At 36.8% G+C, this 55,369-nt stretch overlaps 1 protein-coding gene and 1 long non-coding RNA gene across 3 annotated transcripts; one reads left to right on the forward strand and one right to left on the reverse strand.

The window, feature by feature from the left end:
* Positions 1–8,134: 8,134 nt before the first annotated feature.
* On the reverse strand, positions 8,135–54,879 carry HGTX (HGTX homeodomain transcription factor). Of its 2 annotated transcripts, XM_069128718.1 has the most exons (4): positions 53,813–54,879; positions 40,672–40,782; positions 31,705–31,913; positions 8,135–8,659 (listed from the first exon to the last, which is right to left on the reverse strand). In XM_069128718.1, the coding sequence occupies exons 1-4, from the start codon at positions 54,549–54,551 to the stop codon at positions 8,462–8,464; spliced, it is 1,257 nt and encodes a 418-aa protein (XP_068984819.1). In that variant the 5' UTR covers positions 54,552–54,879; the 3' UTR covers positions 8,135–8,461. The 2 variants fall into 2 exon arrangements, 1 of the variants encoding a protein (XP_068984819.1); XR_011175243.1 differs by lacking the exons at positions 8,135–8,659; positions 31,705–31,913; positions 53,813–54,879 and adding an exon at positions 38,457–39,801 and having other exon boundaries at positions 40,672–41,569.
* On the forward strand, positions 24,462–25,664 carry LOC138187639 (uncharacterized). The gene is made up of 2 exons (XR_011175229.1): positions 24,462–25,184; positions 25,466–25,664. It is a non-coding gene; the product is annotated as an uncharacterized LOC138187639 (long non-coding RNA).
* Positions 54,880–55,369: the final 490 nt, after the last annotated feature.

A 55,369-nucleotide genomic window follows, 5' to 3' on the forward strand; every position in this document is an offset into this window, starting at 1 on the left:
ATAGGAGAGTGGAGTGGAAATAAAGCCAGAATTCTTCAATTTGCGAAACTAATGCAGTAAGTTAAGGGCGGTTAGGGTGTCCGAGTATCAGAGGGGAAATCCCCCAGTTATGTTCGGTAACAAAGTCAGCCGGTGCTTCAATATTGTCGTAATCGCCGTTATTATTGCACTGTCAATCATGTGTTGTTCTACGAGCAATGAAATATTGCGCTTTCAAATTATTGCGGTAAGAATACCAAGAATCATATAATACATGCAATACAAGCATAATTAGAGTGTTTCTCTCACGTCGATCATAATTATATTACAACATAACCTATATTTTAGGCATTATTTTTCGGATATGTATAGTACACGAATTTTAGACTGTACAGTAATGATTGTTTTCATTATACTACTCGTAGCTATATGTAGTTTTGTGCAAATAATCTTTGTAGAGTAACTCATATCTAGAATTTCCTAACTCTATAAAAAGAAGCTAAATGCTATCTCTAAATAATTAATTCACTATTGATTTCTCTTCTATAATTATATTCAAATACTATTACTACAAATCAATCTAACTATACAAATTACTTATAAATAATCATATATTTTACAGATGAACGTTGAAACACAATAAATTCGGCTGGACTGAAGTTAATACAAGGTTTCATAAGAAAGAATAACGGAACCAAGGAAGAAGCCCAAAAGCCATGTTCTTTACGCAACACACTACACTGGTAAGGTATCATATTCTTGTGTTGAACGTTTCTCCGCCGCCGCGACGGCGTTTACAGCGAATAAAATTAAACGGGAACGGTCCTCGGGCCCGTTCGTGTCTCCCATTCACGCGAACGTTAGCGTTAGTCAAAATTGTACCTACGTGGATTTCCTCGTCTTCGCCGGCGTTCCACGGATGTCGTTCGCCGATCCCTCCACCACTCCCACTTTTCACCCCACCGTGTTTCGTTCCCGAGCGCCGATTTAATCCGGGATTCAGCACTCGATTTGATACGTTACACAGCGGTTTGTATGCCCTAACTCGCCTTACTCAACACGGTACACCCTGTTCGTATTACTGCTCCTACGACCCGCCCATACTAGATCGCTTCATTTTGTTTCACCCTCGGTTCTCTCATTATCTCGTGCAACCGCTCTCTACCACCCCCTACCCTTTCCTTTTCTGATGTCTTCCTCCCTTTTCTCACCCTCTTAGTGTACAGGCTATTTCAGAATTGTGGACTAATCGAGAAGAAAGTAGTAGGGGATGATAAGAGGACAATTTTTTGTTTAACCTTTTTATGTTGTGTAACCTGAGAGAGACTCGGGTATTAAATATTAAGCAATATTATATATAATATAAATTTCATATTTTTATATATAGATCCTTTTTATCTTATAAGTTGCACATGTGTGATTCATTAATTGTATATATTTTATATAATATTTTGCACTAAATGAATGAAAATGATGTTCTTGTATTTTAGTCTCTCTTGTTCTTCAAAAGTATGTAAGAGATTTGTGATCAAATATATTTTATTTTACTGATAATTTGAGTACTATGTATGTAATCCAGATACAACTATGTACCACATTGTGTATAAGATTAGAAGGTACTCTAATATAATATCTCTAAATATTCTAACTCTTACGATCAGAGCTGTACATACTTTAAAACTCAATTTCCCTTATATAGCCTTATTATCTACACAAAAAATACATCTATTCTTTATCGTCCCCACTTTGTCGTCTCTAATAACTTTTGCTTAATCGACCCCTGACTCTGAAGTAACCTGTACACACACATTCCACGTGTCTTCCTTTTCTCGTTCACTCTCGCCTCGGATTCGAACACTCCACCCTTACATTCTCTCGAATCCCCATTTTTCTCTTTGTCTCGTTCCTTGCCCAGGCGCCTCACTATCGCGCTTAATGTTCCCACTCTTCGTCTCTGTATCTGTCTCTGTCTATCTCTCTTTGTGTGTAGTATCACATGGTTACACCACAAGGGTTCATCCCCTGCAGTCCTCGGAACGAAAAGTGGTAGCTAGACAGCCACCCTCTTCACCCTTCGTTCCCGCCTCTGGTTTCCTCTTGTCGGTGTTCCTCACTCACCGCCTCCTATGCCCTCCCGTGGCCTCCCACTTCACCCTACGTTCGCATTTAAATTAGATTAGATAAGTTAATCAATGCGGTATTCGAAGTAAAACCTGGGATTTCGTGTCAGCCGGTCGGCTAGAAGAGAAATTATTGGCGGTTCGGATCGCGATCGGTCGATCGCTATTGGAAATCGTCGAGTCACGGGCAGGGATGGGTTTTAACTTCACGCGTGCCGCGTTCTTCGAAATCCTACGTGTCGTCCTACCGAATCGTCATCCCCTAATACCCGAGATTTCCGACTCTTTATCTAAATTTTGCAACTTTTGAATTCTTTAACATCAAAATTTGGTAATTTTCTAACTCTTGACTCTGTTCATCATTGGGGATCATAATACTTTAGGATTAGATCACTTAATTTTGGAATTTTTCATTTAATTCAATCTCATCGTACCGGCCTCTATCGTGGAGAACGTATAATACAAAATAAAGTTAGATCTTCTAAACTTTAGTCATTTAAAAGACGTTATTGCAGTTAGTATAGTACAGCATCACAGCTGTAAGTTAACGATACTATTATCTTTAAGTTTATTTAATTCATTTTTTTTTTTATTTTTCATCCTCCCGGCCATAAAGAGGATTTGCACATTCGCTTGTTCATGTATTTACAATGTATGTTCTTGTTTTGTGTTACAGTTACTTAGCCTAGATTTTCACCTAAAATCAATTCACCAGTGCGTTCGAGCCACACTTTGAGAATCTACGCCCTGTGCGACCATTCGAAAATCTCAAACTCCGCCACATACAATAAACCATATATGTAACGCAATTAGCAACACAGTATGTACAGCGCACTATCTGCAATTTCCGCCCATTCTTGGCGCGGCGATATTACGTGACGTTAATGTACGTTGGCAAACGAACGGGCGATTCGCGAAATTAGTAAACTTGCTTTGTGGCCGGGGGAGCAGTCGTAGAATCTATAGGTCAATACAGGTTTGCGAACGAGCCCTTCTCCTTCTCACAGTCGGATAAGGAAAAACTTTTCGCCATTTTTCTTTGCACGCCTCTCGTTAAGACAATTTATATTCTATTCTGTAACACGAGGGGTGCTGCGGCATGCTGCGAGTCAAGTGAGTGGGTGGGGTGAGGGACACCGACTTTTCTCCTTTTTTCACCTCGCCCCCCTGCCCCCCTCTTTATTTCCAATTGGCATCGGCACCCTCTGTCACAGCGTGCCAACTTTTTTCATATTCCAATTAGAATATTTTTCATTGATTTAATGCCGGCGAGCGCAAATATTAACGGCTTAACACCACGATAAATTTACACTGCCAATGTCTGCTACCGCCTTTCTCTACTCTTGTCGGTTCTCGTTTTCTCGAGGTGGGTGGGAAAGAGGTTGTAAGGACCACCTCTTTCTTCTTCCTCTTTCGCCTAGCTGTGAAACGCTAACTTTATGACTCACGAGAACTCCCGTAACATTAATCACCCGGCTATTCGTATTCGAAATCGATACCGGTTACGAAAACGCTTCCAACCCGCGCTTTTTCCTAGTTTCGTGGAACTTCCGGTCGGACCAAACGGCGTATGTACGTCCAAAGCTGTTGTTTGTTGGCTCGCTGGCTGTTAAGGGACAAGGGAAACTATATACAACGAAAAAGAGTTTTGCTAGTTTTTGGCAGATGTACGTAGCTGGTTGGATAGTGTCTTGGGAATTATTATTATTATCTATATCGTGGATTATTATCATCTTTCTTTTTGAAGTATTTGTATAGAGATAGTTGTTTAGATAGTGTTCTAAGAATTATTGTTATATTTGGGAATTATTACTATTTTTTACATATTTGTATAGACAGTGTTTTGAGAATTATTTCGTTGTTATTTTTATCTTTCAGATACCTTTTAGATATCTTTAAGCGATTGTTTCAAGTATTTTGGAAATATTTGTTATTATATCAATAATAATTAGATTCTATATCCAAAAGGAAAAATACTTCAATTTTTCTACTGAAGTGAAATATTTAAAACCGTTAATGCGTCCCTTAAAGAAATCTTGTAATATTTTAATGTCCTAATGGAATTTGAATGAATAAATTTCTACTAGAATTTTTATAAATGCGAACATCTTAAAGGAATAATTTCCTTTTCAATTAGTGTTGGTAGTAGAAGTCAGTTGGACTTAATCGGCGGTCAATGTGTTAAAAATTACGTCATTCAGGTGTCTTGCTTTATGATTGATGCGTTTCCTGCAACACACTCGTACATCGTTCATTACGACCCCTTGCATGTCGCTATCAATGCTCCTGATGGTCTTGGTGATTTTCGTCTTCAATTTACCTACCCATACGCTCTCTATTGATTTTCGAGAAAGATTAATTAAAAACGCGTATACTATCTGTTAAAGCATCAGAACATTAATTAAGTCATTTCACGATGAAATTTTCATTTGTTTTAGTTTAAGGATTCACATTCTCGATCGATATGGGTGCGGAATGTTTCTCTAAATTGAACTTGTTTTATTAAATACAACTTAAAATTTCAAATGATCAAATCTTTAAGTTCTCATCTTCTCGAATTCTCAAAGCCGAGAATTATCGAGTCTAAAATATGTTCAAACTTCCAGATCTTTCAATTCTCAAATCTTTAATTTAAATATCCGTATATCCGTTTCTTGCATCTCTTTTTTCTTAATAAATATTTTTACATTGCATAATTCTTTCTTAGTTATCGTATTTCATCGTACAATTAAGTATTTCTCTTTCCACTTAGAATTCAATGAGATACGAATCATTAAAAATCAAACATTTCATACATTACAATCTTGCTGGCACTTACCTATTTCTTCTCGAAGAGTTCCCAGAAGATTTCTTCCATAAATAATGAAGTATAAAAAATAAATAAAAGTTAACATGATCGAGGAAAGAACTGTGCGCAATGCAGGTAATTTAATTTGAAATAAATACAAATATTTCGAATGTTGCAAAACGTGAGGGATAAAAGACTTACACAGGGTGGTTTTTATAATTACCGTAATACGTGTTCCATTTATTAAATTGGAGATATAATACACAAGCGATAGATAACACGTATGTATAATTTATACAATACTTTATACAGATTGTCTCTACCTCGTTCGCGCTTAGCAATTTATCTAAATACTGTACAATAACACGTTGAACGCTCGAGTAACTGGTACGCTAGTACACTCGACCCTTTTTTCCATCGTTACATTTCTTATTATTCCATTTCGAAACTCGTTGACCAGCCACGACTTTACAATTAAAAATCGATTCTCATCGCACGAATATCGGATACACCGAAAGTATTCAGAATACGCGTTAATTCGGGTATCAGGAAGGTCTTAGCGTGACTTCCGGTTCTTCGTTGGTAACCAATACTTTGCCTTTAGTCGCACGCTTCCTGCGATTACACATTATGTATACGTGTACGTCTACGATCCTATTTTTTTTTTTTTTTCGCTTTTTGCCTCCTTCGAGTTTAATTGGGGAACACCTATTTACTCGTTGGACGAGTTTCGGGCGATCGCATGAATTTTTTTCAGTAGTTTGATCATTTCGAGTACGGATATAACGGGCGATCAGGATGCCTACAGTTTTTGTAATACCAAATTATGGAATTCTTAAGAGAATTCTTAATCCGATGGATTCAAACTGCTGGATTTTCAAATTCTGAAATTTGTAAATTCGAAAATATTCAGATCAGGAAATCTGTGGATTTTCGAATCTACAAATTTCGAAACTTTGGAAATCTGAAATCTACACATTTGTAGTTGTAACATCGAACGTCCTGATTCTCGAGTTTTTCTTTTTATTTTAACGAATTTTACTAATTTTTGTCTGTTCTTTAGAAGCAGAGGAGTTTCTACGTGATCTGGCAATCGTATGGTTTCTATTTTTTCGACTTGTAACAAACGGGAAAAAGAAAATAGAAGATAGTTGTTATATGATTTCTACTATTAATGGAATTTTGCTAATTTATAAAATGACTCAAATACGTTTAAAAATATCAGCTATGCGCCCGAAAGTCGTCCCATATGTATACCTATACGTCAGATTCTTATTAAATACGTTAAATATCACATTCACGTTTATCGTATCTACAGAATATACAAAATTCATTTGAATTCGCTTATTCGTTCATTGGCATAGTTCACTGGGACGTAAATAGAGAATTCTTAAGGGGAATCGTTCGATTCATTTACCTCTTACGCATATTTCTTTTCCTTTGAATCTTTATTCTCGTTCGTTTCACATTCGCGTTTAATTTATTTGAATATTTATATATTTATACTCATAGTGGTGGTGTTAATGGCTTGTCTGATACTCAGCATACATTTACTATACACGTGCTGTTTAACTGAATACGAGCTTACCGGCGTTTCTTTTATTATTATAGTTAATTACTTGCAGGATTGATCGACGTAGTGGAACCATAATTTCTCTTTAGCTGGAAACGCTCTAATTTTAAGGCAAGATTCAGAAAAAGTGGCTTAAATTGCTTTTAGCGTGATACAAGATTTATAATTTTGTAGAGTACGTATTTATAAATATACAGATTTTTATAGCCAGATATCTGAAATCTTTTGACTTGAAATTTCTAAAATTTGTTCAAATTCCCAAATTTGTAATCCCTAAAATGTCCAACTTTTATATCCTTAAACGTGTATCTTAAATTCGTAGAATTTCTTCAATTCTTAAATCTTTCAACTGTTCAGTTTCTAAATTTACAAACACTGAACTTCTTGAAATTCGAAACTTTTGGAAATTCTCGAGTTCCAATATGTATATGCAGATTTTTCAAATTCTCCAATTTTCAAACTGTCCATTATTGTTTTCGAAAATCGCGATTTCGTTATTACCCTGACTAAAATTTCCTACAATCGTTGTAACTTAATCGTTATCGTAGAAATGACAATTTTAACATAGACATGACTAGATTCAGCCGCCGAGATCTATTACTAATTCTCGACTAATTAAACTATATAACAACAACCGTGTTTATTTTCGATCTACACGATAAACATACAAAGTTTGATTTGTCGATAACATGATTGTGCCTCACCACAAAGAGACTTCTTCTTTTTCTTGCCTTAAAAATTCCTTGTCGATTGCCATAAAAGAAATTTACCCCTCGATATCCATAAAATATTTATTCTAATCTGAAGATCCTGCAAATAATCGCATACGTATAAATTACTGTCATTCAGTTATAATATAATAATTTTGCGTGTATTTCTTGCAACGTACGTCCAGACGGCACGATCCTTTCGTTACAGTATAATTTTATCTTGATACAAATATATACAAACGACGATAGAGCTCTATAAACGTTAAAAACTCGTCGGTGAGATTTGTCGGAAAGAAAGAGGAATACGTTTTTATACTTCTCAGCGGTTCGTTAACTTAAAACATTTAGATAAATGGATTTGTGAAAATAGCAATCTCGCAAATTGTGCCACTAAAACTCATTATCTTGCGAAAATTCGACGTATCGATCCTTCTTACTCGAATACAACCACCAGGCATTTAGTTGAATTTATTTTTCAACTATTTACGTCAATTCTTCCCTTTTGTATAAAAATTAATTAGTCGAATTATTCTTTCTAACTAATACGCGTCGATCTTTGGTTCTTTAATAATAATTACATTAATTGATAACATCAATTATATAATAAATTCATATCTATATAGAAAGTCGTATACATCCTCCTCGAACGCTTCTGTACAAGTTAACACGTTTTAACGGCACAATATTATAAGTTAGATGAAGTCAGCCTTCGAATATCTTCTTTTTCACATAAATTGACAAGTTCTTCGATCATCGTATGGATAGTCATTTTTCTTCAACTCGTCAGTCTTGGTGGCGTCACGTTTATATCGACATTTTAACAAATTTTCTTCTTTTCTATTTAACACATTGAAACGAACGCTTCGAGGCATTTTCTTTTTTCCTTTTCCATAGAACAACCACGTGGACGTTTCTTATTATAGCAATTTTCTAGCAATTTTAAACCATAATTTTAAAGAAAGAAACCATAATTTTTTGGAGCAACTTACTCTTTGAATTATTTTAGGTCAATTGGTAGAACATTTTAACGCTAGAATTATTATCGGACCCGTTGAAAATCTTCGTTCGATGTTTCGTGAAGTCAACTTCCCTTAAAGCTTCTTTTGACAATGTGAAGAACGTTGAAAAAATGAGAAATAAAGAAAAGGGGAATGTTTAACGATCGGTGTGTCTTGATGTTCCTTTTCTAAAGTTCTCTTTGCCACGTACTCTTTCACATCCTCTTACGAATCTACCTAGTAAATCTAGTCCTTCGATTCCTTCTTTTATTTCGTTTCTTTATTCGCGTGTTTTAATGCCTGTATTGTTGCTCGAGTTCCCTTCTCAGCCTCTTCGCTGCAGTCTCGCTGTTTCCCTCAGCCTCCGCGTCGCTGCAACCATCCTCACCCTCGGCGACGACGCCCTCGACCTCTTCTTGCCTCCTCTTCGCAGTCGCCATCTCAGCCGCGTGCTTTTTCCGCCATTTTGTCCTCCTGTTCTGGAACCATACCTGGAATCACAAACGAACCCTTTCGTTGGAAACTTGACTCTGTTGCATTGAAACGATTTTTTCTGTCTTTCTTCTTCTTCTCCCTTAAGTTAATTAACAACGTGCTATAATTATTAAATTTGCAACTTTGATTTCTTTTAATACATCTAATCCTTCCGCGATATAGGTAGATAGCATATGTTCACATTTTCGTAATTAAACCTTTGCTTCTGTGAAGCCAACTCTTAGTCTAAAGGAACGCACACGTTCGACCTGAATATCTTCTTTTCCACAAATATTCTCTGGTATCTTTCACTTCCAAACATAATCTTGCAAACATACTAGTACCAAGTGAGAATTTCTATCAGTGTGATCTGTTTGAAAAGCGTGTACCTAAGATGTGTGGCAAAAAGTAAGCGACAACGAGTATACTCGTCAAATACAGAGTATGCGTGGCTGTTACAACACAGAATTAAGTTGTAACGAAACGACTGTTTTATTTCTTAATTTTATTACTGCAATTTATTGCAATTACTAAATTCCAATTTAAACAGCAAATTGTAACTACTGTTTAACCGTGACGAGTATACCATCTACGAATATTATTCACCGCTACTATTCGTCAAGACTCACAGAAAACCAAAAAAGAAACCTATCAACCAGGAATCCAACTTTCCATCGATATTCTTCACCTCTTATACCTTCGGAAGATATACTTTTGAACCTTATCAACCTCCTAAAAAACCATGATCTATCGATACAATCCAAAAACATCGAAAAAGAACTAAAAGATTTCCAATTAAAAAATTTGTCGATCCATCAACATTCTCTAACACTCACCATCATCAAACGTAGGTTTCGAAAGACTGAAGATTTCAAACTCTATCCATCTTCTGAAAACAGCCATCTACCAACTGAGAGGTTTCATCTTAAGGTTCTCACGGCCTGGATTGTCACACTGTTCGAGGATTTTGCGCGTAAGCCGTGTCCAGAAGGAAATTCTTCATGACGTTTCGCCAGCATTGCAGCTGCCTCCTTCAGGGCTCTGAGGTTCCTCAGAATTGCGTCCTTTGCGACAGTGTTAAGCGCAATCATCTGCGAATCTACTATTGTTCAAAACCCTGAGAAACCCAGAAGACTCCCCTTTTCTAAAAATCCTCCTTTCTATCAACATGCAACAACACCTTCCATTCCCTGCAAATCAACCCAGCCATCCCACAGTGCGGCATTTGAACGATTATTCGGTACAAAGATAAAAAAATGCTTGTAATGTGCAGTTTCCCTAAAGCTCGATATCAGGAAACCCGACGTAGGTAAAAGTCTGCTTATCAAATCTTTGATAGTATCTCCTCTGATTCCTGGGTCAGTCGAAATATCAGTCTTAAATATTTCTTTTCTCGTCTAACCGCACATGGTGACGTTTAAATAAATAGCGTCTTAATAACAGCACTTATCCAACGTTTCATCGGACATTGTGCTAGCGTTTAACGAATGACAGAGTTTTCCTGTAACTTTTAAAACCTTTTTTGAGATAAATATGGTTAGAAATCCACTTCTCAAACAAATGATGATTACGAATGGATCTCGTTAAAAAATGAAGAACATCTAGCATAGCAGTTTTTAGCAGGACAAAATCCTATAGCGATGCGATGCAGTACCTTTCTGACACGGAATAAAAACTTGCAGAATCGTTCGAACCGTTTCTTTTTTTTTTAAATCGCTGTTGAAAGGAAGAAAGAAATTTTCAAATTGGAAATTAGAATCATACGTATCTTTGCTCAAATTCTTCACATTTACGGTGTAACAATTATTATTTAACAGGAATTAACAGACAAGAACGTATAGTAATGAGCTTGGTAATTTTTAAGCGATTAGACTTTTTCGATGTAGAAACGATTTCTACTAATGTTCTGTCGATTTTCCCGCAAGTTATCGTTTACATTTGTATTACTTCCATACCGATGATATCATCGAGTAATGAGATCAAAATCGAACAACGTTATTTTTAACAAGGTTATTCCTATCTTTGTCTATCCTGCACGTCACACCGTGCAGCCTCGCGAAGGGTTCGAAGAAAAAGAAAGAGGTGCGCTTACGGGTGGGATGTTCCTATTTAAAGAGAGGGATTGACGTTTTACGCTCGTGCCAGGTTCCAGCTCTCGGGCTGCAGTCAATCTCGCCCAGATTGTCTGGCTTCCTTTCTCTCCGTTATCTTAATTCCTCGAGTGTTTTAATTTTCATCCGAACAGCTATTAACTTTTACGGCTGGCCGTTTACTTTTTAATTCGTTTACCGCCTACACGGCAAGTGCTGCGCGTTGCACACCACCATCACCGCCACTACCACTACCACCACCACCACCACCACCACCAAGCCAAGCGACGCCACGCTTATATCTTTAATTTAAGCTCTCGACTTGGCGGCCATTGAACAAGCCTGCGGATTGGTGAGGAAAGAGGGGCCGCCACGGGGGTGGAGTTTAGTTGGGGTCACGCGGCGCTCGCCGCTATGGATAGAGGGTGGTTTGTGGGTGCAATCGCTACGCTCGAGTCCCGCCGCTCCCCTGGCGCCCGTTACGTTAATTAAATACATTGTTGCGGGGACACGGGACTCCTGCCGCGTATTTCCAGCTTTATAGATGTACGAAGGGACCACCTTGAGTCGCCTTCAACCTCTGAACAGGCTTTTTTCAGTACAGGTGGATCGTTCTTAATTCGCGTGCTACTGTTCACACAGATAATACTCGGGTCCGATGCGGACACTGTCGTCCGCGCGATATCGCTACGATTATACATCTTTGTGTGTTTTTACAGCTAAGAACAAAGAGTACAGACGTGTGTGATCGTAGCGATATCGCGTGGACAATAGTCGCTCGTCCACAGTGCGCCTTGGTCATAGCTTTGCTCTATCGAGCTAAGCTAATGGCAGAGCTTCGGTTCACGCGTATACGGAGATTTGCAAAGAGTGGCTGCATCTCGCGCCCAGCAATTTCTGCACGAGTTCTAAGGCCGTAACAAGCCTCCTACAAATTTTTGTTTCATTTTGAGATTCAAGGTTGACTGAGGGGTTTATTGTATGTCGTTGGATTCGTATTTTTTACGGCTACGACGGAAACGATATGTGACGCTGTTTAAAAAGCTCAAGGTCACGCTGATAGCTCGGAAAATGCTACGCATCAATTAGTCAGAATATATTCATCCGTTGAGTTGTCTCGAATATAGAAAATTTTATTTCATACATTTTTTGATGCAGTCAATGGATAGCGAATTATTTTCGGTGGTAATCTCCATCGACTCACCCTGTATGATAACCAAATAAGAAACGATGAAACAGTTCGCTCGGCGATAAGAAACGTTTCTAGACGTCCTTACTTAATAATTCGTCCGTGCGATTTCCGATCGCGATATGTTGATCGGCTCATCGATCGAACGTTTTATCACCGCCGATAAAAGCGAAGGGAGCGGAATAAAAAAGATAAGCGGGAACCGGGATGGCAAAGGATAAATTTTTATTACGAGCCCGCGAAGAAACCGACTTTTGGCCGTTGCCAACTGCTCCGATTGAAAATCCTATCTCCCATCCGGAAACTCGATTTTCATTTCACGTTTGCTCGATCATTGTACCGTTTCGAAGATTCCAGTTTATCGTTCGGCAACAGATTTTTTGAATTTTATCATCGTCGCCCTGTATACATATCTTTATTAACGGATATTTCTGTGAAAGTATTCGCGAAGGATAGATATGTTTGGTTTGTGAACAGAGAACGATACTTTTGTTGGGAAGGCGAATCTTAGAAATTTTATGTCGGTTTGTGCGGTGAATTTTATTGAATTCTAATTTAGTTTAGTTTCATTCAGTTTTCTAAAATTCACGTTTCTATACAGCATAATTGTACTTCTTATGTAATTGTATCTGTTTATGTCGTATATCTGAAATTGATATTTTTTTTGTATTTTCTATTCCTTTCGCAAGATAGAGTTATAGAATAAAAGAGTAGAATAGCACAATAGAATGACAATAATAGTACTAATGCAATAGAATTAAGAATCTTAGATTAGAATTAAGAAATAAGGAGAAAAAATATTAGGGAGATTTATTAAAAATTTTAGTACAATCCTTTTTATTTCCTTAAAACGAGAAAAATAAAATAAAAAATAGATTTACCGTAAGTGACTATTATTAATAATGACAATACAATAATATTAATAATAAACACTAATAACAATAATAATAGTAATAGGGTAAAATATTCTTAAATATTCTGTTTTTACTCCAATCAGCTCCCGCGTTAGTATACGTGTACGTGTAGTTTGTAAATTTCTAAAAAATGTTATGTGACTTGGTATGTAAAGATTCGATGACTATGAAATAATTTGGGTTACCGATGCATTGTTCTTAAACAGAGCGAAAATTGTCCCAACAGGGTGTAAGAATTGATTTTCGGCTAACATTATGGCGGCGTACTGTTTAACCAGGAATTACCTCTAATTTAATAGACCGTAATGGGGCCAAAACGTGACGCAAGTAACCGATAATAAGCCATTAAAATCTCTCTGCAGTTTACATTGCCCTCAAATTGAACGTTAATGTTAGAACAGCCAATGGAACACGGCCACGTTCGTCAAAATATCACATCACGCGTTGAAGGTCCAGTTACGTTATTACAGCAATTATCGTTTTATCTCCATTTACAAGAAGGAAATAAGAAAATTATAAAAAAAATATACGATATTTAAAAGAAATATCTTCTTGCAAGGAATGGATCTTTAAAGGGATTAAAAAATGGTACGCCTTATCTAAAGATTTCTTTTACTTAAATCTAAAACCTTAACGTAAAAAAGATCAACCGATAACAGAATACTGTAAAACGTATTATCAAGGATGTGAAAATAACATAAATAAGCAAGGATATTTGAATCAACAAATTCTTGAAATAGCCTATTTTCACTAGCAATAAATCGAAACGTTTTACTCTCATAATTCTCGTGAAATATGTAGGTTTTACTATCTTTCTCTAAATTAATATCATTACGCTGTATGGCATGAAATATTCCCTCAACGTGTATATTAAATAAGAAATATTTTTGGTTAAATTGTCAGAATATTCTCAGCTAATCCAAACTTATTTACCCCATCAACAGAAAACCATCGTATTCTCCCTACTTACCCTAAGATTCAGCCCCAAAAAAGAACAAAAAAAGAAAAAAGAAGAAAAAGAAGTGAAATCAGCGACTAGCCATTTCGACAAATCCCACGCAATTTTGGATTCGCATTTTCCGGGCAATTTTTTTTGTCCTCCCGCTTCGGAGATACAGTGGCGAAATGTAAATGCGAGCAGGCGGCGGCACTTCGACGTGGCGCGTCATTCATCTTGTTTTTGAACGCGTTAGTCACGCGTTGTAAACGCTCCCTCCGCAACTGTTCGATTTATTAAATCAGGATTATCTAAGCCCATTACTTTGTCCTGTAAAGCTAGATACAAAACCGCATTTATAACTGCGCAAAGCCCTTACACCGTCGGGGTTCCACTGTCCATCTCTTTCTCTCTTCTTCTCTCCCTTTCTCTCTTTCCCCGTTATTCCCTTTCCTCCTGATTTTCTCTTTCCACAATGTCGTCCATGCGACTCTGTCGCACCCTCTGCTCGGCGTCTCTCTATCCCTCTCGGATCCTCCCCTCATCCTCCAATCGTAACAGATAATACCGGCCAGTATCTGATCTCGTTGATATTGGCGGATAATTTACTATGCGAAAGATTACAGGCGTGACTCACATCTTGATAGCCGCGATTTCGAAGCCGGAGAATTTGCATAGACACGCGGCTACTAACCGATTACCAGAGTGTAGAACAAGCTGGATCATGGTGGAGGGTCAATTTCATTGGGAGTGGGCTTTCTCGAGATTTTTCGCCGACTATGTTTGGCGTGCATGCAAGATGCTTTTGGCATCGTTTGGGCTTGCTTTTTACATCGTAGTTGTCATAGTTAAAGCATAAGTGCATTTTTAAAAGGAGATGTTAAGTGGAATTGATACATATCAATTATACATACATATAAGTGGAAATTAAATTGCGTACACTTAATTGTACATATAAATTATATATATATATATATATATATATAATATATATAATATATATGTATATATAATATACATATAAATTATACATACATATAAATGGAAATGGTAAACGAATTAAATTGTGTACATATAATTGTACATATGAATTATATGTATATGCGTATATATACATATGTATGTATAATTTATACGTATAATTATACGTACAACTCGAATTTATTAAATTCCGATAACAAGATTGGGAATGTTATAAAAGTGGACATCTTTTGTCCTATTTTATTTTCATCACAGAATCATTGTCTTTCGTTCCTCTTTTTTTATGTTCCTCTATCGTCACGCAAGGATTCTGTCGTTTCAACGTGCTATTGGATCATTTCTTAATTCGAAATTTAATACTTTTGAAATAATTGATTCGATTCGCATGGAAACATTTTAAAACGATGATTTGCTTTTAATACAATGTTTTAATGCATTGCGATTTAGCGATGTAGAGTAATAGCTGTGTAACACACGGTCAGCCCACGAATTACAATTAGTAGGACGTAGTTGCTGAAAACGTGTGTCTGTATGATTTTCCCATTCGTGTTATATTCTATATTCATTCCATTCCCATGACAAAAAATCATGATCGTTTCACGACTTCCTTTTCGGCTCGAATTTTCCACCCTGTCAGAGGTTCCAACATGTCACCCTCGTCGACTTTTCCTTGTTCCCTTCTTTCCTGTTATTCCACTTTGCTGCGTCCACTCTTACCATTCCATTTGTCGATAATCCTAAACGTTCTTCGAATAATAGCTTTTCTCCAATAATAATATTTATTGATATAATATCTATTTATTAGTAATATCTTTCAATAATGATATTTATTAAAAGATTTATAATTTCAACACAATTTGAATAACATCTTGACGCTGTTCATGTTAATCATATAACTTTTACTTTACGATATTTCATTATAGTCGAAACCTTTTATTTTTATCTGCCATATAATTAGCATAATTTTAATCCTAAACTTGTATTCTTGAAATGTTCATCCCTCAATTTCACTCTCGTTCCAACATAATGAAAATATCTTTTTGATATCCTAAGAAAATGTTTAATATAAAATTGAAACATCATCAATTCTATTACATTTTACTCGAACTTGAGAAGTTTGTCAACGATAAATGTAATTCGTTCGAAAATCACTCAGAGAACTCAGCAGGGCTGAAAAATACATGTACTTATCTACTTATAGCGTTAAAAAATATACGCAATCAAATGATACTACATGGACTGTTCTTAGACCTTACTACTTTTAAACTGCGGATATTTATATTTTTACGTAAATTCAATTATCACTGCAAATTCATATTTTTGTAGATGCAATTGAAACAGTGGAACTTAGGTACACAATCGTATTACGTACTAGATATAACTGATAATGTAAAGAGTATCACATTAAATTTCGGATTTGTTTATGTACTTTTGCATATTATATACACTTTGTGCATTCTCGCGCCCTTAAATTTCTCACGGAGGAATAAAAATTTTCAACTGATTTTCCGCTTGATGAACAATTATCGCGGAACAATGGAGACACGGCTCTTCATTCGATTCACTTTTCTATAAATTGATCCGGTCGCAATCGAATCCAGCGTAATAAACCAACTACAGTGCGGCTTTTTATCGGCGTGCGCCACACCGAGAGATTGGTTCGCATATCATTCTAAACTGCCGGATAAATTTATCGTCACGGTGGATCAATGAGGCCTTAATGAGATATATTACCAAATGAGAGTGTTTATATATCGAATGCGGTCGACCACGGCTGGCTAAACGCCGATCATACGTTGCCGATCTATAACGTCCGCAAAATCACCCTCGTTATCCTCCCAAATATCCAATTTCATTTTTTATTTGTTGCTAAATACCGTATCAACAGGATCTCGTATTTAGTTTGTTAATAACGATGTTCGATAACAGCAATGACAGTACTTCAGTCGTTGATCTTTTTTAATATATCTATTTGCCTTATTAATTGCGTCGGCCGATGGTATCTTTTTTTTTATTTGAAAGTAAAATGAGATTCTCGTTCATAGAAGATGATAAATAACAAAAATCGGTATTAATACTTCCGTGTCTAGAATAATGATTTATGTGAGAAATATTTTTATCTATTATGTGTTTAATTTGAGACCTTTTACTTGTAATGAGTGACAAATTAAAAATAGTAAACTGCTACGTTCCCTGCGTGTCATTTCCAATTCAGACGTTGTTCTCTATCGTTAAAGAATATCGCAAATTAAAAGATGATACGAGAAAATCGTTGCGAATACTTGACATTTATTTCAGTTTTATATTCGAGCTTTTCTCTTTCAAACATTGCAAATTTCTTTGGAACTCTGTCGAAATTCGTCGAAACTTTTGAAGAGCAAGGTTAAAACAAAATTTCAAAAGACCGTAGTAGGGTTAAAACACCCTGTACGCTCGGAACAAAATGGTCTCGAAAGGGCGCCGAGTGAAATTCGCGGCTTTCACCGATGGAAGCTAGCGTTAAGGATGGAAAAACGAAATTCAGTCAGGGTAGATGCTTAATGATGCGTGGAAAGTCGTGTGTGACATTCACTCTGGACAATTTCCACCTCATTGAGCCCGCTTATCATTCAAATGGTACCGTCTCATTGACACGTCGATAAATTTTTAAGGCCGTTCGTGCATTCGCGGCAAAACCAAGTCATGAACCTGCTGAGAGATGAATCGTGGATCGATTATCGCCAGACTGCGAATTTTTATGCGCAATTTGATATTTTTTACGAACGAAACGAAACTTAAATCGCAAATTTGTATCGTCTATTAACCATCGACCTTAGGTCTGTAACGTTATTTTTACTCACGTCGCCTGCATACTGGGTCGTTTAAGTCCACGCAGTTTCTGTTAGGTTTCTGCGTTTTAGAAGAATCCTAAAAATTATTGAATATTCTTCCAAGTTTTTAAAATACGTTTTTGCCGCTGCATATTTAACTTGACTTTTTTAAGTAGAGTAGAATTTGAACAAAGAAATGGGATGAATGAAAAAAATTACTTATAATTATCGGTGAAAAACGTTCCATTATGTAGATAGAAGGTTGAATACTATAGTGAGTAACATTTGCTTTGGATGTTGTACATACACTTAATTATATGTATTATGTGTAAAAATGTTGCTTGAAATTTCCTAAAAAATGCATAACCATTTGCAGCTTGATCATCACTTTCGGTTGAAGATCGACTACCAGTAACGAAGACAACTGTCGGTGAGTCCTTTCTTTCATCTGCTTCTTGTTATGACGTAGTTAATTGCTTTCACCTTTTCAACGTGGTATATTCTCATCATCATTCGCTCATCATTGTTTCATATGGTATACGATTATATAATAGTGCAGAAATCAAAAATATCTTCCGATATTCTGTATGAAGACACTAAAACAAAATCTCAGAAGAAAGTAGGAATAAAGTACAAAAAAAATCACCCCGATATTTCTGGTAATAAATTCTTTCCAATAAATAAAAATAAAAAAATGAGCAATAAAATAACAAATTGAGCCTTCAAATCGATGTAGGATTACAAAGAATTAAGAATTGTTCGGACATAAAATTTGTGGTTCTTCGGATTTCCAGTTCACTCCTTCAGGAGAGATCTGAAACTGTTTCAGATTCTTTCAGGCAGCAAAATCCAAGGTACTTTGGAAACACGATAGAACCACAAATACACTAGTTGGTTATAAGTATTAGAACACTAACTAATATTTAGTGCAAATTGCACGCTTTTCGCTGCTTTCATTTTCTAAATAACAAATCCGTTATTTCCTTCGTATTATACGAGACGCATCCAGAAAAGAAGTTGTCATTAGCTGTCGAAGAGAAGTAGAATTTATTCCTAAAATCTTTGATATTTATCGTAGCGTATATATCTTAAACTAGTCTTTTACGTCCTTTTTATCGTTATTGTGATAGTTGTCATAACGAAATACTAGTTTTTGTATCCCCGTTTCATAGAACGACGTCACCCAGAATTGCAGCTAGCGTGACCATAACTTTCGAAATTCCAAACGGTATAACTTCCGGAATTCCAGACAGTATAACTTCCGAAATTCTAGACGGTGTGACACAATTTCGTGGAGACACGACCGTGAAATTCGTGGAAAATGAATGGAAAGTTGACGAAATTGTGAATCGCCTGTTCTTTTTCTTCGACCGCGTGCAGTAAATCGTCGTTGGCCACAGAGGGTCCGCCGCTTCGTTCGATCGTCATGCACATTTTCACGACCGTCATTAGAGCTTCTAACCCATCTTCTTACCATTGAATCACTCATGGTATGTTCTTCGTACACCTAGCAAAGTCGACGATGAATATCCGTCGGCTTTTGAATGCATTGAAAACGAACAAGCAGTCGTAAACACGATCCGATTGTCTCAAATTTGTAAATTCCAGTTACAGGTAGTTTTAGCGTTTGCGTAACGCCAAAGTGGAAAAGAAATGACAGAATTTTTCACGGCACATGATATATCCTACTGTTGAAGATCAGCGCTGTATAACATTCTAATGATCATCGTGAAAGCTTCAAATCGTACGAATCAATTTCACTTCGTTTAAAAGAGCGGATCAAAATTACTTTGAGGATCGCGAAGGTTCGCGAGGATCGGAATCTGTCGAGATCAATCGGTCCAAAGTAATTTCTCGTAATATTACAAAGTGCTTGGAGCAGAATGTTTCTTCAAATAATAAGTAATGCGATCCGCGAGAATGGCAGAGGGTAGTTGGCTTTTGGCGATAATGCGCTCCTCTGTATTCCGTTCTCGTACCGCTTCCCCATATCGATATGTTTCCTCGCCCGTCCCCGTAACCCACCCCGGCCGACCATTTCGCCTCACTCGAAGATCAAATGGCTTCACCGATTCGCGTTATCCCCAATATTCTATTTTTATTTCGGAATCAAATTTCGCGACCGACGGCAACTGGGAAACGGCCGAGCTTTACGGCCCCCTCCCTCCCTCTTTGTCGTTCTCTTTTGTTCCTTTTTCGATGTTCGCCAAAAAATGACCGAGCTGAAATCGAGTTTAAGCTCGCACCGTGTCTTGATTTCGTCGATGAATATCGATAATGCCGGTGAATGATGTTTCTCACTGGGTTTCTCCCCTTTTTGCTGCCCTGGATCTTCTCCTTGCTCTAGGCATTTCTTTCTTCATTAAAATTAAAATGTCACATGATGTTGAAATGTTAAGTTTTAGTTTTGATATTCGAGACAGTCATGATGCGATGTTTGTATACGTACAATTCTTTTTTTAAATAGATAGTACATTTATAGTATCGTTGGTAAGATACTGTTGTGGATACTTTGATATAGCGAGAGGTATTTTAATCGTATAAGAAGTACGAATGAAATTCGAATGGCTTTTTGCTATTGTTCTCTCCAGTATGGTAGACGTACACGTACGTCCATATCGTATATGGACGTTAGATTCTTAATTACTTTCTTGAAGATGTTCGTAAAGAGGAAAGATTGCAGAAACATCTGTAGTCTATAACAGTCGATATTCTTTAAATATTCAAGAATGGGTAGCTAAGAAGAGCGCATATTTAATCCCTAAATTACGTAAAACGAAATGAAAGAACAGTTTAGCTATACATTATGGAACTTCCTTATAGAAAACAGAAGATACGAATTATCATATTTCTCTCCTGTAATCTTCACATGTAAATGTGTACATATTTGTAATGGAAGAATGTTAATACTTAAATGTAAATTCTCGACATACCGTAGCAGAAAGTTCAACTTTTCTTAATCTTCATTCACCACAATAATCTCAATTTAACAAGACCTGTACATGGTATTCTACTTGCTTCTATTCGCTCGGACGCCTACCGTGCTCAAAGGAAGGGAAGAAGGTCCGAAAGTCAATTAAATAATCCCCGGTTCGTTCAGAAGTAGTCGGATCAGTGAAAATCTTATTGATCACATCTGCGATCCCGTGTCCTCCTTTGTTTCCTAAGCGGAGCACTGATCTCTGCAGCTCGAATGAATTATGGGGGGTAGGGGAATATTAATACGTGTGTACAGTGATACAGATACATTCATCAAATTTGATCAAGGAAACACTCGAGGGCGTTACAGGATTAGTCTCGTCTCCCCTTCATAGAAGCCCGATTTTGATCAGCATGGATTTTTAGCCTCGCCCTTTATCCTAACCAAACTCTTTCTCTCTCTCTCTTTTTCCTCTTCTTTTTATTTTTTTCTTTTCTTTCGACTGACGCGGCGTTAGCGGAAAATTGAACACAGCCGTTTATGACTGTGAAAAGATTGTCTCAAAAAAGAATCCGTGTTTCGTATTCGATATTCGTCAACGAGATGTGTAGCCAAAGAATCGTTGATGTTGGAGATTCAATTTTCAGACATGATACGATTCTTCTTTTTTACAGCTTTTCGATGTTTTCCTTCTTCTTTGGTGGGAGGGAGAGGTTAGAAGATACCGGTTAGTTTTGTAGCTATAATATATAAGAAGAATGATCAAGATTTTTAAATATTGTAATTATTGTAACTAAGAATAGAAACATATATATTTTTGTGTAACACCCTAAGGAAGGCATTTTGCATTGAAATTTGTGAGCAGCTTTATCGACGAGAAACACGTTTATCCTTCAGCTAATTAAGAATTCGTTAAAGTACAGTGTTGCGTTTTCAACTTCTCCAACTTTTTCCAAATAAACCGAGCTCACTCACCGGACGATCACCTGACTGTACCGTGACGAAACGTTATTCGACGTTATTCGAAAGTAGCACGAAAAGAAATATCCTCTACCCGAGCAATTACACGTGATGTGAAGCGTAACCGGAAGACCAGTTTCCCCATCACAACGTCGCCAAGCTACAAAAGAACCCCTAGGAAACTACCTTTCCAGAAACTAATGCAGCGAGCCGACCGTTCTATTCTCGAAATAAAGTCTCAGCCTCTTATCGACGAAGGCGACGAACATGGTAGAACAAGAGACCATATACACGCATATATAGAAACAAGAAAGAGAGAGGGAGAGAGCGAGAAGGCACAAGCTCGTGGAATCGAGCATTATGGAGTCAAGTACATGTGGGCCAATTTCGAGGGTACGAGCTGTGGGAGGTGAATGAAGGGAACGCCGCCTGCTGCCGTGATTTATCACGCCGTGCCATGCCGCGCCGTACATACATACACCACCATGATGATACATGGTGGAGGAAAAGCGGGTAGGAGGCTTTCGCTCGTACTAATTGACGTCATCGATATTGGTATCCGTCGACGAGCAGATTACTCCGCCGTAAACAACTCCACCCCTCCCCCGGTGGTGCTGCTGCAGCCTACCAACCCAGCAGCCCGTCCTCTCTTGTCGTTTCTATCGGGACACAGGGGTGCCCGCCGCCACTTTACTACCACCACCACTGCGTAAACACCATCTAAGCCCTCGTTCCTTCCGCGCGGTCCTACCCTCGAGCGCGCGCTATTTATCCCCATCCCCCCTCCACTCCGGTTACAGCGCCTCGCTATCCCCTCCATTTCGATGCGCGCCGAGATCATTGCGCGTTTTATCCCCACCACATCCCCACCACCGCGAGTTTCGTGCGACTACTGTGCGCTCCATCGGACGTGGACTTCAACTTGTTACTATAATCGTGGTATAGTGTCTCGTTTTAGTATGTGTGTGTATGTGTGTGTGTATGTGTACCCCCCCCCTCTCTCTCTCTCTCTCTCTCTCTCTCTCTCTCTCTCTCTCTCATCTTTAGCTCTCTAGCTTGTTAAACGTGATACACGCGCTGATACGCCTACGAGCATTGGGGTGTCACGCTCTTTAACTCGCAAACGCTTGGCCGTTCACTTTGCCATATTAGATTCTAATAGGGGACGCGCGCCACTCGGGGATCATTCGTTTAGTGCTGGAGACTGAGCTTTGCGCAGTGGTTACGTCTTTCTCTTTTTATCGTTTAACTGGTCCTGTGTTTGGTTTGGTTTCGTACGTGCACAGGATGTTTCAGCGATTATGATACGACTAGCAAGTGTTATATCGTTCTATTGGATAGAGTAGAATGAGAAGACGCGCAGTGGTATTTCTTGATATGGCTACTTGAAAAAATGATAAATAGAAGAATCACGTAGTAGAATAGAACGAGGAACATTTTTTTCAAATTTGAAAAATAATTGAATTATTCTCGTCTTGGTATTCTTTTCATTTTGTGTACCAATTTTTCGCTAATTTTTTCATGATTTACAATAAGCGTTTTGTAATTCTTGCACCATAGATCTTCAAATTTGTCTATTATAGCCACGACAGTCGTGTCTTGTAACGGTTGTAATAAAATTTCAAAAGGTTTAATATAATGTATATAATATACACATTCGTAAAAATTTTCTCTAAGTGATGGAATATTTTCATCTGCCACTATACATCGTCGAGCATTTTCGGTGGTGGTCGTCGTTGCACTTTGCTCACTGTTCGCTTCACCGAGCCGGCTAACTAAATCATGCGTCGGACATCGTTGGCAATTTGAACGACGACCCGCGTAATAATCTTAATAGCTGGTTCTCGTTCGATTCACGTCGCAGACCAGTGCGTTGTGTTTCGGTATAGTGTCAAGCGATGATTGCTGGTGGCGTCAGAGCAATTCGCGATATTTCCACTGGGTAGACACGCGGAAGTAGTTTTTCTATATTGTATGACGAACCCGATATAAATGCGTGTATAGCGAGACTGAAGGACTGATGGATGAGTGTTTTCGGGTGATTTTGAGTGGCTTTTATGGAGAAACGTTGGATCTAGCCCTATATGAGTAATACACCTATTCTTTGAAGATAAAAATTCTAATCAAGGAAAACATTCTCCTTGCGCGAACAATCGAAATTCAAAAGTGTAAGTTTAAATCCACTCAAAACCGAACTAATTAAAATCTCAAATTAAATACCAAAATTTCTGGCTATCCTTTTCTCACAGAATTAGTCAAAATTCTGGTCTCAGAAGCTCAACCCAACCTAAAATAGCGAATAGTAATTATATTAAGTCTGGGTTGTGCTTCTGGGACCAGGATGTTGATTAAATTAAATTATTTGAAACAATTATTGTGATTCGCTGTTTTAACTTAAATCGAGCTTCTGGACCAGAATTTTGGTTGATTCCGAGAGAAAAGAATTGCAGTCAGAATTTTGGCACTTCATTCGAGATTTTAATTCGTTTGGTTTTGTTTAGATCTAAACCTATAATTTCAAGTCTCGACTTTTGCACTTGTTCGTGCGAGGAGAATATCTTTCTTAGTTGGAACTTTTATGATCAAAAATTACATACAAATCATTGTAGTTGATATGTTTAATTCAAGAAGAATTGATAATCTTTATGACACGGTCGTTTAGTCTACGATAAGTTTGAACCAATGTTGCTAAATTTTGCTGTCGTTTGGTTGCGACATTATAGTCTCCTGCTATTTTCATGATTAATTCGAGATTTGGTAAAATAAGGTGTCACAGCACATGAGTAAATCGGAAGAGACTCATATTGTTGTGCCTTGGAGTGCCAACGTTGTTTTGATTTGCTAAGTTCAAAGGTAAACGAACTCCGGACAAAATATTATCCCCGTTATTTGTAATCGTCAACCGGAGTTACATTCGAGCCTTTTATAAAACACCGGTCGATATAAATAGACGAACGTGCTCTCTAGGACAGTCATTATAACGAGTCATTATAGCGAGTCATACAGTCGACTAGCGAGCAACGATTACGACAGGTATACACTATTTCTGTATTTGTACTTAAAGTGATTTTAATATAATTGATTATTACAATTTTATCATTCGTCTTCTTAATAAACCAACCAGCACGTATAATAAACCAAAGTTTTAAATGATATTAAAAAAAAAAAAAAAAACGAAATGAAATAAGATGAAACGAAGTCTAAACAACAATTATAAACAGATAAACAAAATTGGAAAGATACAAGTAAAATACACGAATGTGTAATTTCCTAATTATACAGCGTTATAGAAGCTCAATTAATCCTCTTTTACGAAATAAATTCAATTTTCTGAAATCATTTTTGTTGGTCAATTTCAAGTACAATGAATAAAATAAGTAATTTCAATATTGTTTCGATCAATCCTCCGTACGCGAATGTAAACGTGGTTGCGTGGCAAATTTAACGTGTATTTGGTTAAAATAAAGGAAAAAAAGAACAAACAAGAAAACAGACACGAAAAAAAAAGAGATAAAAGAAGAAAGAGGAAAAAGAACGCGTATCGGTGGGATACACGTTTCGAAAACGAAAAAGTGATAAATCTGGAAATGTGGAATGACAGAACACATATATCTTCGTTGGACGGAACTAGCGAATCCCTATATGCCGTACTAATCCTTTTCCGATACTGAAAAAATGATAAATCTCGGATGTAAAACCACGAACGTAGGATATCGATTTTGTATACAGGACGATCCATAAGTGAGCCATAAGAACTTTAACGTTTAAGCTCGTTCGTCTATAGTATAAACGATGTATTTGTTTAACGAGCGATCTTTGATCCTCGAACGATATCAAATAAAATATTTTTGCCGAATCTGTTAACTGACGAGTAGTGTAGTCAGATTAATACGTAGTTAGAAAAACTTTAGAGCGTGAAATGAAATATTTATTGATACAAAAAGACGGATGAGCTTAGAAGAAACATCGTATTTATGATGTTTAATCTATTACGTTCTAACGGTATTTTAACTTACAATTAGACATCATTGTTTCATAAAATCATTCAAGATTTTCGTAAGTTCTAAGGAGAAAGGAGGAGAAAGACAAGAAGAAGGAGAAACGAAATACGAAGGCAAAACATCTTATAATAAAGTGTAATAAAAATCCAATTCTTAAATCTCTGTAGAGTCGTTCGATATTTTTGAAGATTAAAAACACTGCACGTATAATTTTTAAATTCCCATGAATCGTTCAGAAGTTTTATAAATTAAAAGGAAAAGAAGGAGAAAGCAAATGGAATAATACAAAAAAAAAAGACAATAAGTATAGAACTAGCCTTCGTTTAATAGCGAAATACAACGTGAGAAATTTAATTTTTACATTTCCATAGAATCATTTAAGATTATCAGAATATTAAAAAAAAAAAAAAAAAAGAGAGGAACGAAATAAAAGGAGAAGACAAAACAAGAAATGGAAGACAAGCCTCTGTTTAATCAGATCAAACGAACAAACGTATCCCGTAAATTTCATTGCTGAATATACTTCATAAATCCACGTTCATCCGAAACGCATGATATTAATTCGACTGAAAGCTTTCCGTAAATAATGTAATGATCGATATATCGTCGCGTCGAGGCAGATAAGTTTATTACGCGACGAACGGAGCGAAACGCTCGCGTCAACGTATGTCGAGCAAATAATTTCCAGCGTAATAACGCAAATGTTTATAAATGTAGTTCGCTTGATCCCTGCGTTTAGTCACGATCGTTTGTCAACGATGAACGTGGCCGCCACTCGGTGAGATCATTTTTAGGCTTCCAGAGACTTCAACGCTCGATCGTGCTCTATTCACGTTAGACGCGTTGAATTAGGCTACTATGTGCATGAAAAGCATATAAAAAATATCGTTTCTCCGAAGTTTGAATTTGACAATCTAATACCATACGTTAAATCTACGCCCTATCGTCAATTACCAATAAAGATAAAGAAGTAATATAAATGTTAAGAAGGTTTCTAATGAAAATGTTAAAATCATTTATTAATGGTCATTATGAATAATTAAGATATTCCGATGGCAATCTTTTGTAGTTTTTTTTTCATTCCTGTAACGTTAAAGAATTGTTTAAATATTAAAAAGGTCTGTAAGTATAGTTTGATGGTATCGCTTGGATATTATTATTGACAGCAATTTTTGATTTTATCCTTGATTTATTTAATATTGACGATGAGAAACTATCGATTGAATTTTATAAAATATTAATTTATCATCAAAGATCTATGAAATATAGTTATTTTATTTCTGAGAATGGAATACAGTCGTTGAATTCTTATTTCGTTCGTCTATCAGGCGAAAGTTCAGAACGTTTAACAATAACAGGGGACAATATATTCCTGTTATCTAACAGCTGACATCGAAGGAAGCACGAAGTAAGAATGTAATACGCGGCACATGATCGTAACACAGTGGCAAACGAGAAAAGTTCGCGACGAAACACTGTTTCACTAGTGTATCAACTGGAAGAACCATCTTCATTTTCTTAGCGATAAAAGTTCGATTCTCTTCCTTTTTCATTTGTAAAAGACGACTCTACTAAAATACATGTTACAGGAAATAGAATGTATATGATTCTAATATAAAATCTTGTCGTCTCTCTGATTCCTTAGATTTTAATAATTTACCTGCACTTTGTTCTTTGTCTTTTCTTTTCTCTTTTTTTTTTTTTTGAGATAATATTTCACACTTTAAAATCGTATCTTTCACTTTAAATTTCAATAATTCACCTGAAAATGTTGTTCAATAAAATTTCTGATCACTCGAAAAGATTTTATACATATACTTGGTATACCGAGTTACGTAGGAATAATAAATAACTGGGGGAATTAGGATCCTCTTTCTACAAGAATTTCTAACTTTCCCCTTTTCATTCCTTTTCGCTAATTATACCTTGATCATTAGTTTCAAGCCCCGATCCCCGTGTTTCCTTATTTTTAATTTCTTTTCCCCCGCTGCTTATTCCAGCCTCGGTCCCTTTCTTTTCCCTTTTATCTTTTTTTCGTCTATCAAGACGCCAGAGAAACGCTCAGAATATTAAAACTCGTCTTGCTCTGTACGAAAGAAACTTGCATTTAGTCGCCAGACGCGTAGTAATTTCTTTTTGGCCACTCTCCATCCTACTTCTTTCCTTTTAAGAAGAAATTCGAATTCTAATCTATATACATATATATATATATATATATATATATAAATATATATATATATATATATATATATACTTTTGGTTTCAAACAATTGCGATCAGTCGTATGAAAATCCTATCCAAAATCAACAACTGCAGCAAGAACGCGTAACTATCAAATTCGAAACACGTCCCCCGTGTTCAATCGTTCACAAACTCATTGTTACTCTGCGTGTAGGTACTGAGGTATCAGAGTGCTAGCTAGCGTCTTAGAGTACTGGAATCTTGCGCGCGACGATCACAATGGCTGTGCTAAAGACCAACATCTTGCTAGCAGCTTCAATGTAGATATTAAAGCTTGTAGGAAAATCGAGAATACACATGTGCGTTGTTTTAGCAAGAAAATAGTCGTTGATAACTTGCGACAGTTGATGCGACTTTAAATAATAAAACAACAACGCAACTACCATTAAATTTCACCCTTCAAATCCTTCCGTCTAATCTAACTACATCCCCTCGCCATAGCTCGTCAACCTTTCCACCGCTACAACCACCAAGCCAAATACATCGAAACACCGCCTATCCAGCACGAATCGATGCCTCTGAATCAGCGACTCGTCCCGTTGCTCGGGTATATATTGTCGTAATATTTCGGGAAACGGTGCTCCGTAGATCCGTTGGCAATCTCGCCCCCGAAGATGGCATATACGCGGAGGTGAATCGCCTCTTGCCGAGGAAATCCGAGGTAATTGAATGCTAACCCCTCCGTCTCCACCCTCTCCTTGCCCCCCTCCCCGCTCTTACCCTTCTCCACCCGCAATCCACCCTCTCAGTATCATCCAGCGAGAGACAGGGGGTGGGATGGGGGAGGCCGGGAGGGAAAACGTGCTCATCCCCGTGGCCATCACTCACCGACGCAGACTTGTAGCTTTCAATAAAAATGTAAATATGGCGGCGTAGAACGAGCCAATGACAGCGCTACATCGACGAGGCCGCGACACACACAGAAACCTCCGGCTAGCTGCGGAGGGTTGGATGGAGAAACGCGAACAGAAAGAAAGGGAAAGAGCACGGAAGGGGGTGGCTGAAGAGGGAAACGCAGCCAGAGGGTCGAAGATGGCGAACCAGAGGAGCGACACGATGTAGGAGGCTTCGAGTGTGCCAGGAGAGAGTTCTCTTCCTCGAACTGGAAGCTACGAGTACTACAGATGTAGCTGTGCAGAGGCGGGAGTAAAAGTGGCAGGCTTCCACCTCCCTCTTGGAGGATGGTGGAAGAAGAGGTGGAGATGTAGGGTGGTTGGAAGCCCACCTCCTCCTCCTCCTCTTCCTGGATATGGAAGATAGGTAATAGAGGGTTTTCAAGGGGGTAGGGAGGGAAACCGGGGATGGACGGTCGAAAAGATGGAGAGAAATAGATGGATAGAGAGAAGAGAGACACTGGGTGAAAAAAGAGGATTGGAGGGGAGGGATGTGACGCTGTCGTCACCCAGGAGCTCTCAACGTTTCTCTTCGTTCCTCTTACGGCGAGTGCTTCATAGGGTTTGAGGGTGGGAGGAGATAGAAGGGAGAGAATGACGCAGGTGCCGCAAAGCTTGACACGTCTCCGGGCTGTTTTGTCACCTTCTTTTATCCTTCGAACTTTTTACAAGCTGCCTCGTTAGAAGCTTGCTCGCGGCGTTGATGGAGTAAGCCGGCGGCGGACAAATGCGTTTTAAAATTACGACAACCCCCTCCGCTCCCGGCTGATGTCGGAGAACGACGAAGGCTGACGCCCCAGTTAGTGTACCTCTGCGATGATATCCGGGGCTTTCGCGGATTATTCGGTTGCTTCCAGATAGCTTTTCATTTTGGATTTCTTTGATTTTGTTACTATTTTCGTTGAGTTCCACAGGCTGATTATTAAGACATTGATTTATGAAAATTCTCTGATTCACATGGTTCTAAAACATTGATATTCGGATGATCAGATTTACGGCTGTAAAGTGGAGTTTATTTTGTTCGTGTTTCATTGAATTTGATGATATAGTTTGGCATAGATTTTCATTTTCGGTCTCTTTGATTCTATCGACGTTGAGTTGGGTTTGATAGGATTGTTATTAATATAATTCGATACACATTCGTTCACGAATATTCTTCGATTCGTGTGGTTGTAGAACAAACGATCGATATTCGATTCAGATAGTGAGATTTGTGCTTGTAAATTGGAATCTATTTTGTTTGTGTTTGGTTAAGTTTGATGGTATGGTTGTTGCAATGGTAATTTAGATAAATTTTAAGCATGATTCTTGTCTTTTACCGATTTGGAATTTCATGAAAGTTCTCATTGATTTACGCTACCGTTTTAAAAATATTGATACGCTGTGATTGCGATACTTGGAATGTAATTATCATCGACACCTCGAGAGTTCGTATTTCGTCCACGTCGCATCTTAAGAAATTACCAACCCTCTTATTCGAACCTCGAAATATCCAAAGTGTATGACAATAACAATATCATATCTTTACTGCTCTTTTACTTGCCATAATTCTACCAAATCTTCATTATGAATATCGCAGTCTAACTATACAAACTACAATTCGTACCATTAACAATCACGATTTTAATAAACGATTTACGATCATCTACATCCAAATAGGATATTAGAACTACCGAACCTCTTGAAACCTTCGAATTAACGATGCAAAATCAGTTGCAATAAATTACAAATTAGAGCGGCGAAAATACACATGGAACTGAAAGGGAAGAAAAAAGGGGCACGACGAATGAAATAATAATTTCAGCGTGGATATTCTCTATCGAAAGGGATCGAGATCGAAGCAACAAAAAGTGGCCGGTCATTAAAACGGATGATTTTTCGAGGTTGTAATCCGCGCTTAAACGTTTAAGCCGACAAGGAAATATTAAACGATGGCGGCCGTTAAAAACACCGGGCAGTTTAAGTTGATTTTACTTTTTATCGCGACGTAGTGTACCCTCCCCGCTGCCGTTCGTTCCATCATTCACGGATTAATATCGGGCGCCGAGCTCGAAAACGCTTCAACTGTTATGAATTTTTATTAACCCATCTACATCTGTTACTCATAATTAGCCGGGCGCTCGCTTAAATCATCCGGACGTTTTTATCGGAGATTAGCGTAAAGTTTATTAAAAGCACCGCGCGAAACGCCACATTCTAACGTTCGTACGCGCCTAATTTCTCTCAAACAGATTTCACCTCGGCTACGTTCTTCGGATCATTCTCGATTCAATTGTTTCGCGTTTGACCATGCTACAGCTTTTCTTGATTATGTTTTTTTTAAGAAATACCTTCGTAGTCGAGTAATTTGAAAATATCCAAAGAATCTTATCTTAATATTAGTATGCATGATTTCTCGCTTCAAGTTTATATCAAGCATCTTCTTAAAACGTTACAAATACTATCTGTTTCTTGGAACGAGAGTACGATGGAAGTATAAAAATTCCAGGAGTCTAGCAGCGTTGAAAAAGACACGAAGGAACAGCTATTAACACGCGTAATATCTTCTTCGTTCAAAGATATTTCTTAAAGTAACGAAGATGGAAATGAGAATCAAGTAAGAACGAAAAGAAAAGATTCGAGGATCGTTTCGAAAAGCTAACTTTCTCATCTTTCGTTCTATCTATAATCTACGAAGGAAGATTGATCCTAAATGAAAGAAGAAGAAAGTTTAACATATCCACCGTAATAAAGTACAGTAATCAATAAATCGATTAAGTATATAAATCATTGAGACAGCTGTAATTTGCATCGAAAGATGCCCTATTTGACGAACCAAAAAACGTGTTTCCCATACGATGAAACCTATCGCGAGGAACTCGGATATTATTTTCCAATTAACCACCTAAATACTTACACAATTCTACGCAAGAAGACCAGTTAATATACACCAATCTTCCCGTAATCTCCTAAAGCAAACCCTACCGAAACCTATCAGAGACCCAAACCCACATAAACTCATCAAGAGTCCAGCCAAGACACACTAACGACCCTTTAATCGCCCTAAAGCAGAGCTACCCCTAAAAACAAACGAAAGAAAAAGAAGTAGAGAAAAGATAGGAGAAAAATCTCTCTGAACACTCTTACCTTGACTTGCGATTCGGACATGCCCAGGGCGTAGGCCAATTTAGCACGTTCTGGTCCAGCTAGGTATTTCGTCTGCTCGAAGGTTTTCTCAAGAGCGAAGATTTGCTGGCCGCTGAACGTCGGCCTGGTGTGTTTCTTCTTGCCGCCCTCGTGTTCGCCGGTTCCACCGGAGCCTGTCATCGTTTGCTGACAACCCAGCTGTTGCGACACTGTAACATCGATATCTTCCAGGGATTCTCTTCTACTGAAGGGTAGCGATGGGCTCAAATAGATCGCACGTACTGTGCAGAGGCGAGACGATGGCTAGGCAAAGGAGTTCGCCTCTGATTATTTCTGTTAGGCCCAATAGAATCCTAGGGATAAGCACGCGTATTGACCGAAATGAGTTTCTAAGTTTATATTCGGAAAGCATAAATTATATTCGATATGTAAAAGAATTTGAAATAATATTAAGTGTAATCTACGATAAGTGAGAGAAAAAATAGTACAATGCATCGAAAGCATTGTTATAGAAGGTTGTATGATTATTTGTAATTATATAAAAGTCTTGAAAACATCGTTTTCGAAATATAACGCGAAGAATTTTGTCCGGCAGGAAACTTGGAAACTATTACATGTCACGCAAAAGAAAGTTTAAACGCAAAGTGTTACAAGAAAATGTTATAATTTTGTAAAATAAATTTGACAAAGAGCAAAGAGTAAAGTACTTGCGACGTACTTGAGCCCATCGCTATTCTCTTCGTCGCTCCAACAACATCGGCTCCCTTTCCAAGGAGTCGTTATTTCTATTCATCCGCCCGATAGTTACGAAAAAATTAATGAAAAAAAATGATGTCGGCTACTACGAGCATCCGGTACAAAGAGAACAGAGATCGTTGCGGGTCGTTCCCAAAGAAAATTGGAGTCAGTGACGTTTTCCTCGATTATGAGGATTTAATAATAACTTCGGAAGAATTAAGTTTAGGTTCTGGACAAATTGTGTTTAGAATTTCGAGAAATTAGGAATCGAATTATACGTTTAGAATTTCGAGGAATTGGGAATTTGACATGTTTGTAATTTTGTGAAACATTTTACTGGAACAGTAAAATTATCACGAAACTTATCGAACCAGTCGGAGTCGTGGTCACTTTTATCAAGCAATTAATCTTCATCAATTTTCCGTCATTCTTCTTGCCATGGTCCGCGCGTTTCGTCCCCGACGATTCACATAGGCTATCGATAATTACGTCATAAATTTACATCTCGTTACACGCCAAAAATGTTCTGTACGACATATCTATTGAAAACCATCCAATTATTCCACGATAACACGTCACGATTGCAACCTTTTGCGGTATATTCGATCCTCCACTTCATTTACCTCGTCGACGTTAAAAACTCATACTAATCGCAAGAACACATTTATTTTGGTTATCGTAGAAATAAGCCGAGGAGCAAAAGTTTAGGGAACTAAATACGAAGGAACTTTTTGAAAGCAGAAAGAAAATTATTTTTAAACATAGAAGAATACCGGGATTAAAATATTTTTAGGGTAAACGACAATTATACAATTTTATTACTAGATTGATCCACGTGAAGTGTCTCTTGGGAGTTTAAATTTGCCAGCTCAATATCATTCGTTAAATTTCGCTCTCTTGTCGCTTATTATATATCAAAGAAGAAAATCTCAAGAGATCACGGCGAACGGAATAACTTTTTAATTTTAATTTTTTAATGGTTAACGTTACCAGTTCGTACTTTTACTTGTGTTTTTGACAATTACAATTACGGAAGAAATAAACAGGATCAAACCAAATACTGTTCTACATGGAAACAAGATTTTACTAGCTAATATCATTAGTTTAAATATAACGTAAAGGGGCTCGTGTAGACAAATGTTCTCTATACACAAGGAAATTTTTCTACGTTTATTTGATTATCCGAATTAGACATAATATTCGAATGCAAACTCTTCAGATTCTTGTTCTTGCTTTAATTACAGAAACTTGAAGTCTTCTAGTTCATGATTTTCTTAAAACTACTACCTACAAATAGATGGTATATTAATAATTGATATTGCAGTATCAACACTATTTTTTCCAATTTGCACATTTCAAATAAGAAATATCATCATGATGCCATAGAAAATCGTCCCACTAGAAAAAAGGGGAGATTACGGTTTAATTTGACGGAATAACGCGTTTCAAGGGTTAAACACTTGTGCGATAGACCGCAATGATGGCGTCTCGACGGGTGTCGGCACGTGACTGCCACGTGGGTTCGCTGTTCCGCAAATAACCAGACTCTGTTATCGTTATCCTTGCCTTCACGGCTGATCCTGCTTACTTCTGTAGGGATACAAGATCCTACGGAATAGATAACGCCGTTGAATAGAACGACACGTGACAGAGGGTGAGATTGGCCTGGAATTATCGCGACGGAAACACGTTCACAGACGATCTACCGCGAAAAATTGTGATTAGTATGTATCTTGGGGTTCCTACTTGATGTTGCGAGGTAATAGCCTGGAAAATTCGCAGGAAATCGCGCGAACATCTAATTGATAGGGATACAGAGGAAAAATAGCATTTTCGGAAAGTCAGTTGGTTGGACTTTGGTAATTTTGAAGGCTAATTGTATTTGATTTTTGGAAATTTTAATTCCTTCGTTTTGGGATTTTGGGAGAGTTCGGTGTTTGCAAGAGCACGGTAAGATACGTCCAGCTGGTTTTCAGTAATTTCGATGAATACACGGTCGAGCTAATTGAATTAAACTGTAATTTAATTACGGAATTTAATTACACTGTACTTGAATTACACAGTAATTACGTATATTTACGAGTAATTAGATAATTCAAACTTCTCAATTAATTACATAATTCGAACTTTTCCAATTAATTCTATCGCTAATTACCGTGATCACCAGCGTAATTGAATTACTATGTAATAGCATACGATGTAATTGAATTATTTTGTAACTGTAACTCATGGGGTAAGTCGATCGTAATTCTCCCCAATTCTGGATAAATAATGGTTGGAACAAAGCTGTGTTTTTCCAGTGGCAATAGACTTTGATTGTGAATTTTATTGTTATCCATTGTATCGAGCGAGACGAAGAAAAATTGGCGATTTTACTGGTTTTGAAACAATGTTTGCGCATACGTAGTTATTAATAATGATATTTTTATGTCAATAGTATTTATAACAATATAATTTTCTACGCTCGAGTCTAAAGCAAATGATCAGTACGGTGCACAGCGTGAAAAATATAATAATTAATAATATTCTCATATCGATAACATCGAAATATAACAATTAATCCAAACAAACGACCATTACAATTTATTATAGCACAGAACAGAATTATACTTTTGATATTTCATATATCGTTTCATTTATACTTGTCCTGTAGCATTTTACGTATTTCCATTTCTATTAGATGCATAAACATTCTCACTGTAATAATCGCAATTTAGCACGACGCCCTCGGTGCAACCAACCCTTAGTGGAAAATCAATCTTGCTCCGTAGAGATGACAGGATGGCAAACGACTGACACGCATAAATTTCCGCAAAAAGCGTACGGACTTATCGAATTACCGAAGCAAGAGAAAGTTGGTTGGCGTGAGTTTACGCAGTTTCTAAGTAGATGAATAGGGGATATCGCGTGAAACGTGTAGCTCGATCGTGAGTAGAGGGTGGAGAGTGCGGTAAGCAGCTCATTAGAACCCTCCCCGCCGACTGGCCATTATTGCCTCGTTCCGTATTCCGTTACAAATTGCTTTATTAAATTAAAGTCCCACAACCCATACTGTTGTGACGACCCTACGCCTCCTCTTTCCCTTTTCAACCCCCTCTCTGCATCTCCTCTTTGCATCATCCCCCATGTGCCGCGTAAACGCGTCTGACCGCGTGCTGCCTTCTATCCTTGAACCCTTCTTAATTACCATACCAACAATTTGACTTAATATTTTTCCTTTGCATTTTCTCTATATATCTGTACGAGGGGTTCGTACGATATTATCTAGTTTTTAGAATTTTTGTTACATATTTTATTAAATGTCAGATTTCTTAATTATCATACCACCAATTTTACGCAATTACTATGTACTAACAATTGTACTTAGTTACCATACGCTCATCTTCCATATTCTATTTAAAACTATTACTATTACTCTCTCGCGCTTCTCATTTTCTGAACATTTTTCACTTCACTCAAAATATTTATCTTCGCCACTAAATCTTTAACATTCTTCCGCTAAGCAATTCAATTTAAAACTACCCCACACTCCTTTACTTTTCATTCCTTCAACGTCCATCGAAACCATCTTTCTCCTTTTCTCAACATTTTCTAAATCAACACTTACCAACTCATATTCTATTTAAAACTACCTTACCCTTTCTCTCTATTCCTTCAACATCCACCACTCTATCAATCGAACACGTTCGTCTCCACCGCCAAATTTCTAACATCCATCTCCTACTAATCGATTCAATTTGAAACTATCACACTCTCCCCTACCTCTCATTCCCTCATCGCCCATTGAAGCTATCTGCCTCCTTCTTTCAACATCTTCTACTACAACACTCGCCATTCATATTCTACTTACCTCGTTCTTTGCTTTTATCCTTTCAACGTCTATCATCACTCCATCCACCCAAAACATTCATCACCACCGCTAGATCCTTAACATCCATCTGCCGCTAAGCAATCCCATCGTCGAGCCAATTGAGAAGGTCCAGGTATTTAATAGAAATATAAAACCATTCCCATGGATGTAATATAAACGGTGTCCCGTGACGGTCGTTGAAGGATCAGCACGCGAGGCCTGTGCAACCGATCGACCTAACAGCTCGGAATATAAAGCACGTGGGTATCGACACGGTGCCTTTATATTTCCACTCGTAACTCAAGTCAGCGAAAGAGAAACAAAACGATACGCGAGCAAGGGAGAAACGGCAGGAAGAAAACGATAGAACAGGGAAGAAAGAGCGTGGAGTACACCGCAGATACGTCCATGCAGTTAAAATATTGCCCAGAGTTATTCACGTGAGTGTGGAAAGCAGGGGCTGGGCCTCGCAGGGATACGAGGGTTGATATTGAATATGATATTCCGGATACCGTGGCGGACCACGGTATACCCTCTTATATTCGTCCCACAGTGACATCCGTGGCCGACACGACACGCTGGAACAACACGCGGCCCCGTTTCCACGTCCACGCCCATCCACGCGTTCCTGCGTACTTACATGCCCGGTATCCTCTCTGTCTCGTCGCCCTTCTTGCTACACACACCCCCTTTAGCATCTAGTTTCGCTGGATTAAGTACCATACACACGGCGAGACTTGTTTCGTATTGCTTATGGAGGGACGATTAGGTCTTTGGATACAGTGGCGTGCAAAAAATTTCTGGCTAAATATATTTCTTTCGCTTTGCATTGGAAATTTGATAAAAGGATTTTTACCCTTATCTGCCATAGACGTGGAAACTTACGCAACTACCACAGGAGATCACACAGAATGATAAGGTTTATTGCATTATCTATTCATTATTATAGTGCGGAATACAAATCAAGTTCGAGTGTTTTTGCTTTGTACATTAATAACGAAGAGATCAGAACCTGAGTACGCGATAGCAAACGTATTGAAAATCTCTTCTCTGTAATTATTTGCTCTCATGGAGAATATGAAGAATGAAAAAGAATAAAAAAAAGGAGCGGTCTCGCGGAAGTTCCGTGGTGGTTAAGAATTAGAGTATGACGAGCAAGAGAAAACAGTATAACACATGAACATTGTAGTGTTGCTGTATGATATTATTTAACGTTCTTTATAATACCGATTCGGCGTACGAGGTGTAACAGAACGCACAGAAGTCACATCGGGAGCTGATCGTACACCTAAAAACAACGAGAAAGATTCGTATAAACTTGTGTTCTATCTGTCTTCGTTTATGAGATATAACGAATTTCCTGTTTTGATTTTATCTAATTAACTTTACGAAAGATGTTCAAATCGATCACCTTGCGTTTCAAGACAAGTCTGTAGACGTTTTATCGTGAAGTCAGTCTGAATAGAGTTCCTGGTGTTTCCCGAATTTGTTAGAAACCTTCTCCTGTAACGTCTCCTGTACGTAGTATTATAAATTCGTTCCATCTCATAGACGAAGACAAATAGAGCATATGTTTATACGAACATTTTTTTATTGTTTTTAGGTGTACAATCCAATCCCACATATTCTTTTACACTCTGTATACAGTGAAAAGTACACCTGACCAGGAATTTTTGCACGCTGTTGAGTAGGTAAAGATAATATTTGGACAAACTATTGCGAATATCTTGAACAGATTTTCATAAACGAGAGTTGTGTATATTGATAAAAACAATAGTTAACTCTTCGATAGTATTCAATCTCATTTTATATTATCCATTCCTCCTGATAGAGATTAGTAACAATTAAATTAAAAATTCCAAAATTAAACGATCTGACCTTAAATTCTTACGATCTCTAATAACACAATGATACCAATTAAAAACTAATAATGGTTAACGTAAATAAAAAAAGCAGTAATTCAAGATGAATACGAATTGGTCTTGAAGACACCTTTGGGTAAGTGACATTCCCTAGGGTAAGTCCCTATTCACATTCCAAAAATTCATTACGTAGATTTCCTATTAGCTATCTATTTGATATAAATATACAATTTAAACCTTGCAAATATGTATATTTCTCGTTTCCATATAGTTTATCTGTCTGTACCTATGTCACAGTGCATGATGGCCATGTGCTAACTCTGAGATGGTGTGTAGGGTGCTTTAACTTTCGCTCGGTCTTCTTCTGCTCGTAGAACGGTTTCATCCCCTCGAAACAGAGGCGGGTTTTTGGTTTGGGTGGTGTGCGTGGCTGGCACATGTGCCACCGGCGGGGCTTGATGTATGCTCTCGAAAGGGGATGCTCTTTCCACCGACGTCACGTGTTCTTTCACTTTGTGTTTCTGATTTTTCCGCTCTTTTTTTTCTCTGCGGCTGCCCTTAATCGCTTTCACAAATCGCCTGCGGCCTCCGGCTGCCTGAGAATCTGCCCTCCAGTTGGACTTTTCGCGAGTGAAGCGATTTTTGGAGGGTGAAGGTGAAGATGCGAGCAGATGATGATGGGCATTTAAAGGAAATTCCGAGATTTTCCTATCCTTTTCATTTCTATTTACGCGGCGGACGTAGTATAATTTCAATCTACTGTAAACTATCATAATATGATAGTTTAAGTTAGGTTGGAGATACATCTGTTTTTAAATCAGGATGTTCAGGGAAAGTTCGAGGAATTTGGTATCTTTTCTCTTTTTAGCGATGAGAGGAACGTTAAATATCGATTGGTACTGTCGAGTCTGCACAAATGATCACACTTTATTACAAACTATTTTTTTATACGCAAACGAAACGTCGCACGATACAAAATTAATGCTAATATGATAATTATCTAGATTGTTCTAGCTTCGGAGAACGTTCTGTGCTTTTAGTTTAAAAGAAAATATACAGTCGCCAAAGAAGTTTACGTGCTAGTGAATTGCTATAGCGTACAGTAGAGGTGTGAATATATGAGGATGCCTGACTCTTCTACTAACCATATTGATTAATTTTCTGAAGAATCTTCGAACAGCATAACAGTGTCAATGGCAATCCTCTTATGTCTCAAGGTCGTAACATTCAACGAACGCGTAATATCTGAACAGTCATGGTCACTGGCGGTCGATATTAATTTCTATCATCGATATTTTCCAAAAACTGTATTTTCCAAAAGGGTTTTGTATTATAATTACGACATTCTTATCGTAATTACAAATACCATACAAAAATCTACCGTATCGTACATATGTATTGAATTAAAGACTTAACAAAAATAGGGGAAAAAAGGGAAAACGAGATGGTTGAAGTGAAAAAGATTGGATTCAAAACATTGATCGGTGAGGGTGCTGGAGATATTTCTCTGCCCACGGGATATTTCGTTTCGGCCGATATTAGTACAGATTTGACAGCTGCTCGTGTTTGCTTTTGCGGCGAGGAAATCGGTTGACCAAAGTGAAGAAACACGTGTCGCCGGGCCACGCTAAATACCGCTTCACAGATCTAAGAAAACAAGTTTTTTATTCGTAGACAGGAGAAAAAATTGAAGACGAACGAATTGACGAAGGCTTGGAATTTAGCTCCAACAGTTTTTTCCCCCGAAGCAAATATTGGAACTTAAGTAGAATTAAGATGATCTACACATTTACTTTATTAGGCTATATTTTACGTTAGATCAGTTTCTATATATATTTAGTGTTATGTATAGTGTTTTGTTCGTTACACGCCACAATAAGGATGAATTAACGAAGAGTAAGAAAGAGTAATTAAAATTTTAGAATATCCGAAAAATTCCAGAAAAGCCACGCCTCTTTTAAAATTATTATATAATTTAATTTTAAAATTGTAATAAATGTTTTTTTAGTGAAATTAAATGACGATGTGTCTCATTCGTTAAATAAGAGATATTAATGACTGAAATTAAAAATATTACAAGATTTCAGAAAGATACATCTTTTCTGTTAACTCATTTCAAAAATAACATCGCACATTTTAATCGAACGGAAAAAATACTAACAATTAAAATCTTCTAATTTCATATTTTCTTAGATATCTGTTAAAAAAGTTTCAGAAAAGGAGTACCTATGTTTCCTTGTATTTACAGTTTCGAAATACTTAAAAGAAGTGTCTTAGTGTTCAATGATAGGCGAAAGAGAATATTCCAACAAACTCAAGAAAGAAGTCTGTTTTCACGGAATTACGTTTTTTCTGCGCATGTTTTACAACATAATGCAAACATAAAACTCTCCACGTTACGACATTCTGTTTGTTATCCTATTTGCGAAACATCGCGAACAATCTCTGTTCTAATACATTGAAACGAAGAGTATATTTGGTAGTAGGCGAAATATATATCTTGGAAAGGAAACTCACGTGTGTGTAGTCTTGCTCGCCATCCCAGGGGATCACTGACTAATCCCTGAAGACCTGGCCAATAGACAGCAGGATGCCGTGGCTCCGTTCTTTGTTGGAATTGCCCGATACCTGCATTCAAAGCAAACACGCCATGAACATACGCGTATACATAGATAGTATCCTCTCTTTAGTTTGCCCGCTGTATTTTCCGCGTTTCATTCTTCTTTATCTTTGTCGTCTATCTTGAGATTCTCAAATGTTTGTAAAATTCTTAATATTTAGAGAAATGTAAAATTGTGAATTCTTCTGTGTTGAATGTATGGTTTCATTTAATATCTGATGTATAAATATACAGAGTATATATGTATATAAAGAAAGGATAATACAATAGAACGATAATATCAAGTGTTAATGAATAAATCGAGAAGATCTTCTGGATTATGGACTTTTCTCGAGATATTCCCTTTTACCGATTATCGCAATTTTACAATTAACGAATCATACCATATATGCCTTTAAATTACCAAACATAAATTATATTGCATCGCAATAATACACCGAGATATAAAAGGGTTGAATGGAAAAATTGCATTTCCGGAGGGACGCTCTTTTCCGATTTAATATTTTCCAAAGCACAAAGAAATATCGAATAAAATGGAAAAGCGAAACATCAAAGAATATTTTTAAACCAATTATTTGAATACGATTAAAATCGCGTTATAATTCTCCTTCCATACATAATCATATGAGAAATAATAAAAAATAATACCTGTAGCGGCACATGAGTCAATGGAAGATTTGAATCGGGAGAGACTCATATTATTGTGCCTTGGAATACCAACGTTGTTTTGATTTGCTAAGTTCAAAGGTAAACAAACTCCGGACGAAATATTATCGCCGTTATTTGTAATCGTCAACCGGAGTTACATTCGAACCTTTTATAATAACACCGGTCGATATAAATAGACGAACGTGCTCTCTAGGATAGTCATTATAACGAGTCATTATAGCGAGTCATACAGTCGACTAGCGAGCATAGAGTTGGACAGTAGCATTGAGCGAGCGACGATTACGACCGGTATACACTATTTCTGTATTTGTACTTAAAGTGATTTTAATATAATCGATTATTACAATTTTATCACTCGTCTTCTTAATAAACCAACCAACACGTATAATAAACCAAAGTTTTAAATGATATTAAAAAAAAAAAAAAAAAATGAAATGAAATAAGATGAAACGAAGTCTAAACAACAGTTATAAACAGATAAACAAAATTGGAAAGATACAAGTAAAATACACGAATGTGTAATTTCCTAATATACGGCGTTATAGAAGCTCAATTAATCCACTTTTACAAAATAAATTCAATTTCGTGAAATCATTTTTGTTGGTCAATTTCAAGTGCAATAAATAAAATAAATAATTTTAATAAACCAACCAACACGTTTAATAATAACTGCCTCATACCTTTCTGCTTATAACGTCTTTAACATTTTCTTAAAATTTAATAAGTTGGCAAATATCTTTGCACGATAGCGTGTAATCTCGTAACAGAATTCTAATAACGATTATTTTATGGAAAATGTAACAAGATGTAGTTTAGGATACCGTGGTGATTTATGTAGCCGAATGGCGTGACAATATGACAGCAAGAAATTCCAACAGGAAAGTGATGTTATTTGTATCCCCTTCGCAGTTCCCTATATCTTTCAAAGAGATCGCGCCAACGTCGGAGAACCGCAACGCGACGTGTGTGGCCACGAACAATCCAATCACAAGAGAGGTTTCTACTCTCGCAAAAACTGTTTAACCCCTTCAAACCTATCGTCGAAATTACAGTTACTTTGCATCGTATTAGACGGAGGATCGTCTATAAAAATTCACGTTTATACGCATTTTTAAGTTCGCATTGTGAAATTAAAATTTATAGGGTGTTCGTTTGATTACTTCGCGTCTAAATAATCGAATCTCGAAAAAAATACGTTCTCGGCAGAAATGTTGAATGCAAAAGTTTTGCCGTTTCGAGAAGAAAATAAGTCTACTATCCTATTTATTTTTCTCCTTTTTTTTGGGGGGGGGGGGCGTCCCTAAAGATATTTGAAAAGTCAACTTTCGTCTTTCAAGTGGGAATCATACTTTTCCTTCGCGGATTTTTATTCTATGTGGAAAAAGAAGAAACTTTTATGCACATGGAACATTCCTCTATCAGACTTCATTTTAAAAAGATATTTTAATAAAATACATACTGATTTTGGTTTCGCTATTCTCCAAGCAGATGATAGGAAAATCAAGCGATACGAATGGAAGTTCTTCAATTTTTCTAGACATTATTAGCCGATAAGGGAAAATCAATAAAAATTCCACTCTTTTATGTTACTTTTTTATTACGCAAGGAATCACAGTAGTTTCACACGATCTTCTCAAGATAGCAATCGTAATTACCATACAAATCGTAATTTGAAATTATCTTATATTTAAAAATTCGATTGTAAAATTTAATTTCAATTTAATAGAATTCTAAAACAATTGGATTGTAAATATTAACAAATTTTATTACAATCATCTTTTCATTTTATACTTTCATATCTTCAACCAAATCTTCGAATACTCGAATTTCCAAATTTTTGTCAATTCATAATTCGTATAAAATTCTAAATATTTTGGTTTCCGATCGTTTAAATCTTTAAATCTCTACAACCTTCTGAATCACCGATCCTTCGAATAGAAAATATATTACCAAAAAATCCATCTTAGATTCTAAAACATCTCGAAAGCTCCTTAATTTTCCTGCACGGTAACCTGACACGGAACGTGTTAACCAAAGCAATTACAACCGGAAGACCAACGACCGTAATCACGCTTTCACAAATTACTCTGAACCCTTTTCCTTCGCTCTTAACCTAACCACCTAACGCTCGCTTTATATCAGGTTTATAAAATCCCAGTTGGTAATATTGTTGCATTGGTCAGTCGTTAATCGTGGCTGGTACAATTCGAAGAAAAATCGTACGGTTCTTTCTTTTTCTTTCCTTTACAAAATCTCTTTAGCCGTCTACCAATAAAACGTTATTTCCGTTTTTAGTGTTCTAGCGGTTCTCGGTTCAAGAAACCGGCGCTGGAAACGCAACGCGTTCGAGATACGATCGTTACCCCTTTTGTCCGTTACGTTCCGATCAAATAAAATTTATTGAATCGTAAAAACCAGGGCGATGCTGCATGCTCATCAACAAAAATATTCGGCATCGGTGTCGTAACTGCTCGTCGAATCGCTGGACTCACTGATTTTGATTGAACCTCCAACAGAGATTTTTACGGGGCGTGCGTGGTCTTGGAGTTTTTCAGGGAAAATCGGTTTAGGGAATGTCGAAATGATTTTAGAAGAAAGTGACCAAGTGAGCGGACTAGCGATCGTGGCTTAGAAAAGAATGTTTCATTAATAATTAATTTTAGAGAATAATACTGTGTTGGCTATTAAGAGTATCAAACTCGTGGTGCAACATTGTATTTATTGGAGCATTTATATAGATGCTGATTAAATTGGATCCACGTACATTGGTGGCCATAAGCTCGTGTTAGCACATCCCGCGATATTCAGTAGAAATTGAACGCTCGTCGCTGTTTTCACTTTTTAATTATTTTATCGTAAATCCTATGCTTCGTTCGCATTATACGTATCTTATGACGTAAAGTAGTAACTGTAGCTAATTTGGAACAGTATCCAATATGGATGTGTGGAACGTTGCAGTATCTCGGCAAGTAATTAACAAAATCAATCGCCAACTGTGTAAGATGGTTCGTTAAAAGCAAAGGACGAGCACATTCACGTTTGAGCTCCACTTGGAAATCTGTTGGTGAATGCAGTCGATCGTTGTGTTTGAAAGTCTATAAAAGTTCTATAGAGGCGAGTTAAAATAGTGAAAGTTTTTAGCGAAGACGAGTTAAAGAATATTACTTTTGCACGATTTATCATTAAACGTGCTTGTCTCTGAGTATTGGAAAAAATGTAATTAAATTTATATGAATGTTAAATTTATTTTCTTCTTAGTATAATTATTATTCTTCTGTCGAAATACGTATGTACCTAATACGGAACACATCGAGTGTACGTAATATGTAACGTGTCAAGGATGCTGCGATGCTAATAATGACGATACAAAATTATATTTATCTTGTTGCGGCAATTGCATAAGATAATAGCGAAGAATAGGTTCAGTTCGCTATCTTCATTAGAAACACGAAGAACGTGCTTCTAAGGTGCGTCATTCAAGCGTTCAATGTGTAGAAGACAAAGAAAATTAATACAATGCAAGCTTAAAGAATGGAAGATATTTGTCCATTTGTTTTCTTTATTTAAATAAATATTCATTTTTCATAGTAAAAGTAAAATTGAATTTAAACTGTTGAACTTTAGCTCATGCGAATATCTGCTTTACTCTAATAGCTGAGATTCGATAATTCTGATCATCTGATTATCCTATATCATACAAAAAGAATACGTACACAATTTTTTCTAATACAAAGTGATCAAATTCAAACATTTGCTCAGTAACATAGAAAAATCAACGATACGATATTAGACAATACTCAAACAAGCAGTAATAACATTTTTTAGGAGAATTCGTGGTTGAACTTATTACAATAGAAAATAGGAAATAGAAAAGGGAAATAATATTCGGCTACGTAAAATTAAAGCGTTGCTTCTGTTTCGAGTGAGACGGAACGGGGGTGAATTATCGCGAAAGCAGATGCAGCCACGCCGGAAGCCAAGAGGTGGCTGAATGAACACACCGACGCGTATCGAACCTGCGCATTTCGTATTGCGCGACATGCATTGCTCGCCCATTTTACTCGGGGGCGGGATACATGTTTATACAGCGTGCTCGATGAAAAGCGTACTCGCGACATTTTCCATTCTCCTGGTAGGGAAAATTGTGGCCCTATGTAGAGGGTTAATGAACGGCCGTTTGCTGTTGAAATAATTTCCTTTGATTAGGAGAAATTGTAATTGTAAGTATCGATGCGTCTCGTGATACCCGAATTTTCTTCACCGGGGACGTATTCACGTTTTCAGAGATGTTTAAAGAGAGGTACAGTTGACACCACCGTACGAAATTGTCGTAGGTGAAAATTGACGAAGCGTTTCTTTGTTCTTGTTTCATTTATTTCGTCGATTTATTCGAAAAACTGTTTGGTATATAGGATGTAAAAAAATAGACGAAACATTAGAAGCGTAAATTACAAGGAAAAATAAACGTAAGCTTTAGCGTGTATCTATAACAGAAGCATGTTAGGAAGCGTCGTAATAAATGAGAGTTAATAAATGATAGCGTTGATATGGATTGCTATACAATTAAAATAGCCACATGCCACAGGGTATTGTTTAGAATGAACCAAAGTGAAATTCTTTAAACTTTTAGGAGCAGCGTTTGGAGAGAATAGTCGCATAATGTGAGTAGCGTAACATCCTTCGATATCTTACAATCAAAGATAATATCAATCGTTATGTCTATACTGCTCAATGATTGAAGAGTCAAATCGTTAAGAATCAGGTGATAAACGCGAGAAAAAGAAGCCGCAACGTTTGGCAGCAAGTTTAAGGAATTTACATCGAGTATTCTCGATTTTGTAGCTATGCCATTTGCAGTAAGACGATCAGATAATACAAGCATACTCCGAAATGTGTCTAGACAGTAGATGGTAGAGAAGAATTCTGAGCGTGTTAGCGTTACAAGAGAATTTTGATACTCCGCGAGTAAGCCCTAGAGATTTAAAACCACGAGATGTAATTGCAGCGAGACGCGAATAGCAAATTTGAGGAAAAAATAATGCCCACGTTCTTAACACGACTCAACGAACGTAGTGGTACACCGTTTATAGCGTAGTTAAAAAATTGAACTACTCTTTTCGTGGCTAAATCTGACTATGTGGCATTTGGCTAAATTTCAGATAAAAGAGACAATTTGTCGTTGCAATAGCGTTCAGGAAACCGATCAACGTAATTTTCTATTAATTAAACTCATTGACGACTATAACGCAATGGTAAATTTTGCGATCTTCTGCGTATAGTACAAATTTCGCACGCAGGAAAAGCCCTAAATTTTTTAATGCAATCTTATCGATGTTAAGTTTCGAAAATTGACGCATCGCGATTTTTTCCACGAAGATGGATGTCCAACTATCGTTTTGTACGAATGTTAACGTACTATTTCATTCTGTCGATTAAACAATTTATTTTTCCAACAAATCCTACTTCTTTTTGTCGAATCAAAAAATTGCAACAAATTTCTTTTTTCTCACGAGCAAAGGGAATATCCAATTATATACAAAGCGTTAATTAAAAGATTATAGATGGGAAATGAGAAGAAATTTTTGTTTTCATCCCTAATATCTATCTTTAGTCTCATGAATTACCAAGAGATGAGATTCTCCGATAGCTTTGAATAGCGTAAACGGACGAACTCGATGGCCCTTAAAACCCGACCTTGTTCGTGGCATCGTCAGCCTAATTCACGAACTCATGAACCCTGGTCACGTGCCCCTCTCGTTCGTAAAATGTGTTTAGTATTTCTATGCCGCTCTTGATGGCCATGCTTTTAAATTTATGGTATTATACTTGGTGTATAGGTGTGTGTGTGTGTGTATGTATGTGTATATATATGTATACGTGTCGCGATATCATTAATAATGGACGTACCGAGCTCGATGAACCCTTCAGTGTTGTGAAACACCCTCGATTCTCACGTTCCCCGATACAACATCGTTAAAATGGCGAAATAAGAGCAACAGGGCGAAGCTTGCCCAGATTCCGCTTAGAATTTTATCTTCCATCTGTTTTCATAATGAAAACCATGTAAAATTGACTGCTATAGAATTACGTAGCAGGATTTTGTGTAATTTAATTTGTCACTGTAAATACAAAAATAAAAGACTTGTAATGGAAAAATAGCTATTATCTTGTAAATTATAATTTATACATAATGGAGTAGTGGGGTGAAAAAATAGCTTGACGCATTTTTCGAAAATCTACAGTAGACCTATCGAGGGAAATAAACTTTTAAATACGACGTTCTGCTTCGAAGAAGATTCAATTTGGATATTTTTCAACACGGAGTTTTGCTTTCGAGAGAATTTGATTTGAAAATTTTGCAGTTAAATCCTGGCTGTATGAAATTGTTAATAGACAACGATTCTAGATTATCCACTACAATAGATACATATTAATTATCAAGATGAAGTTTAATAATATAATATGACATAATAAGATAGCAATATAGCGTAGTAACTAAAAGCTGAATGTAAAAATATAACGTAGCGTAAGAAACTAGGAATAAGAATGCGATAGCCATGAGCCTAAAGTACAAATAAATTATGATTATTATTATCGTTATTATTATTATATTATGAATGCAGAACACTAAATACATATGTACATTCAAATATTCTAATCTGACGTTTATTAATTGATAGTTAGAAATCTTTCTCTCCGTGATTGAAACGTGGCTTTCCAACTTGGCGAAGGATCGGGAGGTCGACTTCAGATCGCAAACTCGCCTAACCGAATCGGATAAACGCGTATACTCGCGCGAACCGAAGTTAGCGTATTTCCGGTTAACCACCTGACGACGGTGGCCAACTTAGCTAGGGATTTTGATCCTGTGTTAACTCACGAACAGGTCAATTGTACTTTACAATAGGAAACGCTGTTATATTGTATATAAACTGGATAGAAGCCAAGAAAATTTTTCTCCAAAATTCTATAATGCAATTTTACCTTCTTATAGCTGCGTCATTTTATCTTATTGGCTACTATTATGTTATCTATAAAAGAAACGAAAATAAAGGAAAATAAGAGAGAAGGTAGGGCAGATCTTAAACAATGTTCACGCGGTCTTTTTAAACTATAGCCGATCCCATTATGGTGAATTATGAGAACGATTGCTGGAGATATTTGAACGTCCGCCACGAGCAAAAGTAGCACAGCAGCCGGATATAAATCGCGAAAGATTCTTTCGGGACCCCACGGTAGCTTTTACGGGTGCCACACCGTGGATTTCTCCTTTTATTGGAAGGAAAACAATTTTATAGTGTCTACAGTGTTGCTCAACCGCGTTACGTGCCCCGGATCGTTCTTACAGAGAGCTCTATCTTAATTCTACGATATACTTACAGTGACGGACAAAAGCAAGTTTAGATGTAAAATGAAAGGTATAAAGGAAACGTACCATAGCATCGCAAAATGGATTTCTATTTAATAAGAGCAATGAATAAATCAGAGAATACATAACTGTTGTCGATATGGTATCCAGTATTCTCAGTATCTAGCAGGCATCTCTTTTACGGAGTTTTTACAGAGATATGTATGTGTATATATATATACACATATGTTAATTTTCGTTTTATAAGGAAATAATAGAATGCACAACATTTTTTGTTTTATATTATTTTGTTGAATTACGTACGATCAATAGAACGATCAATAGAATGCTTCGCATAGAACATTATTTCCTTAGAAAACGCGCGAAGCTTTTGAGTCCACCTAATGCGTAAGAACAGATTTCATTTTGCGAACTTTGAGCGTGTGAATGCGAGAAAGATATAAGTACGTGTGAGTTTAAAAAAATATAGCAAAGCCAAGTCCATTTCCAGGCTGTAAGGCCACAATTAGATAAAATAACGATAAACCTAAATTTCCTCTCCTTGCAAACATCAGTTTCTCTATTTAAATTTACAATTAATTATTGCGTCATTTGAACTTTGTATTTCTTACAACATTTTTCAATCGTCGAATCCTTTGAAACGTAAAATCTTAAAAAAACAAAAAAAAAAAAAAAAATAAAAATAAAATTATCGTGGCAAACTTTTGTTTTTAAGAATATTATAATTTAATTATGTTCAAAGTTAAATTTGACGTTATTGCGGACGATATATTCGCCGGGATTGAATCGATATCGATGCCGGCCACGAAGTGAGAGCTATTGGAGGAATCTTTATGAAGTGTTTACGCCTTAGGAAAGGTTTGAAGGGGACCTGGCCCAGAAACGTGTACCTAATGACATGAAATCGGGTACTTCGGATTCTAGCCAAGCTCTTGTACCACTTACATCGAACAATATGGCTAAATTTACGCTTTTACGTGCTCTTAGAGTACCGTGTTACGTGACTCAAGCACTTTCGTATCTCGTACATCGAATTCACCTTACAAAATTTCCATTTCATTTGAATCGATTTCATTTTAATCTATTTTACTCTGAACTAGTTCAGTGTTCGTCAGTCATCTTTAGATTGTAGGCGACCCATAAAAGTTTGGATTAAGTTTCTCAATTTCACGACTCTTCGTTTTCATTCACATTCTACATTTTACGTGATAAAGATCATCAGTGGCATTTATCGCGTAAAATATGGAGCATAAATCGAAATTTAAGATTTAGGTGGAGATTAAGCGAGTTAACCGAATTTTCAGCTAAATTATGTGATTCTTTAATTTCAAAACACCTCGTTTAAATTCGTACCCTATATTTCACACGATAAAGACAAGATCAAGTAAAGTAATTGAAATTTAATCTAAATTATACGGCTATCATCCGCGAGCTAATAATTTCAATGCGTTGGACCCGTTAATTTATACAATTTGAATCGTAACTGTTTCATTTATCAGTAAGAATTTAATAAGAAATTATATGGAACAGTCCAATTCATCGGACTTTGGAATAATGTGAAAATTTTATAGATGATAGTGTGAGTTGGGAATACTGGAGAAGATTAGCGATCAGAAATTAGTATCCTTCAGATTGGTAAGCTAGTTTGATCATACTTTGGGATAGTAGTATTAATTATCTGTATTGCCGAAGATTTAGTTCGACGAAGCTTGTGAAATTTATTCAACGACTTCGTTTAGATACTCAATTTTTTGATAAGTACCGTTAATTACTATTGAGAAATATAGCGACGGATAATTACGCTGTGACTGTAATTTCTTCAATATTGTTGCATCATTAAGTAGCACTTTACTTTGAATTGGTTATATATCTTTTGTTATTACGTGTATTCTGCAATTTACATAAATTTATATAAATTTATTTATATAAATAAATTTCGATGTATTTAACGAAACAATATCTACATAGAATAAATCGCGTATAAAATATCGTAAATCCATCAAAATTCGATGTTAATGTTCCTTAATCATTTTACAATATCTTCGTATTAGAAGAGTAAAAAAGGAAAATGAAGAGATTCTAAATAACAATTTCATAATATGAATAAAATGTAATCAAACAATTTCAAAAAATAATATATCCATTATTCGTGCTTTATTTTATATTACAACGATAATTATCTCTTCGTGGAGATTCAAATTGATAATTATTTATGTAAATAAAAACAAGAAGAGAAATAAAAGCAAAGATCAGTCAGGATATCGATCGATTTTCCAAAATTACACGAACGTAAACAGACGTGTATATCGATTCATTTATAACTTTCAAATGAATTACTTTTTATTAAAATTATATTCTTCTAGTTTCAATAAGCAGTAGAAATTTCGTTGAATTTACGATGGCGTTCGTCGGCCGTCAGGTGTAACGATTCGCAATCGCCTGGGAAATTATTCGAAATTCACTTTCGTTTCGTCGGCGAAGCGACACGAACGGGTCTCGTAAATAATTGGCGCTTTAATCATTTTAAATGCATGGATAATCCGGGATCAAGTTCAAGATAGAGCTCCAGGACAGATACAGATTATTGCTCGTGCACAGGACAGAGCGGTATTTGCGCAAGACACGTTTAATTTCAACTGAAACAATTTAACGAACAACATCCTTAATACGAATCTTTCACTTTAAATCATAGAATGTACAACAAAATCCTCGTGAATGATGTAAATTTATGAGAATGTACAGGATGAATTATTCGAGTAATTAGAAAATTATGGCACGTTGTTTGATAAATCGGGAAGATTCTATAAAAATAAAAAAATAATTTTTATAGAAAAGTTGAGAGAAATGTCTCGAGAAGATTCGAACCATTCGTATTAAATTACATTGTATGATTAAACGATGAAGAAAAGTTTGTAGGAACAGGAAAATGAGTTAATTGAATAATATCAAAATTATAACACGTTCGTTTGAAAATTGGAGAAATTCGAGAAGTCTCCGTTACAGGAAAGTTCCATAGAAAAGTAACTATCGCAGAAAAATTCTGTAGAAAAATAGCTTCTGCATAAAAATTCTTACGTATTTTCTTTAAAGATAGGAACATTTCGAAAATATCGTAATCTTTCGTGTTACACTGGAAAATATATAAAAGATACTTTTCACGAATAGTACAAAGATTTATGAGAACATACAGAATGAATTACTTGGGTAATTTCAAAATTATATTATGCTGATGCGTTTGTACGTAAAGATAGTGTTATCGTGAAGAAATCACTGTAAATTTTCTTCGTTATAAAGTGATGTTACTTCTTTCAATACTTGGTGTTTCGCATACACAATATTATGTTTTCACGAATTCTTAATTGAATAAACGATAAATGTATTTGTGTTTTTGGTAAAACTGGTCCTAATTGGAATGTGTTATATTTTTATCGTCAAAATGCAAAGAAAATAGTATTTCTACTCGTAACGCAAAAAACATTTCATTAGAAATATCGAGTGTTAAATCTTGTTTGCAAAGAACATTAAACCTTCACTTGTTATAACACGATCTTTTAATACTTCTTGTTCCTTTATTTTTTAAATAAGAATTGAAAATGGGATAAGATGATAGATTATTGATAATATTAGTAATTGCAAACATCGATTGACATTTAAGCCGAATGAAATATCGTATAAATCTTTAATATTACACGGGAACAGAATCATTTTTATTCTTCGATTGTCGACACGATCGATCATACCGCCGGTCAAATTATAAATCTGGTGCCGCTGGCGTTTTTGATTTTATTGAAATTAATTCGCACGATATTAATATCCGCGTTGTATAAAATTGGAATAAAAATCGTGTAAAATGAATCTCGCACGTTCTTCCCATGAAATTCTTTTCAATTATTATTCTAAGTTGGATACTGTTGTTCTCGATTGAATTTTTATCGTTCAATATAATTTGGCAATCATGGTTCGCAAATCATGATTTGCCTTTGGCTTAGACAAATTCTATGAATACGTGTGTATTATAGGTCCCCTAAACATCAAGTACCATAATCTTCTTTCCTGTTTAACACTTTTATATCTGTCACATTCACAGTATCCTGTCTACAATCTTTATCTATCAATTTTTAATCTTTCAAATTCTAACTTTATGTAATCTCCCCACAACAAAACTATTTCTACACCTATATCTTTCGTATTATATTCTATTTCCTGTACTGTACACCCTAAAATCTTCGCCATCATCTAATTATTTTCACAAGTATTCTCACAGTCATATCTCGCATCGATAAATTTAAAAATTTTCAAACCCGAACTTCTATAAACCTCTGAAAATCTAAATAGAATCAAAAACAGGTTGGAAAAAATAAATAAAAATTCTCATCTGACAATATCCTGCGTGCATACATTATACTTCCCTGCGCTATGCACTGGTACAATTAACTAGAGCAATCTTTTCTGAAACTTGTGCGTATCATTAAAATTCCCTCCTCACACCTTTTATAGGTACACTCTCATTTTCATGTCGATCAATTAAGAAATTCCAAACTTCGCAAAACGTTCCCAGAAGCATAATAGCAGCAACAGAAATAAGACTGAAAGATACTGGAAAAGATAAAGAAAAATACTCATCTAACGATATGATGGTGAATCTCGCGTATGTTCTATGCGTCATGTTCCCCTATATTATGTACCTGTGCAATTAATTGGCACAATTCTTTCTAAGATTTCTGTATCTCTTACGTTCTCCCATTCCATAATCATTATCAACCCCAAAATTTTAACTTACAAATCTCTGCACAACGGAGCTATTGCTGAATCTACATCGTCTATATTATATTATACCCTGTATACCCTATACTGCCGCCTCCCTATACTCCCTCCCCCATATCGATGAATTAAAGAATTCCAAACCTCTCGGAACCTTCTCAGAAATTCAATCAAACGAACAAAGATAAGACCGAAATAAAAGTGAATTAAGACTGGGCAAAATAAGGAAAAATACTCACCCGACGATGCGGTGAATCCCGCGTGCATGCCGTACCTCGGCGCGGTCATGTGTTGGGGGTGCGGCGTCGGCTGGAGCGCGGCATGTGTGGCGGACACAGGCGCCTGAGGATGCGTGGCCGCCGGCCGCGACAATATCGTGTCGATGCCATGCGGATTGCTTCCGACGGAGGTGATAGAAGTGGCAGGACTGTGTTTTCCACTTCCAGTGGGTGAAGCCTGCCCTTGAGTGATCGTAGACAATGGAACGCTGATCCTGGGCAAGTGAATCCCGGCAGCTTGTTGTTGCTGTTGATGATGAACCTGCTGTTGTTGTTGTTGCTGTTGTTGCTGCTGGTGCTGCTGATGTTGCTGATGGTGACTTCGTTCAGCCATAGAGTGCAACGCTGCCAATGGCTGACTGGCCAACATGCTTCCACCGGCGGCGCTCAGATTTAAAAATTGGAGAACATGAGGCGCGGCTGCTGCGTGAAAATCGTGCAACCAGGGCGGTCTAGGAGGCGGTGGCGAGTGGCTGGATGCAGGAGGCGGCGAACACGAGCCCAGAGATGAACCCGCAGACGAACTTCTGTCGCCTTCCAAGTGACTGTTCCGTCTGTGAGCGTCGCTCAACGACGACATGTTCTCGCCTGGCTGCGCCTCTGGGCTCGAACGAGACTGCAAGTCCGTGCAAGGCTCCGTGTCCGTGCAGCTCTTACCACTTGTGTTGTTGTTGTTATTGTTGGTCAGAGAACACACCATCTCGCACCACGCATAGTTCGGCAATGAGCGGAAAATTTCGGCCGGGACTGGAAACCGGGGTTTAAACGACAAGATCGTTTGCAGATGATGGGCGGGTCGAGCACTTTGGAGCGCGGTCACTGGTACACACTAAGCATAATCACTCACGATTTGGCGGTGGACTGGTTCCTCACCGATCACTTTGTTGCGCTCCCATAATGTGGTTTATTTGGTTTTTCGAAATATTACCTTCAGGATATTTTAGAATGCGTTTTGTAGGGATATTTCTTTTTAGGAGGAATTATTTTTGATTATTATTATCATTGGTGTTAGCTTTATTTAGCACGTGTGGCTATTTTAAGGTTCTCCAGAGTCCAACGCGAATTTGGAATACTAGATAAATAGATTTGAAAGATTATTTCATCAAAATACCCAAAATTTGGTGGACGATAGTTTTATTTACGTTAATGGATTCCTAACAAAAGGTGAACAAATTGACTTTTCAAGATATTTTCTTATATAAAATATTCCAAAATAATTTTCAAAGACCACTGCGTTTCAATCTAAATTTTTTCTTTTCTCGATGCTCAATACAAGACTCTTCCAATCATTATGTTTCCCAATTTCTTCTTTTTCTCAAGTTCAACGTAAATTCTCTACCACTGTGTTTTTTAACATAAATTTGTTTTCCCTGAAGTCCAAAATAACCTTCTTTTCACCACTATATTCTACAATATGACTTTCTTTTTCCCCAGAGTTCCATATAAATTTTTCGCTATGTTCTCTAATGAAAACTTTTCCCTTTCCTCAATTCCAAAATGACCTTTTTTCCTACTACA

Source organism: Bombus flavifrons, chromosome 15, assembly GCF_040668555.2.
Source record: "Bombus flavifrons isolate JBK064 chromosome 15, iyBomFlav1_principal, whole genome shotgun sequence".
Taxonomy (NCBI): domain Eukaryota; kingdom Metazoa; phylum Arthropoda; class Insecta; order Hymenoptera; family Apidae; genus Bombus; species Bombus flavifrons.

Bases quoted from the DNA above. Each gene is read 5' to 3' on its own strand.
- HGTX (XM_069128718.1), bottom strand. From the start codon at position 54,551: ATGGTGTGTTCTCTGACCAACAATAACAACAACAACACAAGTGGTAAG. The intron at 40,783-53,812 runs GTGAGTATTTTT...CTTTGAATGCAG, and splicing joins GGGATTCACCGCATCGTCGG to GTATCGGGCAATTCCAACAA. The intron at 8,660-31,704 runs GTAAGAGTGTTC...TTGTGATTCCAG, and splicing joins TGTCCGAATCGCAAGTCAAG to GTATGGTTCCAGAACAGGAG.